At 35.9% G+C, this 65996-nt stretch overlaps 5 protein-coding genes and 1 non-coding gene across 7 annotated transcripts in view; 2 read left to right on the top strand and 4 right to left on the bottom strand.

Moving 5' to 3' along the window:
* The window catches only part of LOC132157829 (antigen WC1.1), a 7313-nt gene extending 2942 nt beyond the window's left edge, over positions 1-4371 (top strand). The window contains exons 3-6 of the mRNA XM_059567098.1: positions 1394-1684; positions 1785-2093; positions 3875-3937; positions 4033-4371. Coding sequence (XP_059423081.1) covers positions 1394-1684; positions 1785-2093; positions 3875-3937; positions 4033-4223 — 854 coding nt within the window. The 3' untranslated portion in view covers positions 4224-4371. The remainder of the gene's footprint in view (positions 1-1393; positions 1685-1784; positions 2094-3874; positions 3938-4032) is intronic.
* A 1961-nt stretch (positions 4372-6332) lies between these two features.
* Positions 6333-10199, top strand: LOC132157940 (clumping factor B). The gene is made up of 10 exons (XM_059567186.1): positions 6333-6536; positions 7325-7411; positions 7520-7606; positions 7734-7820; positions 7922-8008; positions 8137-8223; positions 8332-8445; positions 8535-8615; positions 9821-9913; positions 10081-10199. Exons 1-10 carry the CDS (start codon positions 6401-6403, stop codon positions 10197-10199), a joined length of 978 nt encoding a protein of 325 aa, XP_059423169.1. The 5' UTR covers positions 6333-6400.
* A 332-nt stretch (positions 10200-10531) lies between these two features.
* Positions 10532-14124, bottom strand: cfap418 (cilia and flagella associated protein 418). Of its 2 annotated transcripts, XM_059568295.1 has the most exons (7): positions 13891-14124; positions 13511-13607; positions 13321-13379; positions 13119-13184; positions 12824-12919; positions 11106-11237; positions 10532-10654 (listed from the first exon to the last, which is right to left on the bottom strand). In XM_059568295.1, exons 1-7 carry the CDS (start codon positions 14028-14030, stop codon positions 10642-10644), a joined length of 603 nt encoding a protein of 200 aa, XP_059424278.1. In that variant the 5' UTR covers positions 14031-14124; the 3' UTR covers positions 10532-10641. The 2 variants fall into 2 exon arrangements, with proteins under 2 accessions (XP_059424278.1, XP_059424277.1); XM_059568294.1 differs by lacking the exon at positions 10532-10654 and having other exon boundaries at positions 10912-11237.
* Positions 14125-14244: 120 nt separating this feature from the next.
* On the bottom strand, positions 14245-14326 carry trnas-aga (transfer RNA serine (anticodon AGA)). Its single transcript has one exon. It is a non-coding gene; the product is annotated as a tRNA-Ser (tRNA).
* A 1464-nt stretch (positions 14327-15790) lies between these two features.
* On the bottom strand, positions 15791-17248 carry mettl6 (methyltransferase 6, methylcytidine). Its single transcript, XM_059567097.1, has 5 exons — positions 16972-17248; positions 16761-16895; positions 16473-16643; positions 16172-16313; positions 15791-16072 (listed from the first exon to the last, which is right to left on the bottom strand). The coding sequence occupies exons 1-5, from the start codon at positions 17209-17211 to the stop codon at positions 15909-15911; spliced, it is 852 nt and encodes a 283-aa protein (XP_059423080.1). The 5' UTR covers positions 17212-17248; the 3' UTR covers positions 15791-15908.
* Positions 17249-18546: 1298 nt separating this feature from the next.
* On the bottom strand, positions 18547-37966 carry rspo3 (R-spondin 3). The gene is made up of 6 exons (XM_059568293.1): positions 37238-37966; positions 30817-31011; positions 30512-30655; positions 27710-27853; positions 27449-27628; positions 18547-19420 (listed from the first exon to the last, which is right to left on the bottom strand). The coding sequence occupies exons 1-6, from the start codon at positions 37329-37331 to the stop codon at positions 19227-19229; spliced, it is 951 nt and encodes a 316-aa protein (XP_059424276.1). The 5' UTR covers positions 37332-37966; the 3' UTR covers positions 18547-19226.
* Positions 37967-65996: the final 28030 nt, after the last annotated feature.

Genomic DNA, 65996 nt, shown 5'->3' with positions numbered 1-65996 from the left:
TTCAAGTCAAAAAATGATCAAACTGATATTTTTCTTCATCTTATTGAAAATTTATTTTACAAACATTTACTTCCATACTAGCATGCCCCTTTTTTTTGTAAAAAAAAAAATATTATTACACACATTTTGTCTATTACACTTTGATAATTATTCAATGTTTAGCGTTAGAATGAAATTACACAGATTCTTCCCAGATTGTTAACAGGGTAGTAAAAAAATATATTATAATATTAATAAGATAAATCGTGGTTTATCTGTATAAACTTCCCAGATTGTTAACAGGGTAGTAAAAAATATTATAATATTATATTTAAAATTATATTTTCTTTAGATTAAGCACCTTCTTCCACCAACCGTGTTGGTAAAAAAACAAAAGGTCTTTGTTTTTTATGTTTCAAGCTCTGTTATATATCGTGTTTTCATGCTTCTTTATCAACTACACTATCATTCAAATGTTTGGGGTCTGTAATTTTTTTTATAAGAGGTATTTTACACTCAACATAAAACACAGAGTACAAAACATTAATATTGTGAAATTACAGTTTAATTAAATGTTTTCTATTTCAATATGTTATAAAATGTGACTTACTACTGTCACCTGATCTATTAGAAATCATTCTAACATGCTGATTTGGTGCTTAAGAAACTTTTCTTACTATTGTCAAAGTTGAAAACAGTTTGTGGGAAACTTTTTCAGGATTATTTGATGAATAGAAAGTTCAAAGGAACAGTATTTATTTGGAACTTTTTTTAAAACAATTTTAAAGACTTTACTGTCAATTTGATCAATTTAGAGCATCCTAACTGAATTAAAATATACATTTCTAAAAAAAAAAAAAAAAACGACTCCAAACTTTTGAATAGTAGTGTTTTTCACGACCACAGTGGAACATCAGACCAGTGACCTCTGACCCTGTCACCCCAAAGCAAGGCCTTTAGAATGAGTCACAATTCCACTGATCTGCATCCTGTAGTCATAAATCAGGAGAACTTCATGAGCTCAAACCACACTGCGGAGGCAATGTCATAAACTTTCAATATAAAAAAAGTTCTTTCCCCAGTGTCCTCCATGCTACAATATGACATTTCCACAGGAAGTGACTCACGGGATGTGGCTGTGTTGCAGTGCTACAATGCTTTGCAACACAAAACAATGCCCCACGGTTTAGATATACTTTGCTGTTTGGGTCTAAATAAAAGTAGTGTCTGATGTACTAGAAATACACACTCAGATAAGATCAGTGTCTGGATGCAATGTTGGAAAATGTTCTGACTCAATACAGCATGCTGTAAAGATAACAAAGTGAATACATTCATGAGAAAGATAGAAACAGTCAAGGTAGAGGATTGAATGAAATAACTGAATGACTTCTTTTTGGTCCTTCTGAGCTAGTTGAGCTATCCACCCTAAGTTTGTCCGAAGGCTGCTTTGGTGTGCCTAGGGCTCTTTACAAGAACACTACACTCGATGTGACTCTCAACCTTTTGGATGCTGAGGACAAGAAAGAACTTGCTCTCCAAATCTGTGAACGTTTAAGTTGTGGCCGTGTTCTCAAGCACAACGTTACTGCAACAGTGCACAATGGCACTTGTCTTGCAGACTGCATCCTGAGAGACTCAAAACTGCACAACTGTACTACAGCTGCAAAAGGGGACTGCGTGAATGCAACTGAAGTCATTTGCGGTGAGTCATCTGAGGTCTTCTCAGAGACCTTTTGATAAGTGTTCTACTTTTGTTTCATTGTTGTAATTGTGCTATGTTCGGGCTGACCACTGTCTTCCAGAGCACCGTGATGTCCAGTTGGTTGGAGGACGTGATCACTGTGCTGGTCGGGTGCAGCTGCTGCATTCTGAAAATTGGGGAACAGTGTGTGATGATGATTTTGACCTCAGTAGTGGACATGTGGTTTGTGCCCAGCTGAGATGTGGACATGCGATAAGTCTGGACTTTTTTGGGCCTGGAACAGGTACCATCTACATCAGCCAAATGAAATGCAATGGCTCTGAGAGAAGCTTATGGGAGTGCAGCTCAGTCAACACCACTCTCAACAACTATTGTGGACATAAGGAAGATGCTGGCGTTGTGTGTTCAGGTACTATACACATTCTGATTCTGTACACTTTACTGGAAAGTAGAATTTTTCACAGTGTTTTCAATTGAAAAATATATAGATAAAAATATATAGGAATTGACTGGATAGTAAAAGTGGACAATATATACCTGATTGGAGAATGCAAGTTTGTTTAAACAATATTAAATAGCTTTTGCCAATTGTTTGATATTATCTAATGATGTCAAAAGAAAAAAAAAAGCAAATCTAAATTTTGTTTAGATTAAAATTGACTAGTGCTGTCAAATAATTAATCACATCACAAGTTCTTATATATATATATATATATATATATATATATATATATATATATATATATATATATATATATATATATATATAATGTCTGTGTACTTTACAGTGTATATAAGGATATAAATACACACACATACAGTATATATTTTAAAATATAAAAATAACTTATTTTTCTTAAATATATGCATGCATGTGTGTGTATTTATATATACATAATAAATATACACAGCACACACACACACATTATAAAACAAAAACTTTTATTTTGGGTGTGATTAATTACGATTTATCACTTGACAGCATTAAAAATTACAAAGAAAATTTTAGGAGCACTTTATTTTACAGTGTCCTTGTTATTATAATTATGTTATATTATGTTATATTATGTTATTATAATAGTAAATTCTAAAGTAAATATGTATAAGTATGTTCAGGGGTGCACATAGGTTTTATACTCATAAAAGTACCTGAAAATATGGTTTGTTAATCACACTGCACATAATGTGACTCATTAAATATACATCAAAATCAAATAATTAATGATAGTGATAATAGTATTAAAGTACTTTTTGTATTTAAGAGTATGATGACATAACTATTAATATATTTAAAAAAAAAAATTTGAGTGTTAAATAAAATTACAATTACTTTATAGTATGTTTAAAAAATATAATGCTAGTATTTACATTTTTTTTATTTTATATTTTTTATAAAATAAGCAAGCTTTTAATTTGGAGGGTTGCGATGCTGGTCTTAGCGCTGCCGAGTGGAGCGTCAGTGAATAAAATATTCGTTTTGCATTTTGATGTTAAAATGGCAGCGCATAGCCTAGATTTATGCTTTATGTTCGAATGGAAATCTTATACAGTATTTCAGTTAGTTGATCTAAAAGGTGATTGTGCATTAGGAGCTGTCAGTCATGTTGGTATGCAAATGAACAGTCTGAATTTATTTACACTGCGCATTTTTTATTTTTCTATCGCGCATGAGCACCTGGGTGCACCACTAATGTGCAACCGAATATGGTAATGTTAGCAATGTGGTTAATTAACATTTCTCATAATTATACTGTTACAAGGACACCTTAAAATGAAGTGTAATCCATTTTTGTTTGAAATAACATACACTGTTGAATCATTCAGTAAAAACAAGACAGAAATATGGCCAGCTTGAACTTTGTGTTGAGACACCAGACATCTGAGGTGTAGAAACCAACTCTTTTTGTGCTAAATGCCAAATTTCCTGTGTGTACCTGAGGTCCTAGTACATGGCCTCTTGAGGTGGACCTTACCACAATTTCACTGAAATGTGGGTCAGAATTAATTTTTAGGTTGGTGGGAAAGAATTTCCATGTCAGTTAGTCTAAAAAAATAGCTAAAAAAGTAGGGCAGGCTTATAACATTATTTCTGAAATGTCAAAACATGGATATATAAGCTTTAGATTTGCTAGTGTATTGTTGTGAAATGTATTTCTTTGTATCCAAATGGATTAATTGTCTATCCTATAGAAAGTATTCAGATCGCACTCATAGGCAACACAACCGAGCTGAACTTGACAACTCTGGTGGCAGGTGATGCTTCAGCTCCTTCAGTTTAAAAAGAAAAATAAATGATTAAAATCAACCTGCATGATTTCTGTTAATATAAACCTCTCTGTTTCTTTTAGTGTCAACTACAATGGCATCTGCACAAAGCAGCAGTGGCATTTCAGCAGCAGCGATCGGCTGCATCATCTTATCTATTGCTCTGCTTATGTTTATTGTTTTAAATGCTGCTGCCTATATGCATTTCAAAAGAGCAAAGGGCAAGTATAAGCATGTTTTACATGTAAAAGCACTACTCACTCATATCTTCTGAAGCAGTGGAAACAGTGGCATCAGGGTGTTGCAGTAGGGTTAGTAACTAAATAAAATCCACTGCACTAAAATAACTGACTGTGAAAATAAAGTGGCACCAAAAAATATTCAAACCATTTTAGATCGCATGAAACAGTGGCATCTGAAAACACTAAACAAAAAAACACACATCTTAGAACTGAATAAAATGGAACCGAGCAAGTATAGAGCTGAGCTACAACAAACAGACTTGTAGGTTTTTTTTTTTATCATTGTCTTACTCTGAGAGCCTCATTGTATATGCATACAAATACACCACTGATTTTACTGCTACTGTATTGTTATGATCTTCAAAGGAATTTACTGACTTCTTTTCAATTTCTGAGTGCATTCAGTGTATTCCATTCAAATAACAGGAAATTCTTTTTTATAGAACATGATTAGCGACAAACCTTTTGTGAACTATTTGATTTTAGTAAATAGGACAATACAAAAAGCTTAAGGCAATGGTTTAGTGCTGCATGGGGAAGTTTAAGTCATTTGTTTTTATCCTCTTCTCCAACAGAATGTGAGATTAACCAACAACACAGTAATTCTCACACAAGCCTGGAGAACCAGTATACTGCAGAGATAGGAGTCTACAACACACAATCTTTCCACACTGCTCGGGGTGATCAGTATGGTTTGTATTGCTATTGTTTTTATTTTATATTTTTATTTTCTATGTCCTCACTGATTTTTTTATTTATAGTATTTATTATAAATATTCTTAAATCTATTTCAGAGTATGGTCTGCTGTTATATGGAATATTAACCCATATTTGTTAGGTTTTTATTTCACAGAATGTGAATTTAATGTTGTTATTATTATGAATATTAATCATGTGAAATAATAATATAATTACACTATTTTATTGAAATAAGTGATTACATTTTAATTAACTGGGTCTTCAATTATAATATACATGAAATGATGACTTCATAACTATCTGTTTTGTCATTTCTGTAATGGTCAAACTTAAACTTTTGCAATGTTTTTTCACTCCTCAGACAATCTTGGCCCGAGAACGAGCCCAATCAATGTCCGCAGATTTACCAAGAGAACAAACCGACCCACTCACAACTCGGACAGCTCCAATGATTCAAACTATGAATATCACAACAGCAGTCGACCACAAACACTGCATCTAAACCCATCAAGTATGCTGGTTTTAGCAGACGACACATCTATTGCAGATGACCACAAACATCAGCTAAAATAGATATTTTAATCAGTCCTCATTTAAAATTACACACATCAGAGAAATATCGTTTTTACACAAAGCCATATATTATTGCTTTTATTGCCATTTTTACATAAAACAGTGTCAGTGAGTGTTGGTGGAGGAAAATAGTTTCCTTTTATACTTTAATTCAAATTAAAAACTCATCTACATTATAGAGAGCTTTCAGACCACACTGCAATCTTTGAACACAATTATTCAGCTTTTGACATCTCCCTTATTAAAGTTTAAAGTTATTTTAAATGGTGCAAAATGTCAAGATACACTACTATTCTAAATGTTAGGGGTTGATAAGATTTTTGTTTTTTAATTTAGTGTGTTATGCTCACCAAAGACTGTATTTATTTGATACAAAATACAGTAAAACAGACATATTGTGAAATCTTTGCAACTGTTTTTGAATTAAACATATTGTAACGTAATTTATTTCTGTATTGGCAAAGCTGATTCTTTAGCATTATTATATCAGTCTTTAGTGTCTCACAAATCATTTTAATATGCTAATTTGATGCTCAGGAAACATTACTTATTAGTAGCAGTAAATACAGTTGTGTTGGAAACTGATGCATTTTATAATTTTTTATGCACAATTTTGTTTTTGCAACAATGTTAAGTTTTTACTTTAGATTAATTTTACACATCCTTGCTGAATAAAGAATTATCGCTAGCATTTATTTTACAGTCCTGTTCCTCATGTACATACTATGTACTAATTATAGTAATTACAATAACTATGTAATAAGTAGGTACTAGTAATTTTGCCTCTTTTGCCTCCAGAAGTAGATGTAAATTATTTAAGCAGTACATCTTCTGGCGAGAGCTATTAAAACACAGAGACTGACACAGACAACATTTTCATGTCACATATGCTTAAATAAATCATACATCGGATTTATTTGATTAATCCAGAGAGAACATGTTTAGGTGTATCTACTTATATTGGATTTTTCTTTCCCCCAATGAAGGTGAGAAAAGTCCATCATTGCATGAAAAGTCACCATTTGTACCCCTGTCTTACGGTGACCATCACTTATCAAACCCTGACAGTCAAGGTAAAGATTAGATGTAAAACTCTTGATCAAATCGCAGATTGTACAAACTTTTTCCACCTCTGGGTTTCCGCAGGTCCTTAAAAAGTCTTACATTTAGTTGTAGCATTTAAGATGTTTTATGGCCTTAAATTTGATGCAAAAAATTGTTAAATATAATTTCAAGACGTCTTAAATTTGGGAACAGAAAGACAAGAATTGTGGTAAAAAGACTATTATTTCTTAGAATAAATATGATTGCTACACATTTTAAAGTGTGCTGCCGCTACCAGGAAAACCACTGTATTTCTGCCATACCAAAAGTACCACCTGCTGGCAGAAAAAGAATTGCATTTTCATTAAGCACGTCTGCTGTTTTTGTTCAGACAAATGTGAAAAGCAACCTTTTATTTTTTTTCACACTGCAAAGGAGTAAATGTGAACTGGTGGATTGACGTAAAAAAAAACATAAGTTATGTTATTTAATTGATACAATAAATGATTGACAATTGTTAAAATTAATATAATAGTTGATACTTTGTCATCCATTTTCTTAAAAATGGTTTAAAGGCTTAAATGTGACGTTTATCATTTAATAATCTTTCATGCTTTTATGGTCATTTTACAGTTTAATATGTTAGCATAGACATTGCCCTACCCTGCTTATATGGTATTAATTTGATTTGTGCAGGTATCAACAAGCATTACATTTGAGCTTTAAAATCCTGCAGATATCCTGCACCTTTAAGGTTAAACGGTATCTTGTGGTAGGGAAATAAATTTCAGATTTATGAATTCTCTTTTGTCTTCAGCATTGGATGTGAATGATTCAAGCAGTACATCTTCTGGCGAGTGCTATCAAATCACAGAGATTGTCACGAACAACAATTTCATGTCGCGTATGTAAAAATAAATCATACATTGGGATAATTTAATTAATTTAATCCAGAGAGAACATGTTTATGTTTATCCACTGATATTTCCTTTTTTTTTTTTCCTTAATGAAGGTGAGGAAAGACCATTGTTGCATGAAAAGTCATCATTTGTACCCCTGTCTAGCGGTGACCATCACTTATCAAACCCTGACAGTCAAGGTAAAGCTCTGATGTAAACCTCCTGATGAAATCCCAGACTGTAAAAACTTCTTCCACCTTCAAGGTTAAACAGTATCTTGTGGTAGGGAAATACATTTCAGATTTATGAATTCTCTTTTGTCTTCAGCATTGGATGTGAATGATTCAAGCAGTACATCTTCTGGCGAGTGCTATCAAATCACAGAGATTGACACGGACAACAATTTCATGTCGCGTATGTAAAAATAAATCATACATTGGGATAATTTAATTAATTTAATCCAGAGAGAACATGTTTATCCACTGATATTTCCTCTTTTTTTTTCCTTAATGAAGGTGAGGAAAGACCATTGTTGCATGAAAAGTCATCATTTGTACCCCTATCTAGCGGTGACCATCACTTATCAAACCCTGACAGTCAAGGTAAAGCTCTGATGTAAACCTCCTGATGAAATCCCAGACTGTAAAAACTTCTTCCACCTTCAAGGTTAAACAGTATCTTGTAGTAGGGAAATACAATTTCGAATTTATGAATTCTCTTTTAACTTTAGCAGTGGATGTGAATGATTCAGACAGTACATCTTCTGGTGAGTGCTATCAAAACACAGAGATCGACATGGACAACAGTCTCCAGTGTGGTAGGTTCACATAAATCATTTAATATTGAGGCTTGAAGGGTATTTTCATTTAGCATTCTGAGGATTCATTCTGTCAGTTGAAAGTTCACGTACTGTTTATTCTAAAAGACGAGGAAAGCCCATCATTTCCTGAGAAGTCACTACAGACACCCCACAGCACTCAGATGACAGGAAGCACTGCTGGTTACAGCGGCTCTCATGTACCTGTATCCCACAGTCAAAGTACATATTTGATTTAACAATGTGACAGTTTTGACAACCGTGTATTTTGATAGGAATATGTGTGATTTTTTTTTTTTTGTGCATGGCAGATGGGAATGATTCAGACAGTACTTCATCGGAAGAGTGTTATCAGAACACAGAGATTGATGAAAACGCCTTTGACCATTATGGTATGAATGAAACATACAGTATATATACTTTCCATTTATTCATTTAAAAGATGCTTTTATCCAAAGCGACTTACAAATGAGGAAAATGGATCAAAATCAACGAAAGAGCAATGATATACAAGTGCTATAACAAGTCTCAGTTAGCTTAACGCAGTAAACATAGCAAGTTTTTTTTAAATTATATAATAAATTAAGAAAAAGAAAACAGATAGAATAAAGAATAGAGCAAGCTAGTGTTAGTGGCATTTTTTGTTTTTGTTAATTGTATAGTAAATAAAAGAAAAGAAATAGATAGAACAGAAAGAAAAAAAGAAGGTGGTGTTAGTTTTTTTTAAGAATACAAGCATGTTAATGAATAGAGTGCAAATCTACAGTATATATACAGTATAGTATAAAAAAGTAGTATGTACAGTATATAGTACAATATATAAATGCGATTTTGTTTTGTAAGACCACAAATAAATTTCTCTAATTAAATGCAAATATTTTATAATTATATCACCAGCAGAACAATTTGAGAAGTTTAATGCAAAAATTACAAGTTTGATTAGTGACCCAGTAATGGTGCAGAATCTTTAATATTGTTTCTTCATTTTGTTGTAATGTTTCTTTGTTTTAAATTATTATTATAATTCCTAGGTTTAAATTACAGTAATGCACCACTCAGGTTTGGGTTCAGCAAGAATTTAATTAAAAAAATTGTCCATGTAATTCTCATAATAATGAGGTTATGCTGTTTTAATTATTTTTTTTCCCTATAATAATAAGATGTTATCTTTAAAATAACAATCTCGTTTTTTGTAATAATGAAATCAGTGGTTTAATTAAGATTATTTTTCAAATTTCATTTTAAGAAACAAAAAGCTATCTATCTATATGTGTATATATCTATATCTATGTGTGTGTGTGTGTATATATATATACGTATATATATATATATATTTATATATAAATAATGTAAAACAATATGGTACAAAATATTTGTTTAAAATAAATGCTGAAAAAATATGCATTGTTTTCCAAAAGTGCAGCAAATTAGCAATAATTTCTCGAGGATCATGTAAACTTAACATTTATTAAGATAAAAATAAAAAGATTATTGCAATATTACACATTATTACTGTAATTGTATTTTTAATCAAATACTATGTTTCAAGGAATTATCTAAAAACATAACTAAAATTTGTGTCTCTTGTTTTTGGAAGGTGAGGAAAGCCCATCACTTCCTGAGATGTCACAGATGACAGAAAATACTGATGGTAACGGGGACCATCATGTACCTAGAAACCTCAGTCAAGGTACTTAACCATGTGACAGTCCTTCTTTGCTCAGAGCTTCCTTTCTGAAATCCCCCAACTCCTTTAAACCTAGATGTTTTTGTACAGCAAACTTGAATATTAATGCAAGCAGTATTAGTTTGCAAGTAAAACACAAAACTAATTAATTTTTTTTTTTTATCTTTTAGAAACAGATAACAGCAGCACAGCATCAGAGGCATCATATGTTAATGTACCACCTAAAGAGAGGGAGGACCATTCTGTTGAATCTTCAGAGAGCGACTATGATGAACTTGGAACCTGGTGATTTTGATTCTATTTATTCTGTGGACAATGGAGCTGTGGCCTAATGGTTAGAGAGTTGGACTTGTAACCCGCAGGTTTGAGTCTCGTTGCCGGCAGGAGTTGTAGGTAGGAAGGAGTGAATGAACAGTGCTCTCTTCCACCCTCAATACCCATGGCTGAAGTGCCCTTGAGCAAGACACTGAACCCCCAGTTGCTCCCCGGGCGCTGGATCTATAGCTACCCAATGCTCCGGGTGTGTGTTCACTTCTCACTGCTGTGTGTGTGCACTTGGATGGGTTAAATGCAAAGCACCAATTCCAAGTATGGGTTACCACACTTGGCAAATGTCACGACTTTCACTTTCATGATGTGCATTTATTATTTGGGACAGATGACTCACAACATCACGTTCCTGAAAACCATGGAATGTAACACAGTCATGCCCTTGCAATACCTGAGTGTTTCTAAAGGAATATTCTGGAAAAACAGAAAAAAAAGAAAAATTCAACGTTCTCCATTTTATAATAATCTATAAACAACCATTTTATTATTAACATCCAATCTCATTCTTTTTACATTTCTAACTGTGTAAAATATCTAAAAATGTGCATTTGTATTTAGAATATTTGTATATGTTACAGCCTTTCCTTTTTCAAAATAAGAGTCTACATAATATAAACCAGCCACAGTGCTTCATCATTCTAAATGAGAATGTAGCGTCGTCAAAGAGACTCACAATTATATCACACAAAAACAACAACTTTTTGTTATCCAGCCCCACAAACAGCACAAAGCAAATTTTGAAAATGGCCAGCATTCTCTTTTGTGAGGAGGAGAGCATGCAACACTTACTGGTGGACAAAGATAAGATTTCAGAGTAGAACTGTTGCAGACTCGTGCTCATACTTTGTGTTTGCCACAAACCCACTTTAGCTGCTGTTGTTCCCTCAGGTCAGAGAGCGACACGGCTGAGTGCCAGCTACACTGACATGCGTACGCTCGCCCATCCTTTTTCCTTCTCAGTTTGACTTTTAGTTTGTGATGGTCAGGCATGTTATTCCTAAAGCAGGGGACAGAAGAGAAGCAATTCAACCTGGAGCGATCAATCGCACAGCTGACTCACTGCTTTAGTTTATTGACTGAAATTTATCACCAACTGCAAACCTTATTTTTTCAGTATTTACAACCTATTTATAGAACAAATTGCAAAAACTTATCTTGTGTGTGAGTGCTTCTCTCAAATTTGCATGTGTATTTAGAAATGTCAAACTGGTGCTGGACGTTGTCAACGAGCAAACATAAGTCATCTGGATATTCTGGACTCATTTCACCCTAATAATAATAATAATAATAATAAGATATTGTAATGAATACTATAAAATATAATAATATAAATGAAAATAATTATAATTTTTTTTATATATTTTGCACTGAAGATGGAAGGCTTTTTAAGGACCATTTTTTAATTTAGATTTTCTTTATGATTTAGATTTAATTTAGATTTTCTTCCACAAGAAAAGCACATTTCTGCCCTGTTTCAAGGACCAAATAGAAAGCTGTTTTTCGTAAACAAGCCTGGATTTTAATAGAATAACCATTAGAATGGAACCCAATGCACATAATAAAGCTGTATGATCCTGTGGTGCTGTTTCACCCAAATATCCTAATGATAATAATAATATAAAACAAATTATAACAATAATAAAAAAATAGTTTCTATTTTACACAAAAAATAGAAGCCTATTTTAAAGACAATTTTATCTACATTTGTAGGCTTTTTTTTATGATATTTTTAACCACAACAACAAATCTGAATCTTAAATGCAAGAACCAACTATTTGAAGACCTAATGATCACATGGTTCAAAACAGCATTACGGAGTTAAAATTTTCAAGCTTACCAAATGTCCTTGGAATTTTTAAGTCTATTCTGAGTTGTTAACTCCAGATATGGACTATGAACCATAAAGTATCCATATTTCAGAAGTGTAAAGGTTTCTTTCTACGCTATTCTATCTTGTACTTTAAACTATAGCAGGTAGTATAAGCAATATATACGCAGCTACTATCTTGAACAGGAACCTGTTTCAAAGGGGAAGCCTCAATTCAAGTTTCTAAAGCTTAACTGACAAATTCCAAAAACATTCTCTCCTAATTAAAGTTGCAAGCTTGAATATCATTAAAACACAAAGACGCTTCAACTTAAGAGCTCGGCTGTGTCTGAGCACACAGCGAAGTGCATCATGGCCTAAATACAGAAGATAACACCATAAAAGACATGGTTCGAATGATTCACTGTCTGTTTGATGCGAAAGTTGAGTGAGTTGCTGCAAGACACTGCGCTGAAGATAATAAGGAAATGACGCAGTCTGGAGGAAAAAATAGTTCAAGCTAAAAGGGTGGCGTGTTGCTTTGTTGAACGCTTGTCCAAAAGTGTTTCTTTATCAGCATGTGCAGATTTAATAAAGCTTTTCTGTTAGAGGGCAACATGATGACTTCAACAAAGATATCATTAACTGACATGCTGGTGCTATGCAAAAACGCCTGCCTGTGGCAGAATATAAATGAATTGATAATCTATGAGTAAAGTGTTGCATCTGCTACAGTGGGACACATGGATCAATGCTGCCCCCTCCTGATACATTACCTGAAAAATAAATAGTCACAGGAAGAGTCCCATTCCTGATCCTCAAACATGATTACGCTGAAATCGCAAGATGTGCATCTTAAACCGTTGCAGGCCCTTCAAAAACAAGTCGATTCTTGTTACAGACCACAGTCAGAATACATTTGCACGTGTCTAAGTAAATCTATCATACAATTTAAATAGGGGAAATATGTATTGTGATAGTGGTTGTTAATACTGAGCTCATTAGAAAATTCTTAAAATATGCATGAGGCCTTGAAGTCCATGCAAGATCTGATTCTGATGTAATTTTCACCTTTGAGAAACGCTGGTTCCAATTCCGTGTGGTACAGAACTTCCACCAAGAAACACAGGACAACATCTGTTTGAGGAAAAAGGTGAATGTTAATCAGTAACAACACACCTTAGGTCTTGAATCTAGTCGTTTCATGTTTGAAAGGCTCCATTGCTCCTGTAAAACTTGTATATTTGAATGTTTATGAAAACTAAAAACTTACTTCTTGGACGCTGTCTGTGAACATGCATCACTTCTGGAAGTCTTTGCTGCAACGGATTCCTGTTAGTACATGAGAGATTTTACAAATACTTGAGATGCTCTGCAAACAACAACTGGCAATATTAACTTGAAAAAATATGTTTACTTTGTTCACTGAACATAACAAGGTTTTGTCGAGTTATTTGACTTACATGAGTGCTGGTGGGCTGATAATCGTCATCCAGTATTTCCTGCAGCATAGCGTCAATATCATCATTATCATGTCGAGCTTTTTTGTATCCTTGTTTTCTGTAAACCGTAAAAATACGTCGAAACGTTAAAGTTTTGTCTCGGAAGAATCTGGTTTTGTTCAAGTCTTGGAAATCATGTAAAAATTATTGCCATTTGAGGCTGTTTTGTTAGCCTCGTGGTAAACCTTTTATCATTTCACTCAGGCTGGTAACACATTATTTGTGTCAAAAGTGTGTGGTCATGACTGTATAAGAAAAGGGTTTAACGTTAGTTTTAAATGATCTGCAGTAGTTTGTTTGTAGCTACGTTAGCTCTGGTGCTAATATCTCTAGCCAAATACCTGGACTGTTTCTTTTCCTCGGGGTTCGCACATTTTTGGTCCTTTTGTTTTAAAGCACAAGTTGATTGTTTAGACGCAGACGTGCTGCAACAAAACTTTGATTCGACTTCATCAAGTAAATCATCCAGATCATCCGCCATGATTATCCCGTGGAGTTTGTTACCATAGAAACGCGTGGATCATTTTTTTGCTATCCTGTCAATGCATAATATAACCATAGAAAGTAAAAGAAATATAACTAGTCAAATTCCACAAAATTAACTTTACCGATCTGTTAAACATTACATTTCCGTGCTCTGGAAGTTGGCCTAACACTTCCGGTTTGCTGGTTGGTTTACAGAACGGAAAACGTTTCGTTGTCGGCAGGATTCGAACCTGCGCGGGGAGACCCCAATGGATTTCTAGTCCATCGCCTTAACCACTCGGCCACGACAACTCGCAAAATAGGTCTTTTAGAGATGCAATTTTTTTGATAATATATAATGTAGGAATATAACCGGCTAATGTAAGTCGGCTAATTACGCACGGTCAATTATTCAGACGCGCAGAAGAAAATAAACACACTACATTTATCTTTTGAGATGGCTTATTGCAGTATTAAAACGACATTACTAAATATTCCAATGTGCTTTCTTGTGTGCATTTAAAATTATGTATTCATTTGCTATTTTATTTTATTGTTTTACGTTTAACCTGACGTAAATAGTTTTAAACGTGTACTTATTTTTCTATTTAAATTAAAATATTTTATTTAAAATAAAAAAAATAAAAAATAAAAAAAACACATTAATTACGATAACGAGATTTACCCATAGACAGTAAAAGGGATTTACCACTGGGAATTTTTACAAACCTTACTGCAGGGGGCTCCAAAACATAAAAAAAAAAAACACATACAGTTGCTTAAAGGGTACATAATATACACAGTTTCACATAATCTCATGTTAATCTTAAGTAGAGTAGTACTGCATCCTTCATATATCCAAAAAAGCCTTTAGTTTTATCAAATACAGCTTTCCGATTCTCTCCGGAAAAAGCCGAGCTCCTGGAGGCGTGCCGTGGGCGGAGCTATAATACTGACGTTTCATGTTGTTTTCCATTAAATACAACGTAATCACTTATGTGCTGATTTCCAACAAAAGACAGAAATCGGATGCAGTTGTACTTACGTGAATGGGGTCTTTTATCACTGGGACCATTCCATGTTTTAATAGCAAACGATGTGCAAATCCAGCGTTGACTTGGGCCTTGTTTATAAAACATTCTCAGTGAGATGACGAGAACACACAAACGCACTTGCTACACTCCATGGCTGCCCCGGAAAAACAAACTGCATGTTCGTGTAACGTTGGGTTCTTTGTGAAGCTGAAAACGGTCAACTTTCCCTCACATTCAAAAACACACTTATTTTGAGACATTCTCGAACAAATCCTATGCAGCGCTGCCAACGATTTCCCAATGATGTGCGCGGTCTCGCTCTCCTCTGGTCGACGTGTGCGCGGGCGCGCTTTTGAGAGAAATGCTCATATCGGGAGTTCAACCGTCGTATACGTCATTAGATCCAGGAACTGTGTGAATTTTGAACTCAAATCTTAAATTAGCAAAAAAATAATCATGTGTTTGAATTGTTAGACTGATAAAGCATTCCTTCGTTTTATTTGTCACTCCTAGTCTTTACCTCACAAGTGGAAAACTTTTAATTCCTAACCACTAGACTAGACCAACAATGATCGGATCATATGTATGATCAAATATGTATATATATAAATATAAAAAATACATTCTACTTACATATCTATGGGTATAATTACGTACAACTCTGCACCCTACAATAAACATTAGAAAGTGTCCAGCACACAATGTTATTCTCAAACCTGAAATAAAGAAATCCACCAAACAATTGAAAAATATACAGATTTTATTTCAGTATGAGATAGTACGAAAACAACATGTAATTGGAAATTGTATTTATCTGAAATACAATAAATGAATGCATGACACTTGACACAAAAATAAGTTTATGATGGTGATGATGATGATGATGGGACAGGTTTGAGAAATTTACTCTGCAGGAACACTCGGGGAACACACAGACCCTCTTTTTTATTCACAGTTTCTCTCAACACATACTCGTTCACTAGACTCTCAAATCCTGCCTGTTGGAACAAACCAGCCAAGTACTCTATGAGAAAAAAACAGATGGAAAACAAACATTAGAAACAAAACACTAACTTCAATGCGGTAAAACAAATGATTAAGAACAAATTAATGCTATACTGACCTCTAGAGAAGAAAAAGGAACGGGTCCCATCCTGTCTTACGTAGAAGTTCTCGCCCAGCTTATTGCCAGACTTAAACCTCAACATGGCATGATCATAAAGACCATAGTCTCTGAAGAGGACAATACCTCCTGGTCTTAATACCTGTCAGTAGTATTCAAAAATAAATAAATTACTTCATAATATAAAGAATGTATATTATGCAAAAACTTGGAAAATCACTCAGTTTTAAGATTACATGTGTTTAGAAAAATGTTTATGCACTGTGATAGTTTCAGTCTTACAACATGTGATCAGCAGTACCTTATAAATCTGTTCCAGGGCTTTCAGCATCTTGTCAGGATGAATTGCAGACAGAACAAATATCAGTGTGGCTACATCCACTGTCTCCACTTGTATGGTGGCCTGGAGATCATCTTTAGTGAGGTCACACTGAAACGCAAGGCATCGCTCGGTGCTATACAAGGCATTTTGCTGCAATCATAAAGAATAATCATGCATGTAAACAATTAGCTTATATATGCAACATTATAAAACAGAAAAAGGTTGACCAGATGTGGGTGAGAAAAAACATAACTTGGTTACTTTTACCTTCACAAACTCAACAGCTCGTGGAGAAAAGTCACAAGCATAAATGAAGATACCGAGATCCTCTTCCAGAAGAGGGAAAATACAGTTTCCAACCCCACAGCCAGCCTCTAATAACACCAGCTTCTGCCCCTGAGACTGAGAATAGATGTAAGTTACAATCATCTACACAAACTCAAACATGTTACAGCAAATGCATGCATATCTCTCTGACCTCTTTGCAGTTTTTCAGTTCTTCAAACTCTCTGGTAGTCCAGTGCCTGTCTTTGAAAAAGTTCGTCGTGTTTCTTTTATAAAACAAGTCCCAGTTTTTCTGAGCGTCCATTTCGAGTTTCTGCTGTTTAAAGTCGGACACTAAGACGCTGTCATTCCTGAGTTTGTCCAGCTCTTCTGGTGTCAGGGTCCTTTCACTCAGAGCACTGGACTGATGGAGAGACTCACCTGTCACTGACATGACTGTCTGAGCTCCCGACCTCTACGATTAAAACTAAAACAACGACTTCAAATAAGATGCGGTTAACTTATACGATAGTAAAAGACAGAGCACTTTATGTTTAATATTAATAAAATGACAAAAACGCAAACAACAGTGGTTTCGGCTACCTGCATTTACCTAATCTACCACTATATTAAGTAAGGTAAATGATTAAAAGTAAAATATTCGCATGTTTAATAAGAAAGTCATTGTTCTAAAACGCAGCATGTTGTCGTTCAACTCGCGCAAGCGCTATCGCGGTGATAAAGGAACAAAATATCAGTCACTGCCACCTACTGGACTGGATGAGACGCGCACAGCAGGTACAAACGGGCAGAATACTGCAGACTCTTGGGTGTGGAGACATTTCAAAATGTGGTATCTTGTGGTAACATTTCAAACATATAATGATAACATGATTTTAACCTTTTAAACAAAACAATAAGAGAGGGAAACTTTATATAAGACACATGCCATTGGTGTGAGAGACCCGGGTTCGAATCCACTGTGAGACACCAATGTGTCCCTGAGCAAGACACTTAACCCCTAGTTGCTCCAGAGGCGTGTGACCTCTGACGTATATAGCAATAGTAAGTCGCTTTGGATAAAAGCGTCAGCTAAATGAATAAATGTAAATGTAAATATCAGAACAGGCATTTATAACACAGCATGGTTAAAAACAGCCAATTTCTCCTATTGCATTTGTTTCTTTTGTGAATTTATGTAGGCTATTTATAGAATTGAAACTCCCACAAAACTAATTTATCCTTAAATTGTATTCTTAAAGGCCTATTGTTGAGGTAATTATGCAAAAAGTGCTGTATAAACATGAATCATAATTTTGGTATTCATGTATACAATAGCCTATATTATATGGAATAATCCAGATTTATATAGATTTATATCCAGAATATAATTTATTCCTGTGATGGCAAAGCTTGATTTTCAGCAGTCAGTACTCTTCAGTATCACATCCTTCACCAATCATTCTAATAATATAAAAAGTTCTTTTTAAATTGTATTAATGTTTTACAATAATAGCGGTTTTACTGTATTTTCACCAATAAGATACTTTGAATAAGTAAAATAAAAACATTATTCCAAACTATCTTTTTAATTGTGTATTAATGCTATTATTCACAGAGAAACTGAAGTGCAGGTGTCACTGTCTTTAAATATGGATCAATGACAAATCATGCAAAATAAGACAGATTCATATCTTGAAACAGTTATTATATGTATCACCAAACATTTAAGGCTACTGTTGTGTTTGTTGTATATTTATGCTGGTTGAGGCAATAAATTACAAACGAATACAAACTCAGTATTGTTTATTTGACATACAGGTGCTTTTAATTTCTGGTCAGCTGGCTTCAATGGAAAGCTCGGATCCTGTTTATACAGACAGGCAAATCAACACTTGTTCAGAGAAAACTGAACAAAAGTTACTAAAACATTGCAGCGAGAGTGTTGTTGCTCATCCAGAATGAAGAAAGCCATTTAAACCAATCAACATGCAGTCTCTCAGCCTCTGGCGGCAGGAAATGTCCGCGGTGGCAGTAAGCATGCTCATTTTTAATTTACTCCCCCCCCCCCCCCTCCAAAAAAAACCAGATGTTTATACAAGTCTACTTTAATGTCTCAAAAGCCTACATTCAAACCATGATACAGCGCTGTACCTGGACCCCCTTTAAAAAAAAAAAAAAAAAAAAACATTCCACGGAAACGTCCCCACATTACACAGTTCAGCCTCAATCCAGCACCTGACAGGCCGCTAAGGGGGCTCAAGGGTGCCCTCTGAAGTTTACGGGGCGTCCTCAATGTCTGCAATGGTGTGGATGACGAGCACCCCCTCTCTCATATGCATATACAGTATACGTTTAAATTATACAGGTAGCAGCAACACCCCCACGGCGAGGGGTTAAGAGGGTGAGGGGGTGACATGGACTGATAGGGGAAAGAAAGACAGAGGAGCAGTGATGAGCAGAATCTCTCTATACTGTTCCAGCGTCTCTGCTCTGGTCCCTCCGGGGACGGTGCTCTGTTTTGTTCCGGCTTTCTGAATCCTCTCGGTCGACCGTCTCCTTCTCTCGTTCTCTCTTCCTCTCTCGACGGGCCTCAGTGTTCTCTTTCTCCTGCAGGTTGAAGCGTTTCTTCTTCTCTCCCCGTCGCTGACCTTTTGGCTTACCTGAGAGGACAAATGGTGACAGCATGAGGCATTGTGCAACAATTATTGAGGCAAATATAAAGTGTTTTCTTTTTGTTTTTGTTTTTTCACCAGGTAAAAATCTGTTCACTTAGAGAAGTAATAGTACATGTCTCTTAAAAAAAATTCTAAGTATATTACTTTTTCTGAAAGAAATTAATATTTTTATTCAGCAAGGTTGCATTAAATTGATTTATAATTTAACAAAAGATTTATTATTCATCTCTTTTCTTCTTCTAATATATATATATATATCCTGATCTCCACTTGAGAACCAAATCAAGATTTTAGAATGATTTCTGAAGGATCATTTGACACTAAAGGCTGAAGTAATAATGCTTAAATTTCAGATTTGCCATCACAAGAACAAATTATGTTTTAAGAAAAAGGAGAATAAATTACAAATACATTACAAAATATATTCAAATAGAAAACTCGTTTTTTAAATTGTAATATTTCTAAATATTACTGATTATACTGTATTTTTCAGCAAATAAATGCAGCCTTGCTGAACATAAGAGACTTATCATTCATATCCACAGAACAAACAATTTAGATTTTAATGCTTACATTTTGGTTTGGGATGTTTATGAGTAATGTTTTTTAAGCACCACAATGTTTACAGTTTTCAGGAAAATAGCTTACAGTGTTTTTGCATATTAATATGGGATAAGAGAAAGTATTGTAACATTAAGAAGTACACACAAACAATATGAATATTGCGCTGACCAGACAGAGTTTGGCGTGCATCTGGGCTGATTTATTTGCAATGCAGGCGTGTTGAATCATTCTATCATTCTATTAATCAGTCTTTAGTGATTTCCCATCATCCCTCATCTCTCCCCAGCTCCAGATGGCACTACTCATTCAACCTAAGATGACCATTGTTCTTAATTTTCAGCAGTTTTGCTTTGGGAGACATCACTTCGGCAATTATCACTTATATTTAAAAGTGTTTTTCATAGATTATTAAGAGTTTGATGGAGTCCAGGTTGAAGACCAATTTATACAGTTGTGCAACAGCAGAGTCATCTGGTGCATTGTGTGATTGGTTGTGTCTGGTCTACCACAAGATGACAGTCTTGTGCAGCATCTTTTTCCATTTCATTCTTTCTTTCACACTGTCAAGTTTTAAAGAGACGGTTGGCCTACAAATTAAATTTGTCTTAATTTGTGTAATGTTTTTTTTCAGTGACCTTTAAATCTAAAACAATAAAAAGTAAAGTATTATAGAAAAAAAATATATTGCCTATATTTCTAAAAAAAAAAAAAAAAAAAAAGATTATATATATATATATAATAAAATGACAAAAGCACATAATAAATTATTACAATTTTTTTTTATGAAAACATGACAATAAAAGTGAATTAAAAATATTACCATATACTATAATAGTATATATAAATAATATTAAAATAACACAGGTTTCTGAAGTCATATGATGGGTGACAATGAATCAAAATTTCACATTCACACAAAAAACTTTAAAAAGACTTAAATCAGGTCCACACTACAACTATAAAGATAACAAACTTGAGAAACTATGGTTGGAATCACTTTCAGAACTATTTTGTTTCCAGCTGATGAGCGATAAAAACATTGACAGCCAATCAGAATGCATCCTGCTTTAAAGGGCTCAAGCAGTGTGCGCTTATAATAAAACAGAATGTTATTGTGTGTTGGTGTGGACACTAAGCGTTATCATTAGTTACCATTCTTGGTGTTAACTAGTCTTCTTTCAGAAAGAAGCATTTTTGGCCTTTCTCCCCCAAGTTGGTCACTTTAAATGTCGTTATACAGAAAGATTCTTCAAATATTCAGCGTATGGTTTCAGAACAACATGAGAGTGAGTGAATTATGACAGCATTTTCATTTCTGTGTGAATAAGACAGTGGATATGCAAAAAGGTGGGGGTGACCCATCAATTTTATCAGCTCTGCGCTGTTGAGCAACCGGTCCGGTTTCTTCCAGGAACACGATTCCTGAGATTAGCGTACGTCTCTTTGGAATACAACTGTCAAGATGAACAACCAAGGTGAAGCCACTCAGCTGAACGTTTGACACCAGAATAACCGATAAGCTCATCGAAAATAGAAAGACTTAAAATAAAAATTCTGTTAATATGACTTTATCTCGCTGTTGCTCAATGCTCACAGCTAGCCAATTTCCATTATTGTCAGAGGCTTATCGGTGGGACACGGATCAGGATCGGAAAAGCGCTGAGGTGGACAAGCACCTCTCCCCCGCTTCCCCCTCCCAAAGCGGGCTCTATTTATCAGCCGGACTCCCTGCCCACTGCAACTCACACTGACCCACACATTCCTGGGATCCAGCCAGGGTGATTGGGGGCCATTGCAGTCCCGACTCTTGAAATAAACTCGCCCCTGAGGATGCACGACTCTTGTTTTGCCACTGAAACTGGAGTAGGAACTAACCTTCCGCTGGCTCCAATCTGTTTTGATTGTATGGTGCATCATGAACTCTTGTACGGTGTCTGACCGAGCGAAGCACACACACACACACACATTTCACTCACTGTCATCATCTCCCCTCTCTCCGTCCCGTCTCTTTAAACACAGGAAGTTCCCTCTGCGTAGACTGTTGTCTTTGTCGTAACGATTTGGAGATCAATGGATTAGGCGTAATCCTCTGCCTTTGCCATAAACCAAGGCGTGACATGACCAGAGCTCTGTGGTGATTATTTCGGATATGTTTACTGCCACTCTTTCAGAGCTGGAAGGCTGTCAGGTTTTTCAGTAAACTGTCATGCGATGATTTGGATACAAGCGATTTCCTCAGGGATGGAACATGTTCTTGAGCATCTGCTCACCAATGCTGAAGCAGATGCAGTCCTTGAGGAAAGCGTCATGGCTCTTTCAAAGCGCAGGCACAAGACCCAGTGGAGATTTTGACATGAATGAGACAATTAATGTCATACAGTATAAACACAGTGTTAAGTTACTATGGGTAGCATTGCTCAGCTAATTTGGTTTTGCAGGAATAATGTGATAAAAAGCTTTGACTTTTGAGCACATTGAGCAGTGTTTGAGACATTGTTCTTTCTTTTTTTTTCAGGAGCAATTGAAAAACTGGAAAGTCTCCATTTGTTCTCCATTTAACCCTCTCAAGGCAGGCGTTGCTGATTTGCAACAGTTAAAAACTAAAAACCTTATTACTCCAGATACATATTTTATGTATCTGGAGTACTAAAAACGTTACTAAAGGTTACTAAAGTTACTAAGTTACTAAAACTTAATTTGAGCCTGAGAGGGTTTTAATCTCATTGCTATCCAGGAGAAACAATTTTCTTTTGTGATTTTTCGGTGACATATCGCTTTAGTTATGGAAGGATGTTTCTGCCTCAGGGTAAAACTACATATAAATAATTTAATAATTTAAAATGAAAAGTCACATTGTGAGATCTAAACTAAATGTAAAAAATAAACTCATAATTGTGAGATATGCACAATACTTTTCAGAAGTCTGGGGTCAGAAAGATTTTCAATGTTTTTGAAAAATCTTTCTTATGTTCACCAAGGCTGTATTTATTTGATCAAAAATACAATTAAAATAGTACTACTGTGATACATTATTGAAATACATTTAATTAAAATAACTGGTCTATATTTCAATATAATAATTTTTTTTATTTATTTCTGTGATGGCAAAGCTGAATTACTCCAGTCCTCAGTGTCACATGATTCCTCAGAAATCATTCTAATATGCTGACTTGGTGTTCATGAAACATTTCTTCTTATTATCAATGTTGGAAACAGTGGTGGTACTTTTTTGCGGGAACTTTTTTGATGAATAGAAATAGATATAATTGAAATATTTTGTAATTATACATTTCATTACTGTCACTTTAGTTCAATTGAAAGATTTAAATTTGATGTGCTTGTGTAATTTAATTAGTATTTATGGTGTTTAAATACTCTATAGTTTTTGCCACTGCAAAAAAAAAAAGAAAAAAGAAAAAAATATTTTCTAGTATAGCTAAACATTCTAGAATCAAGATGCATTTATTTTTCAAGTAAAATTACTTTTTTTTATATAGATATTGTCTTTTTTCTAAAAAAAAATAAAATAATAATTGTTAGTTTTTACTTGAAACAAGCAAAAATGTCTGCCAATGGGGCAAGAAAAATAATCTTATTTAGCTTTAATACACCCTGTTGAATAATAGTAGTAATTTATTCAAAAATCTTACTAACCTTAAACATTTGAGTGATAGAATAAAGTGCAATTATGAGTATAACATTTTAAAATAAATAGTTTTACTCTGTGACAATAAAAAATGTCAAATCCATGCACAAGTTTACAGGTGCTCTATCTACAGCTAAAAGTAGCCACATGATAATGGATCTATTCATCATCAATGGATTGCAGTTCTATCCTCCTCTAACATGTGTTGCAAGCCTGAAATGGTTTGGAACAAATTTTGTCTCATAGTTGTGTCTATTTCAACATAGATGAAATGAGGAGTCATCTGGCTCTTATTATACATTATTCTTGAAAGAGTGATTGAGAGGGAAAAAAGGAGCGAGATGAGAGGGTGAAAATTGTGTCAGGACAGATTGAAGAGTGGGGGGTGTAACTGCTGCACAGTCACTAAAAGGTGAAACCCTCTAAAATCAACCCTGACAACCCAAATCGTCCCAGTCTGCTGCTGTTAAGGACTCAGATGTGGAGATTGTTGAAAGGGGATATGATGTGGTGCAGTGGGGCACAATTTCATTAATGAGCCCTGGGTGTGGGGTGGGGAAGGGTGGAGGGGGTCACATCCTCCCTTGCAGGCATGCTGTCGTCCGGGGGGCTTTTGGCAGGAGCCAGGCTGGGATTAAGGGCTCTGGCCTGTCCCACAGGAGGAATGCCCGGGCTTTGAAGGCCCAGTATAGCTGCACTCCCTTAGGGAGGCTGGTGCTGCTGTGCAGGGCAGAGCTGCATACAGAGGCTAAGAGTTCAGTGAACAATTGAGCTACACACACACACACACACACACACACACACACACACACACACACACACACACACACACACACACACACACACACACACACACACACACACACAAACCTGATGCTGGGATGCCAGATTTATTAATCAGCTATATGTGACCCTGGACCACAAAACCAGTCTTCAGTCACGGGTATATTTGTAGCAATAGCCAAAAATACATTGAATGGGTCAAAATTATTGAACTGAATTATTGAAAAAACCTTTTTTTAGGATATTAAGTAAAGATCACGTTCCATGAAGCTATTACATTTACTACTGTAAATATATCAAAACGAAATTTTTGATTAGAAAAATGCATTGCTTGGAACTCAGTATTTTTCTCAGTATTTAGTTTTTTTGCACCCTCGGATTTCAGATTTTCAAATAGTTGTATATCGGCCAAATATCATCACATCCTAACAATGTAAAGCTTATGTATTCAGCTTTCATGTGATGCATAAATCTCAATTTTGAAAAATTGACCCTTATGTCTGGTTTTGTGGTCCAGGGTCACATACTGTATAGGTAAAACATGTACACACAGGCATACACAGTATATGTATGTTATCAATCAAAAGTTTGGTGTCAGTTTTTTTTTAAGTCTCACCAATGTGGTATTTATTTGATCAAAAATACAGTTAAAAAAACAGTAATATTGTCAAATTGTATTATAATTAAAAATATTTGTTTCTATTTTAAAATTACTGTAATATGCTGATTTGGTGTTCAAGCAACAATTATTTACTTATGTATTTTAAATTCATTTTTATTTATTTATTTTATTACTGTTATTATTATGTTTTTTATTATTGATTGATTTTTATATTATTATTATTATTATTTTAAGAAAACAGGTGTGCTGCTTAATGTTTTTTTGGAAACAATGATAAATTAAATAATAAAAAAATTCAAAAGAAGAGTGTTTAAAAAAAAAAACATCAAAGGAACATTTTTGCAACATTACATTTCATTGTAACATTTGCTGTCATTCAGTTTAATCCAACAAAAAAAAAACGGAAGAAAAAAGAGCACTTGTTGACACAAGGAGTTGCATTTAGAGTCATGAAGCCTGAAAGTGAAAGGACAGGGGCAAGACACAGGGCTGCTTTTGGACAAGCCGTGTAAGAAAGAGGTCAGGATTAGTCAGAGAGAGAACACAAAAGAAAAACAAATGACAAGTAACGGGAGAAGAATGGAGAGGGATTTGGCTGGGGTAACAACAAGTAAAGCAGTTGTGTGTGTGTGTGTATCAGGAGCGGGGTGGGGGGGACAAGGAGGATGTATCAGTGTCAGTGGGCGGCTTGGGATTACTTTGTGCTGGCGGGAGTCGGACCACTGACCCTGCTGGTGTATGTGGAACATAAACACGGACAGGACAGAACCCCAGCAGATAATTAGTGTGCAGTTGATGTTCCAGGAGTTGGGGCAGCTGGGTAATCACAAGCAGGGGCGAGGTCGATAACCGAGCCTGCAGTGTATAAAATACACCCCTCACTCGTAGCCCCCAGCGGATCAATACAACACTCCTCACTTTGACTTAACATGGAACAAAACGTTTTTCTGGGCACAAGCAAAGAGTTGGGGAATAAGATAATACATGTCCATCCATCCATCCATCCATCCATCCATCCATCCATCCATCCATCCATCTATCTATCTATCTATCTATCTATCTATCTATCTATCTATCTATCTATCTATCTGTCTATCTGTCTGTCTGTCTGTCTGTCTGTCTGTCTGTCTGTCTGTCTGTCTGTCTATCTATGTGGTTTTGTGTTTAGTGCACCATCTTTTATTATAGATTGTTTTACAGTGCATTATGGGATTCCTTCTCTGCAAACTAAATATGCAATGCTATAGAACTTGGAGGGGCCTCATAATTTAATTAGCATAATTTTGGTAAACTGGTTTAAATTATTAAATTAATTTATATTAATTAATTATAATAAATTCAAACTCAATTAATTGTACTAAAAACATACAATTGTCTTGTTTCATCCACAATCTTTTATTCTATTTTTTTTTAATGCAATGCTACCATAGAATTTGTAGACCCGGTAATTGTAATAAGCATAAATATTTATTTTGGGTAAAGCAGTTTTTTAGAATTTATTTTACAATTATTATACATTTTATTTTAATGAATTATGAATTCTAGTTTATGCTAATTATGCTAAATTATACTTTATTAAATATATTAAAAAAAAAACCAATGAGTTTATCACACTGAAAATTCAGAAAATAAATAAATGGATGATGCACTTAATTAAAATTAATGTTGTATGTTGAACACCTCATGTATATATGCATTGCTATCCTCTTGAAATATATCTGCATCATAAATGTGCCTATGATTCTTTAAAGATCTATTGGAACAGAGAGACATTTGCAAAATTTTTTTTTTTGAATTTGTGTGTGAGATCCATCCATGTCATTGTTCTTTGGAGTCTGAAAAGTTCACATGCAAATCTCCATCCCCTTTTATTTTCCTCTGTTCCCTTTCTCTGCGCTGAGGCCCTGAGTGTTTATGAGGTGGAGAGCAATGGAGCGTCGAGTTGGCCTGCTGTCTGTCATAAAGCAGCAATGTCCCACAAATACCACTATACAAATAAACATTCAAAACAAACCAAATATGGTTAAGCTTACAACTGGACAGATCCTTGAATCTGCTCCATGTATTTGTTTTGCATTAGTTGGGAAATATTTCTGGCTCTTATATTTATAATTTATAATTTATAACAATACAAAACAAGAATTTATACGATAATAAAAAGAGACTATGTTTTTTGTACTATAAAATTGGAAACTTTACAACAGCCCACTAGTAATTCCATTCACTAAATCAAGCTTTACTATTATTATTGCTCATATTAGGGTTTTAAGCTTTTGGTGCAAACCTCATCCTCAACCTCATAGTACCTCAAATCATGCTGCTTTTTCCTCCTGTGATCAGGCTTACAATTTTCAGTGATGAGTGGGTCTATTTATCAATAATTATATTAGTGACTTACATCTTCTTCTTTTGACAAGGCATTGCCTCTTTTCAGAAGTCGCTGGGCACGGGGTCCCCATTGGAGAGGGATTCTGTAGGACCTTCCTGGTCCTTGTTTCTTCACCCCATCTGAAGCCGCAGGTTTTACCTGAGCGTGAGCAGGGGCCCCATTCGCTCCACTCACCCACTTCACAGTGCACTAAAATACAGTTAACAGGTTAGTGAAGCCACGCACATACAGCACTGTGTCTTGAAAGCAGGTGTTATGTCAGATTCTAACCTGTCTGGATGCACTCCATTGAGTCGTTGGGCTCAAACTTGTCTGGGCAGACGTGATGACATTGTCCATGCAGTAAGAAGTGTCCCGGCCCACACCTTGTACACACGTCACTGTTCTGACAGGAGTCGCAGTCAGCAGGACATGCTGTATAACCAACACACACATACTGTTAGTTGCATTAGATGGGGAATAAATAACAAAAAGTAACCATGCTACTAACTTTTTAAAGGGTTATTCTTAAAGGGTTACTTCACCCAAAAATGAAAATTGGGCTGCGTTTTACTCACCTAGTTGTATATGACTTTCTTCTTTCAGATGAATCCAGTCAAAGTTATATAAAAAATAGTCTTTCATCTTCCAAGCTGCTTCATGGCACTCAACGGGTGTTGCATTGCTTCAGTCCAAAAGTTGTGAAATAAAAAGTGCCCTTCCATAACAAAAAAGTGTCTCACACGGCTCCGGGGGTGAACAAAGGCCCCTGTAGTGAATTGATGCGTTTTTGTAAGAAAAATAACCATATTCAAAACGTAATAATCACTTTAATCTAGCTTGTGCTCACTGTTGTAAACTAAGAAGTTCCAGGGAAATGATGCATACGCCACTCAGAAGTGACGCACGCGGAAACGCACGCGGAAACGCACGCGGAAACGCACGCGGAAACGCAGCAGAGACATCAAAACATAACAACGAATGTTGGAGGATTTCGATATAAACAAAGAGGAGACTGATTTTCCTTTGCTAAAGTAAGGAAACTTTGCTTCCTTTGACCCTGTAAACAAACATTGGTTTTCACGAGACTCACAATCCGACCTCATAGTTTACAAGCAGTTTTCGATTCGCTACAGGAGGCCTTTGTTCATCCCCCGGAGCCGTGTGAGACTCTTTTTTTTATGGAAGGGCGCTTTTTATTTCACGTCTTTTGGACTGAAGTAATGCAACACCTGTTGAGTGCCATGAAACAGCTTGAAAGTTCAAAGACAATTTTTAATATAACTCCGACTGGATTCGTCTGAAAGAAGAAAGTCATATACACCTAGGATACCTCGGGGGTGAGTAAAACGCGGGATGAAGTTTTGAAGTGAAGATTAGTTTTGGGTGAACTAATCCTTTGAGGTACTAATAATATGCACTCTTTAGGGGTAATTAAGGTGGGACAGCTTTTTTTCTGAGAGTGTTCAGCTATTTTCATGATAGTGCAGCTTTTAACAAACTACTTTTTCCATTGAGTAGCAGTGTCACAATCCCTGTCTGTGTTTCCTGTGTCTGTGTTCAAGGACTTATAGTTTGTAGTTTTGTGTCCCTATTGTTGCCTTGTTTCCCTCCTGTTTCCCTGGTGCTCTGCTCCCTTGTTTGTTATCATGGACACTCATTGAACCACACCCTTGTTAGTTGCCCTGGTTACTGATTAGTTAATTGCTTCAGCTCTCTGTATAAATTGTGTTTCCCTTGTGCTTTGTCAGTTGTTGAATGTTAGCATTGCTGCTCTGCTTGTGTTTCTGTTCTTATTTCCATTTCTTTGTTTATTTTATTTAATTAAACTACCTGCACTTAGATCTGTGCCTCAGCCAGTTTCCTCCTGCTCTTGCAACATAACAATCAGAGTAGCATGTCTAAACACCCCATGGCTAGTTTTAATGAGAAAATCAAATCAAACATGCTCATCAAAAAAAAAACCTTTCTCATATGTGGTGCTGGAAAGAATTGGAAAATTAAAGAGACAACCATCTGAATGAATTTTGGAAAGTCTAAATTATTCTAGTGACAATCCTGGATAATCAATTATCTGATATGTAGCTTCTAAAGGTCTGATTCATTCTAGTGAACCAGTTATTTCAGACAGCCCTCTGTCTAATACAGTGGTTTTCAAACTCTCCATGAAGTACCCCCAGTGGGACACACCTACTTGAGGTCTTGCAGTCTCCACTGATGAACTGAATCAGGTGTGATAAATGAGGGGGTCATACAAAATGTGCAGGGCTGGGGGTACTCCAGGACAGGTTTGAGAACCACAGAAATGAATCAGTTAATTATGATTGTCCTCTCTTTAATATGTACCTTTTGCAAAGTCTGACTCGTTTTAATGAATTGGTTCTTTCAGATGGCACTCTCTCCAACGTGTAGCTTTTAATAATTTGATTAATTCTAGTCAACTGGTTAATTTAGTTGTAGCTTTTTGTTAAGGACTATCCTCTCTCTCATATGTAGATTCTGAAAGTCTGATTCATATTAGTGAATCATTTTATTCAGATGATCCTTCTCTAATTCAAATGGTCTTCTTTCTAGTGAATTGGTTCATTCAGTTGATTATCTCTTTTACTTCATTCTAATGAATAGTTTCATTTGGATTTAATAAATTGATGAAAATGATGAAAATTGAAAATCATTTACAGATTCAAATCTCAGTACAATGTACTAAATTGTCACCTAAATTCTAGTAGATTTACTATGCATTTATATGTTCAAGTTTGATTCTGTCACTATAATTCATTTAATTCAAGCAAAACCCCTAATAATTTTTGTGCCATAAAACTACAGCTCTAATTAAATGCTAAATTATACCACTGAGATATTTTATAATATATCACACCTTACAATCAGTAACTTGTATTTAACTGCTTTTTGTCTGTAGTTTGTATTGTAGCTAACTTTGCAAAACAGTAGCTTGGCTGTAGTTTTGCTTCTTGAAATTAAGTTTAGCTTACAGTTTGGCCAGCTACAGTTTCAAAGTAGCTTCCCCAACACTGGAGGAAAGGATACTAAAAACTAGTCCATCATATCTGTGACTGTGGACTGGGCACTCACCAGGGACACACTCTTTCATGGTATCGCTGGGCACCAGCCCATCTGGACAGCTCTCCATGCACTTGCCCTTGTGCAAGTAGGAGCCTGCTCTGCAGCGCAGGCAGAAGTTCCTGTTAAAGCATGAGTCGCACTCTGACCCACACTCTGAAAGACAGGATACGCACACATTACCACATTGCCTGAGCTGAGAAGGGAATGCTATAGTATACACACAATGCCCGTAGCTTTATCACTGTAACTAAGACATAAAGATGTCGGTAGTGTAAATATTTCAAGGAGAAGTTGAGGCAAAACATGTGTCTTACTTATACAGTCATTCCGGTCAGGGGAACGGGTGCCGTAGAAACCATTAGGGCAGGAGGCCAGGCACACTCCAAACTGCCTCATCCCGTCCCTCTCCAGGTGAATAAAAAGCTTGGGTTTGCAGGTCAGACAGCCATTGTAAACCGAGCAGGTCTGACAGCCTCCCTGGCATCCCTGGGAGCTCACCCCTGTAACCTCTGTGGTAGAAACATCCATTTTACTTTAGGATCAATCAACATGTGCTCAACAAAAGATTTATGCAAATGTACAGATCTGATGAGTGTAATAGATATAAATCATTTATGTTAGGGTGACCATATATCCTCTTTTTTTCTGTGCATATCCTGTTTGGGATTTCTAGATTTCTGAATTTTGATGCTCCATACAGTCCTTATAAATTATATCTAAGTGTAATTTGCATTGCTTTGACTGTTCTCTGTAGAGTGTACAATGCTTGCACGCTATTGTGCAAACTACTTTTCATTTGTTAACTTCAGGAAGCATGAAAACAATTGGAAAACAGCCAAAATCCAGACATTTTAGGCCAGGATTTTCCCGGACATTAAAAAGAGGGTGCATATTAACCTTATTTATGTATTGTCTGGAGTGTGAAACCACTGGTGTAAGTCTCTTTTGGGTTGCAATAGTTATACATATACAAAGCTACAATATTTATAAGGGATAACTTGCAGTTCTGGTTAGTTCCAACCTGACTATGTATATATAGTAACCAATTCTATCCTATATATATACACACTACTGTTTAAAATTTTGGGATCAGTACAATGGTATTTTTTTTTATCTTTGGTTATAATTACAAGTATACCAAAATTCTTGAGTGACAAATCGGTATTTTAGAATGAAATCTGAAGGCCATGTGACACTAAAGACTGGAGTAATGGCTGCTGAAAATTCTATCATGGATGAGTAGAGACACGTGCAAAAATGTCATCATTTAACAGTTTCACATTTCAAAAAAGATATAATGCCTTAATATAATGTGTAGAAATTCCAATTTTTGCAGAGGCTAGAAAGCCTTGTTTCTTCTGCCAGCAGCTAGTTACAAAAAACATATTCTGCATTTATTTGGACATTCTCAACATTTACAGTATAAGAGCAAACAGGATTGGTGGGTACAACTAAATGGTTCCAGGTTCTTCAAGAAAAAAACAGAGCCATCATTTAAGGCTACAGCAGTGACCATAATGTAGTTTAATAATAAACAAGACAGGAAGCACAGTCATCTGTGGATTCTCCCGCCAGAGAAACTAATCAACAGAGACACGTTGCATACCGGGGTTTGCACGCAAATGGCAGCACAGTAGCCATTGTGTTCATAAGCGCGCAAACAGAGCGGCCTCACTCTGACAAAAAAAGTTGATAGAATCAACTCGTCTCCACTGGAGACCTCCATCTGCGAATACACAGTGAAACTGCCCACCACAAATGCATGATGAAGAGGTTTCTCAATAGTGATCCCTTAAGACAAGATTTACTTTTAAATTATAGATCTGATTGCTGACCTGTTATACGCCCTCAAAAACTTCCAACAGAAGATTTGATATTTTTGAGAAATATGCCTGACTGTATTCAAAGGGATTTGAGAGAATATTTTCTTCAGTTTTTTGCTCAAGGGATTGTGAATAATATCTATGCACTAAGGCCTCATTGTTTTGGCTCGGGAACTGAAGAAGTCAAAAGTGATTGTGTTCACAGTTACTGTGAGAAGAAAAGACGTTCACTGATCTAATTGCATCATACTGTAAACTGAAGTGCAGTACCTCACTAAATACGGCAGGGTAAAAAAATGGAAGGTGCTCCTCAGCTGCTTCAAGGAACATCTTTGATTGAAGTCAATGGCTTCCAGGTGTCTCTCAAAGGTCACATTCAGATGGTTAAAGGCTCTGCATTTTAGAAGGGACTGACCCGGTCTCAGAGCATCTGGGGTGAGGTAGGGTAAAATAAAGAGTAGTCTAGCTCAATTTCAAAGAGGTTAAATAAAGCTTCTACTTTCACTTTTATGCAATTTGAAATGATATGGCTTGAAAGGATGTAACATATTGAGGACTTCTAACCATCAGCAAGCCTGAACAATAAGGAAGCAGTTTAAAAAGCACAGAAAATGACTTACAAAGCGGCTTTTTGCCATTTTGACACACTATGAGCCAATACGAGGCAGCAATGCAATAGACAACAATGTTCAATATATATAGATATATACACACACAATACCATTTCAATGTTTGGGTTCGGTAAGTCTCATATATTCACCAGGACTGCATTTAGTTAATAAAAATAGAATAAAACCAGTAATATTCTGAAATATTATTTATATCAGTTTTTATGGTTACACTTCTTTTTGTGGTAACTCTTTTTTCAGTTTTCATAATTTAAATAAACATTATTTGTTTTAAATGTATTTTTTACCTTTTGCAAAATGTTTTTACTATCACTTTTTGTTTCCTTGCTGATTATAAGAGACAGAAAGCAGATAGATATATAGACAAAGAGACAGACAAATGGATGGACAGACAGACAGACAGACAGATATATAGATAGATGGACACAGAGACAGACAAACAGACGGACGGACAGACAGACAACCTGCTCTTACATTCCATACTACTGAACTTGGTCTAGGGCATTGTTGTTGTTTTTTTCAGTCTCCTTCCCCTGATTCCCAGAGTTCACTCTTGGCCGCCAGAATGCCATAGATCAAGGATATTCTGTTTGACATATCTAAGCAATCTTTACAACTGCTGTCCATTTGCCCACATGTGTTCCTGCCAAAGCTCTCTAATTCACAGAACCCTTTACACGGAGGAATTCTGCCTGCCCTTGCACTGCCACAGCCCTTGGGTCGACTTGCATAACAACCGCACAAGCACTCCTGAAATCCGAACATTCTAAATCACTTCGCCACGCTTCAAACTCGACGACCGCAAAAGCAAGCATTCCCAGAAACTAACAGTAAAGCGGGACAGTTAAAACGTAATTAAATAAAATGTCAGACATCGACATTAAACAAATGCATTTGCTTATTGCCTAAAGTCTTGTGGTTTGAGTTGGTGAAGCAGGCCGACACAATTAATTTCCTGCGATATTTGCAACATGGGGAGGCCACACACAAGCAAACATAACTGTTTACTAAAAAACACAGCCATAAGTTTATTCAAAAGGAAATTACTTACCATATACTGTCACTGACTTGTAAAGCTGCTTTTAAAAACTAATGCCAACCTCACCTTTTTTGTCCTCTGTGACACATCACAAAAAAGCGTATACTACAATTACATTCATTTCACAAAACATTCTTGCAAAACAGTCATATGCACAAGATATTCCAATGTTATAAGTATCAGATGTTACAAATTCTTTGGCATTTAAAAGGTGTCTATTTTACATGCAAATCAAAGCCTTGTGGCTTCTACTTGTCAACGAAGAGACACAGAGACGCGCACTCACAGAAGACAGGAAATGTTTGAGGTCAGGCGACCGTTTGGTCACTCTCTGTGAACTGATAAATTAGGCATAGGTCATTCACCCACGTTTCTGTCCATCAACAACGTTTCAAAGTCCCTTAATTAGCAGCATCTGATGATGGCTGGTGCTTTCAAAAGGATGGCGGTCATCACGTTTGTCACACTTCACTATTGCAGTGTCTGCCAAAGTACACCACCAGCTTTGATTTGACCACCCTGCTCACCTGTATATATTAATATCATCTCTTAATATTTTGAAATATTTGAATTGATCAAAAAAATGCTGAAATTAGTGAAAGATTTCTACTCTTTAAGGATAATCTCAAACCGTCCCCTCTTTAAATTCAAAATGACAGTTGTGTACTGAACTAATTAGCTGTCAAAGTCTGATTAAACATATTTTTCTCATATGCCACATGAGAGCACATACTTAGTATGCTGAGGACAATGTCCCAACCACAGTCCACAATTCTAGCATCATCTAAGTTTTGAACAGAAAAGATGGATAAGGGTTTTGTATTTTGAATTCCATAATATAATTTTTTTTCAGAGTTGAAACATCCCAGTAAGTGCCACAAAGCCACAATGGCATTTCTGTGGCTCCCTGATACCAAAAGTCATTCTGGTGCATCTAACTGGCTTTGTCACCAACTAATTGAATCTATGTTTATACAGTCATTCTAATGATGTCTTTCAAGTCATATTCCCCTATTACATTGCTTATTAAAATAAAAATCATGCTCAAACACATTTCTGGAGTCTGTCATGCATGAATTACTTATTTCAGAGCTCAGCTTCCCAAATTTTGTTTTTCTCGGTGTAAACCAAAAATATTCATATAAACACTTCATCCAGGGCCATAACCACCATAGACAGAGGGGGACATGACCCCCAAATTACACATAGCCCCCACAATCCTCAGTATTTGGTTACAGTCTTGACTTCATCAGTAATACATTTGATTTAAACTGTCTTTTGAATGAAATTAGCAATTTCTTATCATGTTACCTTTAACTGAACTATAAAACTTTTTAAAGTGTATGCTACTATAGGAGCTGAGCTCAGCTCAACATAAAAAATGGTAGGCCTACTGGTCCGGCGTCAGAAACCTTTTTTTTGCTAGGATATACTCAACTTGCAAACTTGAAGAACATAAGAAACGCGCTGTGGTTCTGGTAGTACTGAATTTACAGAGATATCTCAGCGAGTAAGTAACAAGTCAACAAGCGCGAGACGGTCCAAGCGCCCTACAAAGGGTTTCTAATGCAGTGTCCGCTAGAGAGCGATCCAAACAAGACGTAGGACTGGCCATTGATGCTAGTTTAGACGAGCAGTGCACAATGTATAAGCTCATAATGGTGTAGTCTGCAAATTCATACTCTCATATTCGCACTTATCACAACAACGATAGCACGATACATTGAAGTAAAAAACGACTGAGACGTCAGGCTACTCGTTAATGGAAGATCACATCAGAACTGCAACGTGAACCTAAAACAGAACTTAAATCACAAAAATCAGCAGCGTGTCCCTTGCCGATATAAATTATGTTTCAGAATCAAACCACACAAGTGTCTGGTAAAAAGAAACACTTTTCACGCGTCTTCTAGGCTTTTAAATTAACGGAACATTTCCCATCAAGTTTATCAAGGATGCCTAAGCAGCTGTTTTCTTCTTCTTCCAGAACTCACTGTGGGGACACATATGTGAAATGTTCTTCAAACTAAGCCATCAAAACAAAACCATGAAGAACACAATAACGATTTTGTGACGGGTGCAGTTTCACCGAGACTGGCTCATCTCAAGCAACACTACGCTGTTTGCAGGGTTGCCAGGTCGTTGTGACAAAAACAGTCCAATACCAATAAGACCGAACCCCTTAAAAAAAAAAAAAAAAAACTTTTTCACATTTTGAAACGGTATTAAAGTCGTTTTAAAAGTAATAAGTTTATATAGTTTGATTTCTATTTACTGTAGACTATTAGCATATTTAAAAAAAAAAAAGTTTGCTATAGCCTACACTTTTAACTAGACAGTGGGTTTCTTGGACAATGTACAACTGTGTTTTACCATATTGCTTTTATTTCATATATGGATCTTAGTCAGGGTACAGACTTTTTTATTTTATTTTTTGTTTTATGTTATTTATTTATTTTTGCTGTGGGGGACAGATGTAAATAACAAATGGGTTGTTGTACTAACCCTGACATTAAAAACATAACCCCCCCCCCAAAAAAAATAATATATAGGCTATATATATACCTGTTATCCACCTTAACTGTTACTGGCTGGTAAAAATAAAATAACCTATTTAAATACAATTGATGAGAATAGTCAAACCCTCACACCACATAAAAAATTCTACTCACTGCTAGTTTTAAAGTAGACAATTCTGAGGGGAACAGCGCACTTGGCAACCCAGGATTGGTACAAAATATAAACGGGGAAAACAGCGATATGGTTGTCATAATAAAAACATAGCATATAGCCTACATTTCAATAACAATAGTGAGATCTTCCAGCTGCTGAGAAATACTTAACTCCTTTAGTTCTCTGTTACATATGGTTATATGCTGAACCAAAGGAGAGATTGCGAGTGTCGAATATAGGCTACTGATTTTCTTTTTAGCTTTTGAGTTTTAGATATAGTGACGCATACTATCAGACAATAAATAAATTTTAAAAATATTAAAATGTTAAAAATTCCCATAGTAAACCTTAACCATGTCCTGTAACAAGATAAATATCCCGTATCAAACAATATCCCAATAGAGACTTTAACTTAATTTTTTTTTTTTTACTTCAAATCTTTTAAAATTACAAAAGTATGATACATTATGTATTTAAAAACACAATGAAAGAAAAAAAAAATCAGTGCACACAAATAAACTGTATAAGTCACGGTGCAGGTGTGCATCGGTCAGCAGCGCGCTGAACTTACGTTTGTTTTGCCGGTGCCTGGAGCCTTGATGCTGACAGTTTGTGTATTCCATACAATGCAAGATCAAAACAATGGAGATCAGTTGTAATTGCATAGTAATCAGGGGAATGATGCTTGTCCTGTCAATTTCAATGTCCCTTATCGCACTTTGATCTGTGCAATATTCAACAGGTTATTCCTAAACCGGGCAGAAGCCCCAGCTGTGCTCACGCGCAAGAGAAACAGAATTTTCAATGGCCCAAATGCACCTGGGCCGATTCGGCAGTAACATATTGGAGGCAATCCACATATGTGCCACTGTGCGATATCCAAAGAGAGAGCCACTCATTCCATGGAAACAATGAAAGTGTTAGTTCTCCATCCAGTGCACTGTAAGCAAAACTTAAAGATGGGGAGGAGGGAATCAAATTAAATTGGCATGGCGATAAAGTTGGATTGTCTTCTTGAATGACTGTACTCCCCACTGTGATTCCGCACGACACGTCCAGGTGTGAAGGTTACTTTATTTATTGAGCTTGACATGTAGGAGGTCCTCGCGTCATCCACAGCATCTCGTGGAACTTTCAGTGAAACTTTGGCGCTTTATTTCTAAACAGTCGCCGAAACGTAGCTCTTCTCTATTCAATCTCGATAGCTCACAGTTTCACGGTTGAACACTTCACTATCTCTCCCTTTCTCTCGCCTGCTCTCAGCTCGAGTGCTCGTCTGGTAACTGATGACTTCAGCTCTCTGCCGTCTCTTTCCCCTCTCTGAACTCCAAAGTTTATTTAGAGGGCGAGCCCCCCACGGGCTACCAGCACTCCTTTTTTTTTCATCACGTTTTTCAAAAGTCGAGAACTCGATGAATGGAAAAATTCGACAGACAGACAGATAGATAGATAGGTCACATTTATATATCAGAGAACTTAACCAAGAGATTAGGCTACTCAACACCAAATTAATTAATTTCTTTATTATTAGTAAGTTACATCTAATTTGACTTGTACTTGTAAAACATTATATTATATTTCAGGCTTCTTATATTATCCAGATATGAATCCTATTTTTAAAATACACCTCTGTAAAACGAACTGCTCTGTGAGGCTGTACATATGTTTGCCATAATAGAGGAAGTTCCATTGTGATCCTCTAGAGGGGGTCAGTGCTGTAAGAGCCACAAACGGCACACAGGCAAATACACTGCCTGACTTTTGTTTTAGCCAGTCGGAGATTTGCATTTTTAGTCGATATGCAGCACTGGCCACATAAAGACAAATCCTTGCATTTTTGTCTGTGCGCTGTGGTAATTACTGGTGTACGTGAGAGCACTGCATGGCGCAGTGGTTCCCTCTTCTCCCAGAGGGAAGCTTATTTACATGTCTGGCAGTGGGACGGGGAGGCCTGCTTTTCTTAACCAGCGTGTTGATGTTTATAAGAATATGAGGTGGACCAATGTTTCCCCTGTTGTGGCTCCTCCATCAATCACAATGGCTGCATAGGGGAAAAATGCTCTAACTTTTAAAGCACTCCTTTTAGTAAAGCACAGTTTTATAACGCTGGAAAGGGAGTGTGCTTTTCAGATTAGAGGGATTTAATGGCTGTTTTTAGTTCCTGATTATTCATTAACGAGTAGTCTTTGGTAAATTTAGCTGTAAGGGATAAAACATGGTTAAGTCTGTGGTTGTCGATGTGGGGGGTGGACATTCCAAGGGAGTTGATCTTCATATGGGAAGGGGGACAGAATAAAGCCCCTCTTTGTGCCCCCTACTTCTCTGATAAATTAGTCCCAGCGACAAGCTCTAACGGGGAGCGGGGAAGAGGAGGTGAGGTCATTTGGTCACTCTATGCGACGGCCGATGAGGGAAGCCGTCAGCAACCTGAAATGAAGCCGGGCAGGTGCACCAAGGAGCAAAGGTAACTGAAAATGTGTGAGGTCTGCTATATCACACATGGAGGTAGTCAGCGTAAATGGCTGCATGGATGCTAACTGTGCTACATTTGTCTAATCCTGTCTGGGAAGACTGGACATGGTACATTTTTATTACAGGACTTTGTTGCTCGATGAGGCATTAGAATTTGGACCATATGGCTCCACATGCTCTCATCCATCCTGATCCCATCACATTCTCCACCCATAAACCTCACAGACGAGAGATGAAATACTCTTATTTGGAGTCGAGGGGATTAAAACACCAGTGCACGAGGTAGTTAGTGGGACTGGAGCAGGAAGGATCAGGTTTGGTGGTGGAGACAGGAGAGGATGAAGATTATGCCATGTGCTAAGGACAGATAATCAAGGGTTTGGGCCTGTCAGCTGCATAAGCAAAACAAACACTGGGAATTGGTGAGTGATGTGCAAACTCACGTGTACATGTGCAATGTGGTCTGCAGACTCACTTTAACCTGCTTCCCGAATCCTATAAGAATTTAAGGTCTTCTGGCAGAAGTTCCCAGAACAGCAGGCCGCATGTTCAGAACTGAGCATGCCTTTTAAATTGCAATTCAATTGCTAAATTTAAATTTGATTTAAAATAGAAAACCGGATGCAGAATTCAGATTTTCAATACAAAGTAGAATACAATAAACTAAAATTCAAAGAAAAAGAGAAAGAATGACAGACAGATAGATAGATAGATAGATAGATAGATAGATAGATAGATAGATAGATAGATAGATAGATAGATATACGAGTAAGGCCATACAAATGTGTACAAATTAGCCACACGTAAAATATGTACGAATTGATAATAAGATAGTGTTGCTATGATAGATAGATGGCCACCCTTAACCCTGCCCCTAAACCTACCCCTTACAGAAATTGTACAAAAGTTGTACGAAAATCGTAATTCATACGAGTGAGGTCTTACAAATTAGCCACCTCATAAGATACGTATGGATTGGTCGTGAGATAGCGCTACAACAATAGATAGATAGATAGATAGATAGATATAGATAGATAGATAGATAGATAGATAGATAGATAGATAGATAAAAGATCAAACTTATCTCACAGCAATTTTACATATTTTACAAGGTAAAAACTCCTACAACTGCTCTCATAAGAATTAATATGATTTGTGAAAATCATACATATTGTAGAGGTGGCAAATTCATTTGAATTTGTATGAATGACCACCCTTAACCCTGCCCCTAAACCTACCCCTAATAGAAATCCTTCAAAAGTTGTATGAAAGTCATGATTCATATGAGTGAGTTCTTACAAATTAGCCACCTCATGAAATACTTATGAAATGGTCGTGAGATAGCGCTACAATGATAGATAGATAGATAGATAGATAGATAGATAGATAGATAGATAGATAGATAGATAGATAGATAAATAAATAAATGATGACATCATTTTAATTTTTGGGTGAACTATCCCTTTCAGTGGGCCAGAACTGCCTAAAATCTAAATAAACAAGAATCTTGTTCATACAACTCTACGTGGTGCACTGCTTCTTTAAGCCTGACCGCTGCCACATGAAACACATGTACCTAATAAAAGTGTGAAAGCTCTTTGAAATCGATCTAATCTGAGACAACAGACTGAGCAAAGCCTACAACATACGCAGACTTGAGCGGGATTTGCAGGCTGCTGAATTCCTGCGGCGAGACAGCTGCTCGCTACAGTGCAGTCGAACCCACGGCGCTCTAGAGCTTAAATCATGGCAGTTCCAACACTTCATTCAGTCTCACTGTTGCTGAGCAACCCGTGAGCCAACCTGGGCCGTTCCGAGTGAGGGGATCGGCTGTCTATAAAGGGTCTGGCAGTTTATAATAATCAGCATGATGCCGTTAGATTCTTTCATTTTGATTAAGGTTCCTCCCCACCTCCTGACAGGTGGTCTGTCTGTCCCAGGCTGCCCTTTTGTCCCACAGTAATCACTCTCTGCCCTGGACATTCCCGGGAGGAATGGGGAACCGTCACCCCGTTGTGTGAAAGTCTGCAGTTTTCTGCCAGGCCACTACGGGTGTTGCATTTCGGCCGCCCTTGACCTCTCTCGCGTTTGTTTGTTTGCACTTAGACACTCATTATAGTGGGGATTTTATGATGCCACCCCCCAACTTTTTTTCAGGCTCTTAATGAAGCGGGTTGAGAGAGAGCAGGGACATCTGGAAGCACAGCCGACATCCACTGAGATTAAAATGGAGTTAAAGAATCAGACAGCACACAACTGAAGGAAGTCAATAAGTCCAAACATATCCACTAGCTCATAACAGATGTTCTACTAGTTGTCAGTAATTCAACCTCAGTAGCTACATTTGAAATCTGTTTGCTCTGATAATACTGAACTACTGAAGCTTTATAAGCCATACACTTTATTTATAAACTATTGATTAATATTTTGAGTAAGCTTATATATCTAGATATTGAGTTTTCAAGATTATTTCAAGTTTTGGTAACTTTGTTAATTTTTATGTTTTAAATGTAACCTGGTATACAGAAAGTCAATGGGTTTCAGTGTCCAGTGACATTCTTCAGAGTATCTTTTTTGTGTGTGACAGAAAAAAGAAAGCCATACATGTTTGGAATGACACGAGGGTAAGCAAGTGATGACAAAATTCTCATGGTTGAACTTAAATCTTTGTCTGTTTTTTTGTTTTTGTTTTGTTTTTTATCAGTGCATCAGCCAACTGAATAACGGCAAATCCAGTTTTGCTTTAATGATGCTTTAACTAAATAGCTAACATTGTACTTTGTTATACATTGGTATCAAAGGAAATAGCATAAATGCAAAAGCAAGTGCATAGACACATGAATGTACACACAGAGCCAATGTTGTGTGTATGTGCAGTTGTTGCATTCCTCGGCCAGAAATGTTATATTTTCCACTTTCTCAGCATGAATTTCAAACTGTGGAATGACTCTCTTTGGTGCTATTAGCTTACTTTATTTGACTGGGAATCATTCTAGCATAGAGAATACTGACAGGATACTTAAACACAGAACTCTATAGAGGACAGAACTTCAGAAAAGGTCATGGAGGACGAAAAAAAAAAAAAAGAAAAAAACCCTGAAAGCACTGCCCCGATCTGAAGATTAAAGGGATAGTTCTCTGAAAACTCTGTCATCATCTATTTACTGTTATGTTGTTCCAGATTCATACGACTTGAATATGACTCATTCAGACCAGTTTTGTCAATTGGACAAACAGACTAATTCAGATCCAACTCAAAAGAACAATTCATGAATTGGGTATTGCATTGCTTTTCAAGAACTCTCATAAATGTAAGAGATTTTCTTCAAAAGTTCACCTTTTGTGTTCCATGGAAAGCATCATACTGGTTTGAAATGACATGAGGGTGAGTAAATGATGACAGATTTTTTTTTCTTGAGACTACTATTACTTTAAAGAAGAAAATATGTTCCAACCTTAAAATGTTATAGACCTTATCATTGTTATATAAACAATGGAACATGAACTTTATAAAAAAAAATAATAATAAAAAAATATTTTTATTTGGTGTTTGCAATGGAAACTTGTGAAATGAAAAACAGTCTGATTTCACCTCTTTGAATGTGTTGTGGTAGAACCACGTTTAATAATACCACATGATTGAGTGGAATGGACATTTTCTGTCCCTAAAATGTCAATAAAACGAGCCCCCTGCCAATTACAAAGGAAAATACACTGGGCACACTTGTGCCTGTTCAACCACTGTTTTTTTTTTCATTCTATTTTTCCTTTTTTTTTTTTTTGAAGTGAGTTTCTCACTTCTTAAAGTTGCCTGGATGCCCTGTGAAAGTATGCTAATTAGGGTAAGTTGCTCTGCTCTGATTTTGTTTGGGTCAGTTTTGGGTCAGTAACATCTCAAAGCCTCCATCGCCACATTATAAACCCACATTAGTCAAGGTATTTCACAAAACCATGCAACTAATTGTGGCATGAAGCCCTTTGCTACAAAGGCTAATGATACAAAAATGAATTACATAACTATGAGGTTTAAATAAATAGAAGGTGGATGTAAAAGTAAATTGGACATTGAACAACACATTAAATGTTATATTATGAACCTAATAATTGCTTGTTATTCATAGCACTAGAACAAATCAAATTAAACAAAATCCTTAATATGTCAATAATTAGCACCTTAAACTAAATTAAACTTGAATCAATAGTCATTCTCAAACAATGCAGGACCCTAAAGTTGCCTGTTTTAAATTAAGCCAGGACTTTTGGCCATTAAGTTACAAGATCTTTGTATTTTATAATTTGAAAGAAAAATAAAAGTGTTCAAAGTTGTTAAAACTCAGTGGCGCTAATTACATTCTTAAAAGCCCATCATATAAAACTATACCAAAGACCTATAAAACAGTGTGATTTAAGGAATGGGTTTTTATTATAAAAACCTACCGAACAATTAAGAGCAACATTGATGGAAACTAATGGCCACAAGACTGGCCTCTCTAGGACTGAATGTCATGACAGGGTGCTAATCGATTGCGACAGCACAAGGAAACACATGCATGCCGTGTGTTGGATACAAGAGGCCCTGTAAAAAGCCCCTGCCTGACTGCTGGGGTGGAGAATGGCGACTTTTGGCTGTTTATGGCGAGTGATAATAGCCCCTCCATAAAACAAACCCTGTGCTAATTATGCTGGAGAACCTCAGCAGTAGCTCTAATGACTTACACTGTGTAAAAAAAAGTAGACATATGAAAATATATGTAATACTGCTTATTACAAAAACTATACACTGTAAAAAATGACTGTGATTTTAACGAAATAACTATGTTTCTTCTTATTTTTTTCTTATCTATTATGTCTATTAGGGTTGTATGTTACATACAATGTTGTTAAATTAATGTTTATTGCATATTTCAGTTTAATGAGTCTCACCATGATGGTATTTAGTGTCTGTGTGAATGACACTCTGCACCTTCTATGTATCTTATTATTTAAAAGCTGCTTGTGATGGGCTTTATTTCATCTCATGATTTTTATCATCACCACCTGCTTTTGGTGGTACAAAGGTATAAAACAGATTTCAGTACCTCTATAAGGTGGTATATTAATATTATATAATTACGGTATTAAACTGTTAACTTAAGGTAAAACTGTTAAACCTAAAACAGTCTATTTTTACGGTATATTACCGTATATTTTTATGGAATATTTTTTACCTTCAGGAATACATTTCAGGGATAGTTCATATATACACTAACTGGACACTTTATCATGTACACCTTGCTAGTACCGGGTTGGACTCCCTTTTGCCTTCAGAACTGCCTTAATTCTTCATGGCATAGATTCAACAAGGTGTTGGAAACATTCCTCTGAGATTTTGGTCCATATTCTCATGATGGCACCACGCAGTTGCTGCAGATTTGTCGGCTGCACATTCAAAATGCGAATCTCCCGTTCCACCAAATCCCAAAGCTGCTCTGTTGGATTAAGATCTGGTGACTGTGGAGGCCATTTGAGTAAAGTGAACTCTTTGTCATGTTCAAGAGACCAGTCTGAGATGATTTGAGCTTTGTGACATGGTGCATTATCATGCTGGAAGTAGCTATCAGAAGATGGGTACACTGTAGTCATAAAGAGATGAACATGGTCAGCAACAATACTCATGTAGACTGTAGCATTTAAACGATGCTCAGTTGGTACTAAGGGGCCCAAAGTGTGCCAAGAAAATATCCCCCACACCATTACACCACCACCACGAGCCTTAAGACAAGGCAGGATGGATCCATGCTTTCATGTTCTTTACACCAAATTCTGACCCTACGATCTGAATCCTGCAGCAGAAATCAAGACTCATCAGACCAGGCAATGTTTTTCCAATCTTTTATTGTCCAATTTTGGTGAGCCTGTGTGAATTGTAGCCTACAGTACGTTTCCTGTTCTTAGCTGACAGGAGCAGCACCCGGTGTGGTCTTCTGCTGCTGTAGCCCATCTGCTTCAGGGTTTGACCGCTTGTGCATTCAGAGATGGTATTCTGCATACCTTGATTGTAATGAGTGGTTATTTGAGTTACTGTTACCTTTCTATCATCTCTAAACAGTCTGCCCATTCTTCTCTGACCTCTGACATCAACAAGGCATTTTTGTCCACTTACTAAATATATTATCTCTTTTTCTGACCATTTTTTGTAAACCCTAGAGATGTTTGTGCATAAAAATCCCAGTAGATCAGCAGTTTTTGAAATACTCAGATGGGCTGGTCTGCTGTTAACAGAAAGTTGAGTGGAAGCAAGAGAACCGCAGCCTTATGAAGATTGTCAAGCAAAATTGATTCAAGAATTTGAGTGAACTTCACGAGGAATAGACTGAGGCTGGGGTCAAGGCATACAGATGTGTCAAGGAATTAGGCTACAGTTGTCGTATTCCTCTTGTTAAGCCACTCCTGAACCACAGACAACGTCAGAGGCATCTTACCTGGGCTAAGGAGAAGAAGAAACAGTGGTCCAAAGTCCTCTTTTCAGATGAGAAAAGAGTCAGGCGAAGGGTGGAGAAGCTCATAGCCCAAGTTTCTTGAAGTCTAGTGTTATGTTTCCACAGTCTGTGATGATCTGGGGTGCAATGTCATCTGCTGGTCACTGCACCTGTTTACCAAGAAATTTTGGAGCACTTCATGCTTCCTTCTGCTGACCAGCTTTTTGAAGATGCTGATTTCATTTTCAAGCAGGATTTGGCACCTGCCCACACTGCCAAAAGCACCAAAAATTGGTTAAATGACCATGGTGTTGGTGTGCTTGACTGGCCAGCAAACTCACCAAACCTGAACCCTATAGAGAATCTATGGGTTATTGTCAAGAGAAAAATGAGAAACAAGAGACCAAACAATGCAGATGAGCTGAAGGCCACTGTCAAAGAAACCTGGGCTTTCATACCACCTCAGCAGTGCCACAAACTGATCACCTCCATGCCACGCCGAATCGAGGCAGTAATTAAAGCAAAAGGAGCCCCTACCAAGTATTGAGTATATGTACAGTAAATGAACATACTTACCAGAAGGCCAACAATTCAGTAAATGTTTTTATTTTTATTTTATTTTTCAATTGTAATTTTTATTATTGGTCTTATTCTAATTTGTTGAGATGGGTTTGGTGAGTTTTTGTTTTTTGTTAAAGGTGAGCCCAAATCATCACAACTAAAATAATCAAAGACTTAAACTACTTCAATCTGTGTGCATTGAATTTATTTAATACACGAGTTTCACAATTTGAGTTGAATTACTGAAATAAATGAACTTTTTCCACAACGTTATAATTTAATTAGATGCACCTGTATGTACGTGTGTATATATATATATATATATATATATATATATATATATATATATATATATATATATATATATATATATATATATATATATATATACAGTATATATATAAAATGACGTATCCCTGAAATGTATACCTGAAGGTATCGTTGTTGTAATATGCAGAGTACTGTGCAGAGAATTTTCAAAGTGCAGATGATCTGGATTCAGATGGAAGGAAATATCTGCTGACTCTGATGAAGAGAAAACAGCTCTGATGTTCTAACAGCATAATCTGGAAGATGGGGGCACTCACCCGGAGATTAGCAATTCACTATAGATGACTCATGTTTATCTTATTTTGAAACTTACTGGAATTTTGTAATGGCCAACAGGTGGCAAAATAAAAAAAAAAATGTGAGGGAAGAAAAGAGAGAGAAATTCATCTGCTTATATATAAGTGTGTGTGTGTGTATGTGTGTGTGAAATCTAGCAAAAAAATTTTTTCACCCAAAATACATTTCAAATATACATAGACAATATTTGTAAAAATATATGATAAAAAATTTATTTATATAAACATGTGATAAATTAAATATAATAAATATACCAAAAAAACATTTTAAAGACGATATATATTTTTTTATATAAAAATGTATATATATATATATATATATATATATAATAGAAGGTTTCAATTATAATAATATATTTATGTATTCTTGAAATATTTTGGCCAGAAAATAATGTATTGAATTTTTTGCCATACACCATAGAGATGTACTATATATAGACCCCCTTGAGGTTCAGGCCAGTGTTATATCTGTTGCTTAGGAAGATGAATAAGAGCCAGGAAACATAAATATGCAGTTATATGCAGGTGGTCCTGGATCTAACTCCAGAACAAAAGTATCCCTCTCGTTTTATCAAACACACAACTAACAAATTAACCGTGCTTGCCAGACTTCTCGAGTTTCTGGTTCACTCATTTCAATTTTACCAACAGTATAGTTCAGACCATCACCTATAGCCCTAATATGAGAGCTGTTCCTTATTAGGTTAGATGATCTCTTTTTCCATCCCTTATCCTGACGGGTGCTTGGACCTCAGGACATTGCAGATAAAAGCCTGACTGGCCATAAAGACTTATTTATATTTTCTAGCATCAATAAAGTAATCATCCTCCAACTATTTAATCTACTAGATTTTAATGCCGGCTGTTAGGAGAAAGAGATTTATGAGCACTGTGAGGTGTTTCGTGAGAACTGAAAAACACAGGCTTAACAGAGACCTGGCACGCTGCTCGTCCAAACACTCAACTAAAGTCCTCTCTTTTCAATTTTACTGTGCACACAAAGCCCCAACAGGAATATTAGTCTGTCCATCCACGATCTGCTCCTCCCAGATGTCCTATTCCTGCCACACTCACTTGTTATGAGTTGTAAAAGGCAGGCCTGTAAATATACTGTCAACGGTTACAGCTACAAAAACAAGAGAGTTTTTACAGTGATGGAATAAAATACTGATACACCATCTCCATCCACATGCTGCCCTGCATTTCAGAGTGCAAATACATACAACAACAAAAATGCTCTAGATATGGAGACATTGTTTTTGCTCATTACTATTTCACATCATCTCACTGTTTGTACTCTTTCTGCATTAATAACATCATGAACAGCACACCAGACATTCTGAATGCATATTCAATAACTGGCAGAAAATGTACACTAAGAAATATTTGGCAAAAAAGACAAATCTAAGAAAGTAAGAAAGTAATGCGGTTATAACAAAAATATTAACACAAAAATATAAACACTTATGCTTTTAACATTGATAATTATACAACAATTTGCATCAATTCATAAAATTAAAATGATGTCTGGAAAGATCATGTGACACTAAAGACTGGAGTAATGGCTGCAGGAATAAATTACATTTTATAATATATTAAAATAGATTATAATAAACTGTAATAATATTTACTGTATATTTGATCAAATAATAGATAAACATAGTTAAATATAATAAATGCATTTGATATTATTCTCTCCGGTTATTATTACTTGTGTTCCAGTAATGAAGGCACTACTCATTATGCAAGCAATAAAAGCATGCAAGAGGGAATCATATTAAATGCATTGTTTTATTTCATGAATGCTGAATTCCCTTACATTTGCATCTGCTTTAGGTTGCAAACCCCTAATACAGAAAATCAAAGTTTGGTAAGGTTGGTCAGCTGAAGCATTGCACATTATAGTAATGTATTCTGAGGTGCCAGAACATAACATACTGGTTAAATCAGTATCCTGAAAACAGCATGAGATTCTAAAGGGTAAGATGCACACTTCAGGTGGCAGGATGCAGAGCCTTTTAAGCTGAGCCTGTGGCAAGCTGCAGTTTGCCCTTGTGGCATCTTGTATTTCAAAAACTGTTTGAAGAACTTTAGAGTGAAAACAAGTCAACAAACACCACAGCCCTACTGAATGACCACAAACACACACATTCTCTGTGCTGCAGCTCGCCAACACTCCGCACAAAGGCAGACAATGCTGTCTCAGGGCTCCCATTGAGAACTGTCATCAGTCGGAAGCCCTGGTGATGACATTCACTCGGTGCAAAGAGAAAACTTACTGTTCCCCAGAGAAAGATGATAGAGAGAGAGGCTGAGAAAGTTAAGGATGCGGAGTGAGGAGAGGGTGAAAAGCAAAGGGAGCAAGAGAAGTGTATAGAACAGATAATGAAGGAGAAATCAAAAGGGGACAAATAGGGATCAGCAGCTTTTCCCTGCTCACCTGTGTTCAAATGCCAGACTCCCTGCCCAGTCTCCCAGGGTCATGCCTCATTGGAACACAAACATCCTGCCCGGCCCATGTGGCTTTTTATCTGCTCTCTTCCCTGCCTTCCCTTCCACCAGCGCAAACTGTAACCATATCCTACCTGCAGCGTATCCCTTACAGGCATTCATCAACATCAGCCATTAAGGCCTTTTCTGGGAAAAAAAAAAACTAAATAGAGTTTTGAAGTATAGGAAACTATTTTACATTAGCTAATAGATAAAGATAAAAAAAATTTTTTTTAACAGTGCTTCTACTTTTAAGAAATTAATGTTAGGGGGGCGACTAATGCAATTCATCAATTGATATCAATTAATATAATTGCAACAACTATGTGCAAAATAAAATTTATTTATCTATTTTTTGTACATTTTTTTGAAAAAATTCTCTTAGGCTTACCAAGACTGTATTTATTTTATAAAAAAATTTAATAAATCAGTATTATTATGTAGTATTCATACAATTTAAAATAACTATTTTCTGTGTTCATATATTTTAAAATGTAATGTGGATTTTTTGTAAACATTACTGTAATCTTCAGTGTCACGTTGTCCTTCAGAAATAATTTTAATATGATGATATGGTGTTCAAATTATTATTATCAATGTTGATAATGTGATCTATGAGATTCATCTTTTCAGGAGTTTTTGATAAATAGAAAGTTCAAAAACCACATTAATTTATAATAGAAATTATCGATAATATTATTAATATGCCTTCACTTCTGATCAATTTTGTGCATTCTTGATGAACAAAAGTAATAATTTATTTTCAAAAAAGAGCACAGGGCTGTATCAGAACTAGACACCACCAGCACCCTGCATTTAGCCAATTTCCGGACAGACTTCCAAAGTTCTACCTTGAATGAACAGCACTTACATGCCGGCTGGCACATCAGATAGAGAACCTCCTTGGGCAATGGAGAAGTGTCAGTCAGACTATATACAGATAGAGAGAGAGAGATGTTGGTACGAGAGGAACCAACTCTTCCTTTGTCCTTTTGCTAAATGGAGACTATTTTTATCTGCTGAAAAAAAAAAATTGTGAACATGTATAGGAAGCCATATTCTGCTCCTACAACATCTGGTTAACAATAAATCTTTACATCTTGAAAGAAACTATTACAAACTTGAAAAGGTGTTATGATTAGTTGTTAAAGTGATAAGATGTTTTGGAAGCAATTGCAGTCAGAAATTTTCAATGGATGCCTATGTAGTTGATCATCAGAAAAATGTTACTTTAATTAGACAATTAAAACAGGCTGCCTGCTGGAATTATGCTGGATATATAGCTTGATAGAAAGGTTTAGTGTTTTCATCTCTTTCTACAATAGTGTAATTTTTTTTTACTGTCCATGTATTTAAAAAAAAGTCTGTTTGTGACTGTAGATGTAAGAGCAATCATTCTTTGTTATTTCTTGTTGGTTATTCACGGTCACATGGGCTCATGTGATCACTTCTGTTTTCTTTATTATTTCCTTTGTCAGATTGTTTGTTAGGTTGGAAGGGGCGAGGTGGGGGAGCCAACTTTCTGTAGATCGTGTTGCATTGATCTAATCATGTTTTCATATGCTTTAAAGAGATACTCCACCCCAAAATGAAAATGTTGTCATTAATCACTTACCCCCATGTTGTTCCAAACCCGTAAAAGCTCCGTTCGTCTTCGTAACACAATTTAAGATATTTTGGATGAAAATTGGGAGGTTTGTGACTGTCCCATAGACTGTCAAGTAAAATAGACTGTAAAGGTCCAGAAAAGTATGAAAAGTGAAAATAAATAAGTGAAGTGACATTCAGCCAAGTATGGTGACCCATACTCAGAATTTGTGCTCTGCATTTAACCCATCCGAAATGCACACACACAGAGCAGTGAACACACACACACACACTGTGAGCACACACCCGGAGCAGTGGGCAGCCATTTATGCTGCGGCGCCCGGGGAGCAGTTGGGGGTTCGGTGCCTTGCTCAAGGGCACCTAAGTCGTGGTATTGAAGGTGGAGAGAGAACTGTACATGCACTCCCCCCACCCACAATTCCTGCCGGCCCGGGACTCGAAATCACAACCTTTCGATTGGGAGTCCGACTCTCTAACCATTAGGCCACGACTAAAAGCATAGTCAGAATAGTCCATCTGCCATCAGTGGTTCAACCGTGACGTTATGAAGCGACAAGAATACTTTTTGCACATGAAGAAAACAAATATAAAAACTTTATTCAACAATTCCTCTCCTCTGTCTCTCCCCACATCACCGTAGCCCCATTTTGGAGAATCCAAGCAGTATGCTGGCAGTTTATGCTGCGGGAGAGAATTGTTGAATAAAGTTGGTATTTTTGTTTTCTTTGTGTACAAAAAGTATTCTTGTCGCTTCATAACATTACGGTTGATCGACTGATGGCAGATGGATTATCCTGATGATGCTTTTCATACTTTTCTGGACCATGACAGTGTATTTTACTTGGCAGTCTATGGAACAGTCTCAAGCCTCCCGGTTTTCATTCGAAAAACGAACTAAGCTTTTATGGGTTTAGAACAACATGGGGGTTAGTGATTAATGACAAAATTTTCATTCAAATTTCAATAAATTTATTGCTAAAAGAATTACTTAATTCTTAAATCTTACAGACCCCAATCTTTTGAAAGATAGCTGTATATGCCAGCTATTTTGATGGATAGCATTAGCCATATTTGCTCTAAAAAGCTCTGACCCAGAGGACTTTATCAGGCAAGAGGTGTGCAGGCATTTTTTTTTTATTTTGTATGTTTTGCTGTGGGGCCATTCCTTCACCCGCATTAGTGCAAAGCAGATTATGATGCCCCCATCAAACTTTACACCTTCTTTACCCCACCACGCTCTTTTGCCTTTCCTCTCTAAACATCTTCAGCAAAGTTGCAACAGATCCAAAATTCTTTTGTGCCCTAAGTGAACCAAACTAATGTTGTTTGGATATGGACAGATCACCTTTCCAGTATCAATAATAAACAATATTAATCAGTAATAACCACTCATTATACACAATACAGTTTGAATAATTCCTTCTTTGGAATTTGAATAAAGCCTTCCTTCTCCTGATGTATGTACTCAACAGACCAGATGTAATTGGTTAGTTAACTTGGTTGGCCTGAATCAGTGCACTGCTGTGGCCACAGATAAGGAGTTATACCATCCACCCATATTACCCCATTGCCCATACTTACTTGTCCAGACAGAAGGCTCTGATTGGCTGAGCTGATAGCCATAGGCCTTGCTTTTTAACAATACTACTTTTATCTTTCTATCACATAGAATTTGTCTTGTATAGTCCCTCCAAGCAAAATCAAAGCTACAGACCCAACAACTGTGGTGTCAGCAACATAATAATTTACCTTTATTCTTAAGTTGTGAAGCATTATGAATTACATATGGATAACCTCTCTAAATTGAATTTTTGGTAAAAATAAATGTGCAGTCAACTGGTTATCAACATAAATTGCAAAAGGTTGATTAGGACCTGATCAGGTAACTCAGAGAAATAAACAAACAATTAATCAAACAAACAAACAACCTACCTTACCTACCTACCAACTATCGATCCAGCCATCCATTCATCCAACTGACTGACCGAACAAAAAAAACAACAACTTACCTATCTACTACCAACCATTCACTCAATCAACCTAACAAATGAATGAACAAACAACTTACATACTACCTACCAACCAACCAACCAAACATCCATCCATCCATCCATCCATCCATCCATCCATCCGTCCACCCATCCATCCATCCAAAAGAATGAACAAACAAACTAAGCAAACAAACAAACAAACATAAATTCATCCAACTGATCAAACAAATAAATTTACGAACAATTACCTTAACTACCTACCTATACCAACATCCATCCAACCAACCAAATTAATAAATGAACAAACATCTTACCTACCTACCTACCTACCTCCCAACCATCCACATCTATGTATCCAACTACCCGAATGAATAAACAAATGAACTAACAAACAACTTACTTACCTACCAACATCCATCCATCTATCCATCCATCCAAAACAATGAACGAATGAAGGAACAAACTGCCTACCTACCACACAACTATTCAATCATCCAACCAACCAACCAACCAACCAACCAAACAAATGGCATTAAAAATGTTTTGAACATTATTGAAAATTCTTTTCTTTGCATTAGAACTGATTAAAAAAAAACAATTTGAGTTGAAAGCTGAACTGAAAAAATTACAATCCTCTAACTTTTGCTTTAATGATAGCATAACTCAAGCTGCATAAACTGCCCCAACCTGTGTCAAAGATTTTCTTATTAGTGACCTAGAAACAGTGCAGAATCTTAAATTCGTATTATTCATTTTATGTCAATGTTCCTTTGTTTTGATATTTTCAGGAAAAATGATGGCTTAACAAACAGAATCAACTTTCTAGAGCAAGAACACCTTCAGCTGAAGTATACAGGCACACTCTCAAATTGTTAGATGCCTGATGGGGCCTCAAAGGGATAAAGCACAAAAGCAAATCAGAAAAGAGAACTTACATTACAGTGTCAGTGTATCTCTCTGGATCTGTTTATTTCTGCTCTGTGTTGAAAGGAAATCTTCCATCTGATCTGGGCAGTAAAATGTGTTCTCACAGGGGAAACTGAGTTTTTATCTGTCAAAGATTTACACAGAGTTTCAGAGACATGTTCTGTGTTAAGTGCTGTGATTGATAAGGACTCAAATCTCTGTTTATTTCTGGCGTTTGTGTCTAGGCCTCATCCCCTGATGCCAAGAGCTTTCCAAGTAAGATAAATCACAACCTGTTTTTATTTTGCAGAAATATTACACTATTACACTACATAAAAATATTTTGTCAGTATTTTGTCATGTTTTCTATTAAAAACATCCTTAAAGCAAGATTTATTACATCACAAGCAAAGTTGATTTGAGAGAAAATATCAGTTAAGTAAATTGTTTTACCCACTCGAGGTTTCTGCTCAAAACAAGACAAAAATATAATAAAATGATACAATTTATAATCATATATATCACTGTAAGAGAAAAAATGAGTAGAAAAATGGATAATGTCCTGTCAGAAACTTACCAGTACATTTTTGAGGTCACATTTGAATCACATCATCATATTCGTATTTACGTATGACAATCATATCTTTTTATAAAAAGAAAAAAATTACTATAAGAAAATACAGATAAAAAAAAAAAAAAAGCAATCCTGAACTAAACTTTAAATACAAAAGATCCATACCATCCATCCCACAGAAAACATTTCCAAGTGTGGGTGGCAAACACAGTGAAAGTGGCGACGGGCAAAGAAAGAAAAGGAAAACGGGGGTCAAAATAACACCTTTCCAGCCCTTCAGAGAGACATTCTGGGTGTGAAAAAGAAGACAATGTCCTAAAGCTGTTTGTTTTCAAATTTGTGACGGCTGCATACATTCCTGCACGGCTCCTCACTCAGCCTTGGGGCTTTAGGTACACAATCAGAGTCACTGTTCCATCACTCTTATCGCAGCAAGAGCACACAGAACTGCCTCACCTCTTCTCCCGCAGCCCAAACACACACTATATTCACCCAGCGTGTCGGTCGTGCCAGCCTCTGACCTGTGGGCATGTCCTCCTCCTGCAGTGCTCATGCGGGCACCTGCAGTCATTTTTTACCTTCATCAGTGATGTCACAGATGTCATTCTTTACATTACAATGTTCAGCAAGCTCATACATATGCATAATAAATACATTTTCCTTACTGTATCTATGATCAGAAATTGCTAGTAATTTAGAAAATAATTACAAAGAAATGGGAAGTAATTAATCTAATTAAACATGATTTTTTTTAAATCTCTCTCTCTCTCTCTCTCTCTTTATCTATCTGTTCATTCATCTATCTATCCATCTATCCATCTATCTATCTATCTATCTATCTATCTATCTATCTATCTATCTATCTATCTATCTATCTATCTATCTATCTATCAGTTTGACTATCCATCCATCCATCCACGGATAGATAGATAGATAGCACATACATATCTATCAATCTATCAATCTATCAATCTGTTCATCCATCTATCCATAATCCATCCATCCATCGGTCTATCTATCTGTTTGTCCATCCATCCATCATCCATTTATCCATTGGTCTATCTATCTGTTTGTCCACCCATCCATCCATCCATCCATCCATCCATCCATCGGTCTATTTATCTGTTTGTCTGTCCATCCATCCATTGATAGATAGATAGATACAGTAGATAGCACATACAGTACATATCTATCAATCTATCTATCTGTTCATCCATCTATCCATCCATTTGTCAGTCTGTCTATCTGTTTGTCTATCCATCCATACATCTATCTATCTGTTTGTCCCTCCATCCATCATCCATCCATCCATCGGTCTATCTATCTGTTTGTCCATCCATTCATCCATCCATCCATCCATCCATCAGTCTATTTATCTGTTTGTCTGTCCATCCATCCATCCATCCATTGATAGATAGATAGATAGATATGCCTTAGCAACTGATTAGCAATGCCATAGCAATCACTCACATACTTTTCATATTCAAAAAAATCTTAATTAGCACTAGATTTTTTTCAGTTGTTGATATTAAGACCTATTATAAACTCTTCTGGCTTTATTTCTCTCCACATGAGAGAAGACTGAAGGCCAACATCACATGCCTCACACGCAAGTCCACTGACATTCGGAATGATTCCTATTGTAAGTGTTCCATAAAACCAGTCCCATCTTTGGATAGATTCAAGGGAGGAAAACAGAGGGGGAGAGGGAGAGATGTTCCTCTGGACCAGACAATGAATCAGCTCCTGACTGCTGAGCAGGAGGACTAGGGCCTGTGTGGTTTGGTAAATGGATATCGGCATCAAATTCAAAGCAGGTACAGTGCATGGGAGAAAGATTCTCACACATGCCAAACTAATAACCAGCAACAAAATGTCTGTGGTTGCACTCAGGAAATCAGTACTGAACGGTATATTTAGGTCAAGATAAGGAGATCAAAATGCTTGCTTAAAGGCATGAAGTTCGATACATCTTTGGAGAGCGCATGGATTTAGGCAGCCAGCTAAGGAAGCGTCTGAGAATGCATGACTCAACCACAGCATGCATTGTTTTACCTATTTTTTCTCCTTACAGCACTAAATCAATTACACACCCAAAAAAACTATTTTTAAGTTAGATTTGTGCATTGGTTCCAAACATTGGAAATGGGTTTTCTTAACATTAAATAAAAGTGACCTTGAATGCCTTGTGTAGCAGAAACCCAAATTAATTGAGAAAGCGCAATAAAATTTGACAAGTCAGAGTAACCCAACTTTTGCTGTTAATTACGAGAGAGCAACAGTGAAAATAGACTGACTGAACTAAGAAAACAAACGTACAGTCTTTCAAACATACAGACTCATAATGTTTGACTTGTGCATAGAGAACCAGTAAGTTGAGCATTTGAAGCAAATTGATTGTCATCACACATTTGAAATAGAATTCTATTTAATACATAACACATATCAAAAGATAAATAATAAAAAAATTTAATAACTTATAAACTTGTATATAAATAATTAAATTATTAAGAAATTATTAATAACATTTAATATATCATTTATTTAAATTAATATTATTTATATTTAAATTATTTACTTTTTCAGTAAGTCAGTTTAAGTAAGTCATACGTTTTTTTCTTTAGTCTAGTTTTGCGACCCAAATGTATGCTTCAGATTTGATTGCTGGAATTTTTTCAGTGTGTTCAGTTGTGAAAGGCTGACAAAGGCAAGGAAAGAATTTACAAAATGACTAAATGCAATTTCCAAAGCAGAGATCACATTCTTCTTCAAGCATTCACTTCATCCTCCTCCAGCAGCGCTCTATGTTCTGTCCCAGAAACACAGCACATATGGGTCAGCTCCATCAGCTGGAATTTGGGATAGAAAAAATGTATAACTGAATGCATTTTTAATCTAATGTGGCTAGTCTCTCTGTCCACTGACTATGTGACAAATATATCCCTTCTCTTGCTGAGAATTCATACTGGTTCTATATCAAATATATCTGAAAAATGATGCAGAGAGCACACTCCGGCTGAGAGCAGACTCTGGAGTCTCAGTTTGCAAAATTGCAAGCAGGTGTTTGTTCGTCATTCCCCTCTTTAGCTCACTTCAGAATGCCTCTATTTCTATAATAATTGCTGCATTTAAGCTCAGCTTGCATCAAGCTCCATAAGCTTTCATTTCATGCTGCTGGTCATAAACACGAGAATGCAGTATTGCTGTTTCTTGGAACTAGTGTATAAGGTGGCCATAAATGAAGCCTGGTTTCTTCCACACTTCCTGCAGTAAAGAACAGTCATCATTTTTGGCACAGAGAAACCAAGGGGGGAATGTGAGGGAGCAACACACCGTTTAATGCGAGACCTGACAAATACGACCATGATTTACTCTGAAACAGATCTGGAATAAGAGGGCGGCATTCTATAAGTTTTATATATCCACACCACCGGATATTGTTAGTGTAAACAGCGTAAAGAGAAGGGGTTTATGACCGCACCATGTGTGCTTTAGAGGGGTTAATCCAACTCTTGCTCTAATGGATGCAGGTTCTCTATGATAGACCAGACCTGGAGGTGCAGCCCCTAATGCAGGTGAGGAAAGGCTGGGCCTCTTTGAACAGTTTCTTTAAGGTTATACTGAAAGAAAGCAGAGAAGAAAGAAGCGCCATCCTCTTCAGACTGTTCAAATGACTATGGAAAACACAAAGCACCCCAAAATGAAAATTCTGTCATCATTTACTCACCATCACGTCGTTCCAAACCCATGAGACTTTAATTAATCTTCAAAATACAGGTTAAAAGATTAGTTCACTTCATACTTCTCAGGTTTTGTTAAATATATTGTAAGTTGTGTTTTGCAGATTAACCACAGTATTATTGGTCTGGAACGCCACAAATGTGAGTAAATATTGTCAGAATTTTCACTTTATCCCTTTAAAACTTTTAGAAACTCTGTTATTTACTCAATAGCCTGGGTATAGACGTCTCAGAAGTTGAGAAGTACCACTCGAAAGCTGTTTCACACTTTAACACCCCACAGCTGTGGTTCGAGGAGGGGTTCATCCACCTCTAAGAGTTCCTTACATTGCCTGAGGCTGCTGAGCGGGTGAAGCACTGAAAACAAGGGATCAAAGTTGTGCTGTTGTGTACACACAGCAAGACAAAACTGACAAACATACGCTTCATCTGAACCCAAGAGAAACTGAACTAGCCACACTCTCCCATGCAGCCATAATCAATTTCTCTTGATTTTTTTCCCTCTCTTAAAGGGACAGTTTAATCAAAAATGAAAATTCTGTCATTTATTTACTCACAGTCATTTTGTTCCAAACTGTATGTTTTGAAAAAAATCAAAAATCAAAAAATAAAAACCATTACACAGCTGTTTTCTATAAAATTACTGTTCATAGTGATTGGTCTATGAAAACATGAAACTTGTGCACCATATTACAAGTATTCTGAAGCCAACAACTTGTTGACATTAAACCTGCGTCACTGGAACCCTATATGAGAACAGTGATGAAAAGGAACGAATAACTGCAAATGACTGATGGAGTGATCTACTTCATTCATTTGAGTCTGTTTGTCACATAAAGCTATATAACATTGCTTTAGAAGACTGAAATGAATTTGTAATATAGCACACAAGATAAATGAATAACTTCAGTGCTACTTTGCTTTTGGAGCTATGTGAAGTCAAATTTCATTCATTTCAACTATTCATTGTGAAAAACATAATACATACATAATATACTTTAAAACAATATTCTTAAGTGCAAACTGAATGTAGTGTTTTCTGAAACTAGGACTTGTATATCTTTATATTTATTTCCATCTTTGAAATATATTTCCAGTGCATTACATTAAATGCAATTTTGAATCTCACACTACAGTTAAAATTACTATAAAGCTCTTTGAATGTGCTTTAGTGTGTTAGTAAACACATCAGGATGAGTGTACTTCGTCCAACAAAAGATTATTAAAACATAATGAGTAAACAAGTATACTTATATAATGTGTTAGGAAACAAGATCATGCCAGGTTTGATTCAACTGATTCAAAATCAATAAGGTCAAGCGCACTTCTTTTTCACAAGGGATTTTAGGTTTTAATGCCCAATAAACAGAAATTTCATATTGTAAGACTGAGAGAAAACAACAAAACAAAAATAATTTCTACAATCATTATGGTTAAGACTATTGACACTGATGTAACCCAAGCTTGACACTATTTTCTACGTCTTCTTTTCATGATAAACCTGTGAAAGTATAGAGGCCAAAAAAAAAAGGCAAAGTGTTCTGATGACTCCTGAAGGACACAAACAGCCCCTTGCTCTCAGATAAGTCTGTCTGTCTTGTGCTAAAGACACTGGTACACATCTCCACCTTTAATTTGTCTACACATATCTGGAAAAGGCTTGTAAGAACCGAAGCCATATCTCCTGGATTTGGAATCCCTGTCTCTTTTTTTAAACCTCCGGCTAGATTGATGGTTAATGTAAGTGCTCTTGTTTCCTAAAGTTATTAAACACATTTATCAAGCATCTCGCGATTGTTAGGAGGAGACAGAGAGAAAAAGGGGCTTAAGTGCTGGCATGCTGCGTGACGTGATTAAAGAGCGTTTAACAAGCTACAAAAACCTCTCCCGCAGCCCGTGCTCTCTCATCACACCCTCTCCACCAGAGACGCCCAATCAGAGTGTTTGTGTGTTTTAGCACACTGTGTGACTACATCATTCTTAGGTCATTCTTTGGATGGGCACCTCACATGTGGTGCTCAATGCTGAGTAAGGTTTGATTACCAACTTGGCATACTGAAGTACAGGTGCTGGGTGGGCTAATAAAGCCTTTCTGCCAGGACCTCAGAGCTGTGAATTTAGATTTGGTCTCTTTTTCCTTTGAGCACTGGTAGATTTATTCATATTTACTCATTTGGCAGATGATTTTAAACAATGTAAATATATACAAATCTATTTGCTTTCCTAATGAGTTTTTCTGATCTTATTGTGCACAATTAATCACTGCATGTTATTTTGAAGAAAGTGATATAACTTGTTCTGTCAATAGCATCATGGCTGAAGTATTTTGTTTTAATATTTTGCCAATAGTTAATGCATTAATTTAATGCTGAATAAAGCAATGAAGTTTACAGAATAAAAGTAATTAACATTACATATTTGAGATGCTCACCTTGATCTTTAGCCTTCTTCACAACATTTGATCTTCACACAATTTGAATGTATTAAAAGCACATAAAACAAGACAGTTACATATAGCTATGCAAATGTAAAAAATTGGTCAAAGGTTTCTGATATTCATATTATATTTTAAAAATAAATCTGAATAGTTACCTGTATACTTCACTATAGACTTTTTAACAAAACAAAATATGCATTAAACAGACAATTTGACACAGAAAAGGTTTAATTCTTTAAAAATAAAATTAGACTTTTTCACACAGATATGTCATATGGCTTGTGAATACTTGGATTATAATGCACAAATAGAATTCATTTGGCAAACAAAACAAATAAATAATTTAATACATGCAATGTTAAAATTAATTAAATGTTAAATAAATGTGAGGGCACTGGACATTTCTAATTAATGTCATCAGTTAAATAGATACGAAAATCAGTATCAAATATTAATTTCATGAATTCAATATTCTAATATGGATTCGTAAGCATGTGCATGTCTCTAAAGTTGTTCATATGTCCATTGTTTGTACAGAGTGTCAATACGCTAAAAATGTTTTAATGTCTATGCAAACATACCGAAATATACAATCACAATTTACATATGATTAGTAATGAATTTTGACCTCTGTGTTTTTAAGGAGAGTTCCTTTTGGGAGGATTCTATTTAAAGACGTACTATCAAAAAAGAAATGAGAAATGAGGTCTTCAGAAACATGTTACAGATACACGTCTTTAAACAAACTGTCATCACCAAAAAGCGAATCTCAGGAATAAGGAAACGTTAATGAGATACAGTAATTTATCTTGTTAATAAGAAATAAGATTATGCCTCCATTTTTCAAATTCCTTTTTAATCAAATTCGTCCTCATATTTCCTGTGGTATTTTGTGAAATGCACTGTTTAGTTAACAGTTACACAACAGAGCTGTCCATCACCATGCTGTCACGTGTCCTGCGGCCCCTGATGTCTCTGTAAATGGGAGACCGGGAGACTGAAACCTGACCTGAGATCAGTGTAATATTAATGAGTGTGTGAGTGGTGACCTCTGCTCTCTTTTTGTAGCTCCCTCATATACTGCTTCTAATTTGCCCTGCAATGCTGCTGTCCATCCGCCACACAATCGCAGACATTCCAGATGCAATTTATGGATTTTATTAAACCTCTCAAGATGTATGCCTTTGGCACTGTTAGGAAACTTCAGTCTGGCAGCATCTAAAAGAAGACTTTTATCCCCCATTGCTCCCCATCTTCTGCAGTCACAAGGTTCCATCTGAATATTTAATTCCGGGCTGTTTTTGAACAGAGGTGCTGCTTGAATTGAGAGAAAAGCCTATGTTGGAAAGGGATTTCTAAAGACTTTACTTCATTCTGGAAATTCAGCAGGACGTTGCCAGCCAATACCAGCAGGATCAACTGCTGTTCACATGTAGAAAAATATACTTGAGTTATACAGTTTTTTTAATTGCCACATGTTTAATGGTTTTTCTTGGACCACTTCAAGCTTCTAATGGTTTCCCTGCGTCACTTTTCCAAAGCTTTCATTGCAATGATGGAGATTTTCTGCTCTCCACAGCCTTTGATGCCCAGTGCTTTCTAGTGCTTAATTCACAGTAAGTTTAAATTGGGGGCACAGCAACCATTTTAACCACTCACCTCAATATTTGGGCAATAATACATTTTTTAAAATCATTTTTAACAATTTTCCTGGCCACGGGGAAAAGAAAAAAAGAGCTGGTTAAATAAATTAAGCAAAAGAATTTTAAATGTATAATCTTGTTATTATAGACTACGCTCAGACTTGTTGACTGCTTGCTTGTAGAGTTTGAATGCTGTAACTTTTTAATAAAAGTATTAATATAAATGCATGCTGCTTATGTGTGTGGTGTGACACAGTCCTGAGAGAGAAAGAGAGAGATAAGTGAAGTGAGAGAGAGTGAGAATGTGAATATTATGATCACTGACAGCGTTTTTCAAGGGAAGCGCAGCAGGTTTACAGGTGTTTACTTGTACTGGCAAGGCAGCAGAAGGTTCCAGCAAAGCATTACAAAACTCCCTTGAAATCTCACGTGCAGGTGGCTCTCCAAAATCTGCAGAACAACCCGGCCAGCAACCTTTGATCTACCACCTGACTTACCAACACACCACAGCTGAATGATACAAAATTCAACTAGAGGATTTCAGAGAAATTATATTTTAAAGTTGGAGGGACCAGCTACTACAATTTGACAAATACAGAACTGACAAAAAGTCACTGCAAAAACAAAACAAAAAAACACATGGATTAACATGGAAAACAGGTTTTATCAGGTTGCACCTAGTTAACATGGTGATACATGATATATTAGACAGTGTCTCAATGGTGAAAAATTAATATTCAGAATAAATGCAATGGCCAAAACATCCTGTAGTTTGCTTTTCCAGAGCCCTTCCCCTCAGCTGGCCTTAGTTGAGCACATGAGAAGCTGTTCATCAATGAACAGAACCTTCTCCAGAGTCAAACCACAATCACAGACACATGTATAGCCTTAAATGCATTAACCTTCAAGTGCAGTGACAGAAAACCACTTCCTTGAGTGCCCACTGCCCATCGCACGCTCTCAAAGCAAGAGAACAACTGAAACCCGAACGGGCTAAACCGATGACAGATATCTTAGCCGCGACGCAAAATCAACAGTAGTCATACGGCTCTCTCAAAACCCTGCACAACATCTTACAAATGCTGCAGACATGAGAGTTTAATAAGTACAAATGAACACAACTGGATGCATTGCACTTGGGTTATTTGATTTGAATGGTTGCAGGCAAATCTTGCGCAATATTGACGGGATGACGGCTGTACAGAAGTTTCCAATCAAGTCTCGGTTCTGACAAAACAGATTTGTTTTGGGGGAAAAATTACAAATAATAGACATTCAGTTTGAATTTAAATGCACACAAAAGACTTTGACTCAAGCAGGAAAGGAGTATATATATATTTTTAAATGTCACAGATTACATTGAAAGAGCTTTGTGTTGGTCACGTGGCTCTTTTCAAACTAAGGTCTAAATGGAAACACTCTCAGTTTTGTAGATGATGTTCCTGGGAATCAATTTCTTCCAAGAAAGCCATTATTCTTTTTACAGTGACCACAGACTGTAAAGCTAAAAAAAAAAGCACCATAAAAGTTGCCTATTACTATTTTCTAAGTCTAACAAAAGTCATATGATAGCTTTGTGTGGGGAACACGCCGGAATATAAGCTGTTATATACAGTGGTTTAATCTCAATTTTCTGTATGGCTTTTTAGGTTCCATTCCTTTGTTAGCATGTCACTTGATAGGCCTTTCATACATTACATCAGAATCAGTCGCAAATGAGATACAGCACACATATGACTTCAGTTAACGTGAAAATGCAACTCTTGTGTGTTTACGTTAACATATACTGAGGCAGAGGTCTCTTTAAGAATTATTGCTATGGTAATTGCAGTATTTTTTCACTGCTATAAACACTTCTCATGGTGATGTGTTACTGAAAATGACTATGATTTTTACTTTTGGGCCAGCTTTTTCCATGCTATTCCGACTCAAGCAAACACAAGTGGTTTCAGTGCTTTGGTGAGCAGTAAACAACACCAGTGAGTGACATTGTTTCACTCTGTGCCAGTGACATTTCCTCTGAACTGCTTAAGCAGGGAGTGTACTGAGCTGTAGATTAGAGGACCTCATCTGGTGGGTCACGACCTTAAGAAGAATAATACCTAACATGAATAATAAAGATAAATAATAAATATGAATAATTATGCATATACACTCTTAAAAATAAAATTTCTTATTGGTATCAATGGTTCTATAAAGATTTATAAATGGTTCTTTAGATTTTTAAAAATTTTTTCAAAAGGGTCCTGTTAAGAACTCGTCACTGCAAGTTTCTTTGGGGAACCAAAAATGGTTCTTCTAGGCATCACTGAAAATACACCCTTTTGGGAACCTTTATTTTTCGAATTAAAAAAGAAACATGTTTTCCATATCTTTCACTGTTGAAATGAAATATATAACTCTCTCTCTCTCTCTAGTTAATTAATTTGTTAATATTAGTTGTTGAATTCTTAATATTTATGTCAGTTTTAGTGCTGTCAAACAATTAATCGCGAATTTAAAATAAATTTACATTTTTTGTTTACATAATATATGTGTGCGTACTGTGTATATTATATATACTGCTCATCAAGCCTGCATTTATTTGATCAAAAATACAGAAAAAACAGTAATATTGTGAAATATTATTACAACTTAAAATAATAGTTTTCTATTTGAATATACTTTAAAAAAAATAATTTATTCCTGTGATGCAAAGCTGAATTTTCAGCATCATTACTCCAGCCTTCAGTGTCACATGTGACATCCAGTCTATCACATGATCATTTAGAAATCATTCTAATATTCTGATTTATTATGAGTGTTGGAAACAGTTCTGCTGTCTTATATATTTGATGAATAAAAGGTTAAAAAGAACTGCATTTATTCAAAATAAAAAAAAAATTCTAATAATATATTTTCTTTATTATCACTTTTTATCAATTTAACACATCATTGCTGAATAAAACTATTGATTTTATTTAAAAAGAAAGAAGAAAAAAATGACTGACTCCAAATTACTGACCAGTAGTGTATATTGTTATTACAAAATATTTATATTTTAAAAACATAGCTTCTTTTTTTTTTTATTCATCAAAGTATCCTAAAAAAGTATCACATGTTCTGAAAAAATATTAAGCAGCAGAACTATTTCCAACTTTGATAATGAATCATCATATTAGAATGATTTCTAAAGGATCATGTGATAATGATCCTAAAAATTCAGCTTTGCATCACAGAAATAAATGATAATTTAAAGTATAATAAATTTAAAAACAATTATTTTAAATTGTAATAATATATCACAATATTACATTTGTTTCTGTATTTTTGATAAAAATTAAAATGCAGGCTTGATGAGCAGAAGAAACTTCTTTCAAAAACATTAAATATAGTAATGTTTTCAAACTTTTGGTCTGTACTGTATATATATATATATATATATATATATATATATATATATATATATATATATATATATACACATGCAAATATATATATTTAAAATATGTAGATGTATTTACAAGCATATATGTACATTCTTATTTATATTATTTATAAATATATTTAATAGATAAACTTTTCTTAAATATATACATGCACGTGTGTATGTACATAATAAATATACACAGTACACACACATGCTCTAAATGAACATTTTTGTTTTGAATGTGATTCATCATTTGACAGCACTAATAAAAATAAAATGTTAGCTCAGGTCCATTAAATAATATTATCAGATACTGTTGAATTTTGAATTCAATTTAATTAACTAATGTATTTAACTAATTCTAACAAATGAATCCTTATTAATGTCTCACCAATCAATGTAAAGAATGAAATAA

This window comes from Carassius carassius, chromosome 15 (assembly GCF_963082965.1).
Source record: "Carassius carassius chromosome 15, fCarCar2.1, whole genome shotgun sequence".
NCBI lineage: Eukaryota > Metazoa > Chordata > Actinopteri > Cypriniformes > Cyprinidae > Carassius > Carassius carassius.
This window is presented reverse-complemented; position numbering and strand designations above follow the sequence as displayed.

Excerpts from the sequence above, each read along its gene's own strand:
- rspo3 (XM_059568293.1), bottom strand. The coding sequence starts at position 37,331 with ATGCAATTACAACTGATCTCCATTGTTTTGATCTTGCATTGTATGGAA. Across the intron at positions 30,656-30,816 it reads TGACCGGAATGACTGTATAA|AGTGTGGGTCAGAGTGCGAC; the intron begins GTAAGACACATG and ends CCTGTCTTTCAG. Across the intron at positions 19,421-27,448 it reads CCTTGTCAAAAGAAGAAGAT|GTAAGCCAAAAGGTCAGCGA; the intron begins GTAAGTCACTAA and ends TTGTCCTCTCAG.
- LOC132157940 (XM_059567186.1), top strand. The coding sequence starts at position 6,401 with ATGTTTAGGTGTATCTACTTATATTGGATTTTTCTTTCCCCCAATGAA. Across the intron at positions 7,607-7,733 it reads ATCAAACCCTGACAGTCAAG|CATTGGATGTGAATGATTCA; the intron begins GTAAAGCTCTGA and ends TTTTGTCTTCAG. Across the intron at positions 8,224-8,331 it reads GGACAACAGTCTCCAGTGTG|ACGAGGAAAGCCCATCATTT; the intron begins GTAGGTTCACAT and ends TTATTCTAAAAG.
- mettl6 (XM_059567097.1), bottom strand. The coding sequence starts at position 17,211 with ATGTCAGTGACAGGTGAGTCTCTCCATCAGTCCAGTGCTCTGAGTGAA. Across the intron at positions 16,896-16,971 it reads AACTGAAAAACTGCAAAGAG|TCTCAGGGGCAGAAGCTGGT; the intron begins GTCAGAGAGATA and ends ATCTATTCTCAG. Across the intron at positions 16,644-16,760 it reads GAGCTGTTGAGTTTGTGAAG|CAAAATGCCTTGTATAGCAC; the intron begins GTAAAAGTAACC and ends TTATGATTGCAG.
- cfap418 (XM_059568294.1), bottom strand. The coding sequence starts at position 14,030 with ATGGCGGATGATCTGGATGATTTACTTGATGAAGTCGAATCAAAGTTT. Across the intron at positions 12,920-13,118 it reads GGAACCAGCGTTTCTCAAAG|GGCCTGCAACGGTTTAAGAT; the intron begins GTGAAAATTACA and ends TTGTTTTTGAAG. Across the intron at positions 11,238-12,823 it reads TGTGACTATTTATTTTTCAG|GAATAACATGCCTGACCATC; the intron begins GTAATGTATCAG and ends CCCCTGCTTTAG.